The following is a 71,676-nucleotide window of genomic DNA, read 5'->3' as shown; positions in this document are numbered from 1 at the left end:
GGGAGACTTCTTCTCCCGTTTGGAAGCTTCGGCTTCCAAATCCCCGGGCGCAGTCCTTTTTCTCCTCCGGTCGTCTTCCTTCATGGAGACGCTCGCTCCCTCGGTTAGAATGGGCAGCGGTGGGGGCCCGCGTCCGCTCGTATTATCCTCCCCAGTATCTTCCTTCAAGGGCTCCGGGCAAGGTGCGACCTGGAGCATCTTTTCCAATACCGGATTGTCCAAACCCTCAGGAAGGGGGGCCGAACACCGAATCAACTTCGCCTTTGTTAGCCAGTCCTGGTCAAAAAGCAAACTCTCAGAAATAACTTCGTAACAAATGAGAGATAGTATGTTCGGCCGGAAGATTCCTTACCTGTTCGGCGGCGCGGTTACTGCTCAGGCCCACGTCCTCGGTGATTTTCGGACACTCTACCTGAGGTCCGAAGAATGACTTGTACATCTCCTCATGCGTCAGGCCGAGGAAATTTTGAATGACATGCGGTCCCTCGGGATTGAACTCCCACAAGCGAATGGGCCGGTGTTTGCAAGGCTGGACTTGACGAACCAACATAACTTGTATTACCGCAACCAAACTAAAATCTCCATTGAAGAGATCTCGAATGCGGCTTTGCACTATAGGCACGTCGTTGGCTGGACCCCAGCTCAGACCTATGCTGATCCATGACATCAGCTGTGGTGGAGGGCCCGAGCGGAAAACAGGGGCGGCCGCCCACTTGGCACTTCTAGGAGCCGTGATGTAGAACCACTCCTGTTGCCACAATTCAGACACCTCTGGAATGGAACCTTTGGGCCATGGAGCTCCCGTCATCTTGCGTATTGAGGCACCTCCACACGCTGCATGTTGCCCCTCGATCATCTTCGGCTTTACTTCAACGGTCTTGAGCCACAAGCCAAAGTGAGGGGTAACCCGGAGGAAGGCCTCACACACGACAATAAATGTCGTGATATGAAGAAAGGAGTCCGGAGCTAGATCATGGAAGTCTAGCCCGTAATAAAACATCAAACCCCTGAAGAAAGGATCCAGAGCAAGGCCTAGACCTCGGTGGAAGTGGGAAACGAACACGACGCTCTCGTTGGGTTTGGGGGAGGGGACGGCCTGCCCTCGGGCAGGCAGCCGATGCACAACCTCGGCGGTCAGATATCTGGCCTCCCTCAACTTTTTGATGTCTTCTTCCGTGACGGAGGAAGGCACCCATCGGCCTTGAAGGCTAGATCCGGACATGATTGAAGATTGGGAGCACCTGACCTGAACTTTGGGTGTTTGAGCTTGAGGTGTGGGAAGGATTCGATTGAGCACGGGAGGGAAAGAATAAAAGCCTTGTCCCTTTATAAAGAGGGTGAATATCAAGCGTCCTCTCCGTGACCGTTTGGACTTGCCTATAGTCTAGGAGTCCTAGAAGCGGTTGGGTTACCCACGCCCGTATTGATGAGAATCCCGGAATAAGGGGACACGATCTCTGCTTTAACAAGACGTGCCAAGGAAACTGCCTCGCATGACGCGCTGAGGTGGGATGATAAAACGAATAAAGGCTTGGCCGTGGTGCGTCACACTACGGAATACGTCAGCAGATTAGATTTGTGTAAATATTATTCTCTCTATGGCAATATGTGGAAACTTATTTTGCAGAGCCGGACACTATCTTTGTGTTCAAAATCTTCTATGAAGTACTTGGAGGAGGAACCTTCCTGGCAATGCCGAAGATAATCTGCATGCCGGACTCGTCGTCATTGAAGCCTGGTTCAGGGGCTACTGAGGGAGTCCTGGATTAGGGGGTGTCCGGATGGCCGGACTATACCTTCAGCCGGACTCCTGGACTATGAAGATACAAGATTGAAGACTTCGTCCCGTGTCCGGAAGGGACTTTCCTTGGCGTGGAAGGCAAGCTTGGCGATACGGATATATAGATCTCCTACCATTGTAACCGACTTTGTGTAACCCTAACCCTCTCCGGTGTCTATATAAACCGGAGGGTTTTAGTCCGTAGGACAACATACAGAACAACAATCATACCATAGGCTAGCTTCTAGGGTTTAGCCTCTCCGATCTCGTGGTAGATCTACTCTTGTACTACCCATATCATCAATATTAATCAAGCAGGACGTAGGGTTTTACCTCCATCAAGAGGGCCCGAACCTGGGTAAAACTTCGTGTCCCTTGCCTCCTGTTACCATCCGGCCTAGGCGCACAGTTCGGGACCCCCTACCCGAGATCAGCCGGTTTTGACACCGACAATTGGCTAAGGACGAGGTGACGATGCGCGTGGGAAATGGTTCCAAAGTCGATGTGATCGCGGTCGGCACGCTACCTCTACATCTACCTTCGGGATTAGTATTAGACCTAAATAATTGTTATTTGGTGCCAGCGTTGAGCATGAACATTATATCTGGATCTTGTTTGATGCGAGACGGTTATTCATTTAAATCAGAGAATAATGGTTGTTCTATTTATATGAGTAATATCTTTTATGGTCATGCACCCTTGAAGAGTGGTCTATTTTTGATGAATCTCGATAGTAGTGATACACATATTCATAATGTTGAAATCAAAAGATGTAGAGTTGATAATGATAGTGAAACTTATTTGTGGCACTGCCGTTTAGGTCATATCGGTGTAAAGCGCATGAAGAAACTCCATACTGATGGACTTTTGAAACTACTTGATTATGAATCACTTGGTACTTGCGAACCGTGCCTCATGGGTAAGATGACTAAAACGCCGTTCTCCGGTACTATGGAGAGAGCAACAGATTTGTTGGAAATCATACATACAGATGTATGTGGTCCAATGAATGTTGAGGCTCGTGGCGGATATCGTTATTTTCTCACCTTCACAGATGATTTAAGCAGATATGGGTATATCTACTTAATGAAACATAAGTCTGAAACATTTAAAAAGTTCAAAGAATTTCAGAGTGAAGTTGAAAATCATCGTAACAAGAAAATAAAGTTTCTACGATCTGATCGTGGAGGAGAATATTTGAGTTACGAGTTTGGTCTACATTTGAAACAATGCGGAATAGTTTCGCAACTCACGCCACCAGGTACACCACAGCGTGATGGTGTGTCCGAACATCGTAATCGTACTTTATTAGATATGGTGCGATCTATGATGTCTCTTACTGATTTACCGTTATCGTTTTGGGGTTATGCTTTAGAGACGGCTGCATTCACATTAAATAGGACACCATCGAAATCCGTTGAGACGACGCCTTATGAACTGTGGTTTGGTAAGAAACCAAAGTTGTCGTTTCTGAAAGTTTGGGGTTGCGATGCTTATGTGAAAAATCTTCAACCTGATAAGCTCGAACCCAAATCGGAGAAATGTGTCTTCATAGGATACCCAAAGGAGACTGTTGGATACACCTTCTATCACAGATCCGAAGGCAAAACTTTTGTTTCTAAATTCGGAGTTTTTCTAGAGAAGGAGTTTTTCTCGAAAGAAGTGAGTGGGAGAAAAGTAGAACTTGATGAGGTAACTGTATCTGCTCCCTTATTGGAAAGTAGTACATCACAGAAACCGGTTTCCGTGACACCTACAACAATTAGGATGAAGCTAATGATAATGATCATGAAACTTCAGATCAAGTTACTACCGAACCTCGTAGATCAACCAGAGTAAGATCCGCACCAGAGTGGTACGGTAATCCTGTTCTAGAAGTCATGCTACTAGATCATGATGAACCTACGAACTATGAAGAAGCGATGGTGAGCCCAGATTCCGCAAAATGGCTAGAAGCCATGAAATCTGAGATGGGATCCATGTATGAGAACAAAGTGTGGACTTTGGTTGACTTGCCCGTTGATCGGCAAGCAATTGAGAATAAATGGATCTTCAAGAAGAAGACTGACGCTGACGGTAATGTTACTGCCTACAAAGCTCGACTTGTTGCAAAAGGTTTTCAACAAGTTCAAGGGATTGACTACAATGAGACCTTCTCACTCGTAGCGATGCTTAAGTCTGTCCGAATCATGTTAGCAATTGCTGCATTTTATGATTATGAAATTTGGCAAATGGATGTCAAAACTGCATTCCTGAATGGATTTCTGGAAGAAGAGTTGTATATGATGCAACCAGAAGGTTTTGTCGATCCAAAGGGAGCTAACAAAGTGTGCAAGCTCCGGCGATCCATTTATGGACTGGTGCAAGCCTCTCGGAGTTGGAATAAACGCTTTGATAGTGTGATCAAACCACTTGGTTTTGTACAGACTTTTGGAGAAGCCTGTATTTACAAGAAAGTGAGTGGGAGATCTGTAGCATTTCTGATATTATATGTGGATGACATATTATTGATTGGAAATGATATAGAATTTCTGGATAGCATAAAGGGATACTTGAATAAGAGTTTTCAATGAAAGACCTCGGTGAAGCTGCTTACATATTGGGCATTAAGATCTATAGAGATAGATCAAGACGCTTAATTGGACTTTCACAAAGCACATACCTTGACAAGGTTTTGAAGAAGTTCAAAATGGATCAAGCAAAGAATGAGTTCTTGCCTGTGTTACAAGGTGTGAAGTTGAGTAAGACTCAATGTCCGACCACCGCAGAAGATAGAGAGAAAATGAAAGATGTTCCCTATGCTTCAGCCATAGGCTCTATCATGTATGCAATGCTGTGTACCAGACCTGATGTGTGCCTTGCTATAAGTCTAGCAGGGAGGTACCAAAGTAATCCAGGAGTGGATCACTGGACAGCGGTCAAGAACATCCTGAAATACCTGAAAAGGACAAAGGATATGTTTCTCGTATATGGAGGTGACAAAGAGCTCATCATAAATGGTTACGTTGATGCAAGCTTTGACACTGATCCGGACGATTCTAAATCGCAAACCGGATACATGTTTTTACTGAACGGTGGAGCTATCAGTTGGTGCAGTTCTAAACAAAGCGTCGTGGCGGGATCTACATGTGAAGCGGAGTACATAGCTGCTTCGGAAGCAGCAAATGAAGGAGTCTGGATGAAGGAGTTCATATCCGATCTAGGTGTCATACCTAGTGCATCGGGTCCAATGAAAATCTTTTGTGACAATACTGGTGCAATTGCCTTGGCGAAGGAATCCAGATTTCACAAGAGAACCAAACACATCAAGAGATGCTTCAATTCCATTCGGGATTTAGTCCAAGTGGGAGACATAGAAATTTGCAAGATACATACGGATCTGAATGTTGCAGACCCTCTGACTAAGCCTCATCCACGAGCAAAACATGATCAGCACCAAGGCTCCATGGGTGTTAGAATCATTACTATGTAATCTAGATTATTGACTCTAGTGCAAGTGGGAGACTGAAGGAAATATGCCCTAGAGGCAATAATAAAGTTATTATTTATTTCCTTATCATGATAAATGTTTATTATTCATGCTAGAATTGTATTAACCGAAAACATAATACATGTGTGAATACATAGACAAAAATAGAGAGTCACTAGTATGCCTCTACTTGACTAGCTCGTTAATCAAAGATGGTTATGTTTCCTAACCATAGACATGAGTTGTCATTTGATTAACGGGATCACATCATTAGGAGAATGATGTGATTGACATGACCCATTCCGTTAGCTTAGCACTTGATCGTTTAGTTTGTTGCCATTGCTTTCTTCATAACTTATACATGTTCCTATGACTATGAGATTATGCAACTCCCGTTTACCGGAGGAACACTTTGTGTGCTACCAAACGTCACAACGTAACTGGGTGATTATAAAGGTGCTCTACAGGTGTCTCCGAAGGTACTTGTTGGGTTGGCGTATTTCGAGATTAGGATTTGTCACTTCGATTGTCGGAGAGGTATCTCTGGGCCCTCTCGGTAATGCACATCACTCAAGCCTTGCAAGCATTGCAACTAATAAGTTAGTTGCAGGATGATGTATTACGGAACGAGTAAAGAGACTTGCCGGTAACGAGATTGAACTAGGTATTGAGATACCGACGATCGAATCTCGGGAAGTAACATACCGATGACAAAGGGAACAACGTATGTTGTTATGCGGTCTGGACGATAAAGATCTTCGTAGAATATGTAGGAGCCAATATGAGCATCCAGGTTCCGCTATTGGTTATTGAGCGGAGACGTGTCTCGGTCATGTCTACATAGTTCTCGAACCCGTAGGGTCCGCACGCTTAAAGTTCGGTGACGATCGTAATTAGGGTTTTTGTGTTTTGATGTACCGAAGGTTGTTCGGAGTCCCGGATGTGATCACGGACATGACGAGGAGTCTCGAAATGGTCGAGACATAAAGATTGATATATTGGAAGCCTATATTTGGATATCGGAAACGTTCCGGGTGAAATCGGGATTTTACCGGAGTACCAGGGGTTACCGGAACCCCCCCGGGGGTTATTGGGCCTACATGGGCCATAAGGGAGAAGAGGAGGGCCGGCCAGGGCAGGCCGCGCGCCCCCTCCCCCCTAGTCCGAATAGGACAAGGAAGGGGGGCGGCGCCCCCCTTTCCTCTTTCTCCCTTCCTCCTTCCTTTTCCAACAAGGCAAGAGGGGGGAGTCCTACTCCCGGTTGGAGTAGGACTCCTCCAGGCGCACCCATAGGGCCATCCGCACCTCCCCCTCTCCCTCCTTTATATACCGAGGCAAGGGGGTACCCCATGACACACAAGTTGATCCTCGTGATCGTTCCTTAGCCGTGTGCGGTGCCCCCTTCCACCATATTCCACCTCGGTCATATCATAGCGGTGCTTAGGCGAAGCCCTGCGTCGGTAGAACATCATCACCGTCATCACGCCGTCGTGCTGACGAAACTCTCCCTCAACGTTTTGCTAGATCGGTACTCGAGGGACGTCACCGAGTTGAACGTGTGCAGAACTCGGAGGTGCCGTACGTTCGGTACTTGGATCGGTCGGATCGGGAAGACGTACGACTACTTCCTCTATGTTGTGTCAACACTTCCGTTGCCGGTATACGAGGGTACGTAGACAACACTCTCCCCTCTCGTTGCTATGCATCACCATGATCTTGCGTGTGCGTAGGAAAATTTTGAAATTACTACGTTCCCCAACAATTATATTATCAACTTTGGATGTTTATGGGCTTTATTATACACTTTTATATCATTTTTGGGACTAACCTATTAACCCAGAGCCCAGTGCCAGTTTCTGTTTTTACCTTGTTTTAGGGTTTCAAAGAAAAGGAAAATCAAACGGAGTCCAATTGACCTGAAACTTCACGGAACTCATTTTTGGAAGGAAAGAAGCCCAGAAGACTTGAAGTGCACGTAAGGGAAGCTTCGAGGAGGCCACAAGGTAGGGGGCGCGCCCACCCCCCTAGGGCGCGCCCTCCACCCTCGCGGGCCCCTCGTGGCCCCCCTGACGTACTTCTTCCGCCTATATATCTCCATATACCCTAAAAACATCGAGGAGGACAATAGATCGGGAGTTCCGCCGCCAGAAGCCTCCGTAGGCACCGAAAGCCAATCTAGACCCATTCCGGCACCCTGCCGGAGGGGGAATCCCTCTCCGGTGGCCATCTTCATCATCCCGGTGCTCTGCATGACGAGGAGGGAGTAGTTATCCCTCGGGGCTGAGGGTATGTACCAGTAGCTATGTGTTTGATCTCTCTCTCTCTCTCTCTCGTGTTCTTGAGGTGATACGATCTTGATGTATCGTGAGCTTTGCTATTATATTTGGATCCTATGATGTTTTATCCCCCCTCTACTCTCTTGTAATGGATTGAGTTTTCCCTTTGAAGTTATCTTATCGGATTGAGTCTTTATAGATTTGAGAACACTTGATGTATGTCTTGCCATGCGTATCTGTGGTGACAATGGGATACCACGTGATTCACTTGATGTATGTTTTGGTGATCAACTTGTGGGTTCCGCCCATGAACCTATACATAGGGGTTGGCACACGTTTTCGTCGTGATTCTCCGGTAGAAACGTTGGGGCACTCTTTGAGGTCCTTTGTGTTGGTTGAATAGATGAATCTGAGATTGTGTGATGCATATCGTATAACCATACCCACGGATACTTGAGGTGACAATGGAGTATCTAGGTGACATTAGGGTTTTGGTTGATTTGTGTCTTAAGGTGTTATTCTAGTACGAACTGTAGGGCTGGTTGTGACACTTATAGGAATAGCCCAACGGATTGATTGGAAAGAATAACTTTGAGGTGGTTTCGTACCCTACCATAATCTCTTCGTTCGTTCTCCGCTATTGGTGACTTTGGAGTGACTCTTTGTTGCATTTTGAGGGATATTTATGTGATCCAATTATGTTATTATTGTTGAGGGAACTTGCACTAGCGAAAGTATGAACCCTAGGCCTTGTTTCAACACATTGCAATATCGTTTACGCTCACTTTTACCATTAGTTACCTTGCTGTTTTTATATTCTCAGATTACCAAAACTATTATCTACTATCCATATACCACTTGTATCACCATCTCTTCGCCGAACTAGTGCACCTATACAATTTACCATTGTATTGGGTGTGTTGGGGACACAAGAGACTCTTTGTTATTTGGTTGCAGGGTTGCTTGAGAGAGACCATATTCATCCTACGCCTCCTACGGATTGATAAACCTTAGGTCATCCACTTGAGGGAAATTTGTTGCTGTCCTACAAACCTTTGCACTTGGAGGCCCAACAACGTCTACAAGAAGAAGGTTGTGTAGTAGACATCACCCCTGCAAAATCTGCATCTGAATACCCTTTTATCTCTAGGGAATCACTTCTCCTATATATTAGCATGTAGGCCTTCGTGCCTTGCGCATAATGCAATGCTTTCTTTACCATCTTGCAGTGCTCCATGCCTGGATTCTCTTGATATCTACCGAGTACCCCGGTGATAAAAGCTAAGTCAGGGCGAGTGCACACTTGTGCATACTGTAAGCTGCCAACTGCCAAAGCATATGGTACTGCTTTCATTTGATCGATCTCGTAGTGGTTCTTGGGACATTGAAATTTCCCAAAACTATTGCCCTTGACTATAGGAGTAGGTGTGGCTTTACTCGCACGCATATTATACTTTTTAAGAACCTTTTCTAAATATGCTTTTTGCGATAGTCCTAAGACTCCATTGTTCCTATCTCGGTGAATTTCTATGCCCAAAACATATGATGCTTCACCAAGATCTGTTATGTCAAAATTTGAGGATAAGTATTTCTTTGTGTCTTGTAGTAGACTAACGTCACCGCTAGCAAGTAGGATATCATCCACATACAAGATTAGGAAAATGTATTTCCCATTTTTAAACTTTACATAAATGCAATTATCCTCAATGTTTTCTTTAAATCCAAAACTTTTAATCGTTTGATTAAACTTTAGATACCACTGCCGAGAGGCTTGTCTTAATCCATAATTGGATTTCTTCAGGCGGCATCCCATATTTTCCTTGCCTTCCATGATAAAACCCTTGGGTTGTTTCATGTAGACCTTTTCTTTTAAATCACCATTCAGAAATGTCGTCTTAACATCCATTTGATGTAACTCTAAATCAAAATGAGCAACTAATGCCATTATGATTCTGAAGGAATCCTTACATGAGACTGGAGAAAATGTCTCATTGTAATCTATCCCTTCTCTTTGTGTAAATCCTTTTGCCACAAGACGTGCTTTATACTTTTCTATATTCCCTTTGGAGTCATACTTAATTTTGTAGACCCATTTAGAACTTACTGTTTTGGCTCCTTTAGGAATTTCCTCTAAGTCCCAAACATCTTTGGAACTCATCGATTTCATCTCGTCTTCCATTGCCTTCATCCACTGCGATGAATGAGAGCTTCTCGTGGCTTCTTCATATGAGGTGGGATCTTTTTCCATATGAACCATTTCTGTGTTATAAACTTTAAAGTCAGTAGAAATAGCTGACTTTCTTGGTCTTGTAGACCTTCTAAGGGCCTCAGTTTCTGGCACATTCTGTGCCTCAACTTCTGGCACTTCTTCTAAAATTTGTTGTTGCACCTCCCTTTCATGCTCAACAACGGGTTCAGTCGACTCCTGGCGGACAGGCTCCGGGTCTACCCCCATAGCTGTCATGGGTGGAGTTGCAACTGGTAGTGAGAAAAATGGCTCCTGAATCATCGGATTAGGTGCATGCACCCTCTTCTCCTCAAGGTCAATTTTCCGAGCTACCAAGCTCCCTCTCATCATTTCGTCCTCAAAGAAGACTGCATGTCTCGTTTCTACAAACTTTGTATATCTGTCTGGGCAGTAGAAACGAAAACCTTTTGATCTGTCTGGATAACCAATGAAGTGGCAACTTACTGTTTTGGGATCTAACTTTGCAATGTTTGGATTAAACATTTTGGCCTCAGCAAGGCACCCCTACACCCTGAAGTGATGTAGGGAGGGCACCCTTCTTGTCCATAGCTCGTACGGTGTTTTGGGCACCGACTTGCTTGGTACTCTATTGAGAATGTGAATGACGGTTTCAAGCGCCTCCATCCATAATCCCAATGGCAAGTTGGAATAACTGATCATACTGCGCATCATATCCATAAGTGTACGGTTGCGCCTTTCAGCTACTCCATTCTTTTCTCCCAGAGTGGGATACATTAAAAGCACATGAGTTATCATATCTTTTTCTTGCCAGAATTTCTCCCGTCATACGGGATTTTTGACATATTATGTCAGCTTTACCCCGTTATGCAGGTATTTTTCCAGACCTTTCCCGCCATGTTGGTTTTATCATAATCATCTTTTCCGCCATGCGGGTAATTCCCTGTAAGGTAACATAAATGCCAGAATTGGCTCTTTTGACTGCATATTCAATCATCAAATTTAGGAATAAATCCGAATGCTCTTTGACACACATGCTTGATCCGACGTTTGTCAAATTAAACACGCATGTTGCTTGTTTCATCTCAAATCATGTTGACTGAAAAATCTTCTTCATAGAGAGTACATGAAAGACATTCATCAACCAAGACTCTCAATGATCTATTTCTTTTCTTTTGATGCCATTCTTTAGAGAGAACATACTCCCTCATATTATGACCTTTCTTGATCATCTTTCGGGTCACAAGTACCCAACCATTCGCTTTTACGAATGAAAGCATGGAAAACTTTTAGTTTGACAAAACTTAGACAATAATCAACAATAATGGGTATAAAAATAACCCTACGTTGGTCTGGTTAAAAAAATGCACATTAAACTTTTGAAACTTTCTTCTATATTCTAAATTACCGTTGTGGCAGAATTAGAATAAACATCATCCTTCTACATTAATTCCATATCGCCGTTGGGCGGAAATGGAAAGAATGCATATAACTCATAAACAATGTGATGATAGTATTTGTATTAAACAACTTTGCTAAGAATCAACTTTATTGCAGCCGGAACAAGAAATATACATTTCTCTAGTTCAAGACCATTTCTTGATCTTTATCCGTTCTCTAAAAATTGATCACTTTGATACAAAATTTATCAAAGATTTAAACTTTGAACTTTGAACATAAGACTAATTTAATTATAGCACTGTTATCATCAACGTTGGTCAGAAAATAACAATACCATGTTTTAACTTTAAAACAAATATCTTTCTTTTATCATAGCGGAAACTATCTGCATCTTATTTCACCCACAGGGGAAAATACTTGCTAAGAGCATTTCTTCCAATTAAATTTTCCCGTTGGTTCCAATTTAATTGGAGGATAAAACTGTTACTTTGCAGCGAAAACTTTACAATATTCTATTCAAAAACAATTTTATACTCTTTTACTCTCTAAGCAATTTTAACCGGTTGGTTCAAAAAAGCATTAAAGAAGCAACAATTTAATCTTTTACTTTAGTTCTTTTCACTTTTAAAAGAGCACTTTTATTTTCAATAATAAAACACGATCATGTTATTAACAACGTTGGTCATAAAAATAACATAATCATATTCATTTTAATAATCACTTTAACATGCTCTTAAAAAACTTAATTCTATGTAAACTTTTATTTTCTTTATAAAAGAGCACTATGAATTATTTACGCAGCGGAAAAACATGAATAAAAATTCATGAACTTTCAATTCTTTACAGAAACTTTTCTTTGACAAAATAAAAAATCCATGAACTTTATTATTTTCTTTATAAAATTCATGAACATTTCCTTTTCTGAAAATTTTCATTCTCAGAAATTTTTTCTGTTTACTTTGCTATTTACTAAACAAAAATTTTCGTTGGAAAATGAATAAAAGGAACGCTGACGGGCCTCTTTGCTAGCACAACCCGTCCCACGGCCTGCAACGCACGCGCCGCTCGCAGCCAACAGCGCGGCCCACGGCCTGCTGGGCGAGCACCGCTCGGCCGCCCGAGCGCCTCGGTATAGGACGCGGCTCAGCCGCACAATCGGCCTCGGTCCGGCGCGGCCCGACCGCCCAGGCCTCCATTTTCGGCCCAGAAGGCCCGGGGCGGGGTTAGGTTTTCAATCAGGGCCGTTCAGTTCGATCGGACGACACAGCGTCCTTCTCGCTCGAACAAAACCGACCAACCGCAGCGATCGGAACGAAACCCAGTCCGTTCACCCCCCCCCTTTCTCCTCGCGCGCCGCTCAGCCACTCTCGACCCGTCGCTGTCCCGGTCGCCGGGCGACCTCGCCGCGCCGGTCCGGTCGAGCCGCCGGCGATGGCGTCCACCACCGCGCGAGCCTGGCCGCATTTCTTCCCCCCGGCCTCTTCTTTGACAGAGGGAGTGAGGGACGCTCGCGGCCACCTCTGCTCCCCTTCTCTCGCTCCCGATTGCGCCGTTGCGTTTGGCGCCGGCAGCCGGAGACGGGGTTGAGCTCCACCGTTCCCTGGTGAGCTCTTCTCCCTCCCCTTTCCTCCCTTCTACTCCCCCAGAGAGAGAGAGATGTTGCGGGTTTCGATGCAGCGTCGTGGCCATCCCCTTCGCCGTATGCGCGTCCGCCTTGCGGTGAGCGCGCCGCCGTCGAGTGTTTGGCTGCGGTGCCTACTTTGAGCTTTTCCTTTGCCCCGTGAGGGGTGGTACCTTTGTTTGACGCCTCGGCTTGCCGATGCGCGTCGAGATCGACATGGTCAGCGCGGCCTTACGGCGACACTCTTTGCCGGCGAGGTCTGAGGCCCCCTTCGGTGGTCTTTGCCATGTTCTAGGGTTCTTTTGGGAAAGGATTTACTTTTGCCGTGATTTCTTTCTACCGAAAAGACTAAACCCAATCTGGCTCTGATGCCATTGATAGACCTCGTGGATCGGGTAGGTCAGATCGATCCGGTAGTCCTACCTTTACCTGGTGTAGAAGAGCTCGTTCCAGCGCCGGCCATGGTGAAGTAGGGGCCATAGATGGCGGCGGTGGTGTGCTTCCTGTGAGCACCGCGCTAACTCTAGATCGGTAGGATTGTAGGTGAGGATTGTGGCAGCGATTAATCTCGTGGGTCATGCCCCGGCCCCACCTCTGTTTATATAGCGCGGGTCATAGAGGCCCACCAACCATGATTTGGTTGGGCGCCCTCGATCAGAGCGCGAGTCAAGAGCCCATTCGAACCGTTGGGTTCGAACGGGGTAGAGATCAACCTAACAGGGCGCACTGGTGCTCGATGACTTTGTGGCACGCAGCGCCGTTGGTCCAAATGTGAAATGTGTAGTGGGATGCAGATGCTGTGCTAGTCGGCTAGTGCTCCGTGGTTAGGCAATTAAGTAAGTTCCAAGTTCCAACCAGATTGATTTCTAATTCTACTAGAAGGTTAGGTGGCATGTGCACCGGTACAGTTCCTTTCTAGAAGGCTTGTCGGTTGGTTGGCAGGTCGATGGCGCGATCGAGTCGCGAGAGATGACCCGATACAGCGCCAAGTGAAGTGAAGTGCGCTCCACTACTCGCGTCTCCAAGTTCAAAAACAAGTACACTTTTGGTGGCCACCTAACTGACGTGCGCCGACGCGGTTGGCGCCGGAACACCCGGCGATCGATCTGCGCGTCCAAAGTCTGCATAGAGCCCGGCCAAGCTGGATGCGCAAGCTGCTCTTCTTTTACATTTAACGAAAATTCAAGTTTTTTTTTGGTAAAAAAGGAGTAATTATGATGATTGTTTAATAATCATAACACTTTTTTAAAGGCACGATAATGTTATTTTATATCACACAAAATAAACATTAAAGCACACGATGCACATTTAGAAAAAAACTTTTGTAAAATATAAGAATATCCTTCTAAATGCTGTCAATGTATTACAGAACATTTAGAACAGATTGATGGAAAAGGGAAGAGAAAAAACAACAAAAATAAGTGCGTAATGTAGATGCTTACCGCGGCGACAATATCTCGCACAGTGCGAGTGCTCCTTCCGTCTCGCTGATGGATTCCCTCCCACCCGTAGCTACTGGGTTGGCCCATATTCACTATTTATTTCCGTTCGTTAGATTTCAGTTTGTTGGATTCATTCGCTGCGTTGGTTTCCCCAGCTTTTTTTTCCTTTTGTTTTTCATTACGGTTTCCATCTATTTCCTGTTTTCTCTTGTTGTTTCATCGTTTTCTTGATTTTTCATGGTTCTTACCGGTTTTCTTTGTAACACCACTGTTCTTCTTCGGTTTTTTGTGTTTTCCTTGTCATTTGTCCTTTGTCTTTTCTCAAGTTTCACTAGGTTTTTTCTTTTCTTTTTCATTACGGTCTCCATTTATTTCCTGTATTCTCTTGTTGTTTCATCATGTTCTTGATTTTTCATGGTTCTTACCGGTTTTATTTGTAACACCACTGTTCTTCTTCGGTTTTTTGTGTTTTCCTTGTCGTTTTGTCTTTTTCTTTGTCTTTTCTCAAGTTTCACTAGGTTTTTTCTTTTCTTTTTCATTACGGTTTTCATCTATTTCCTGTATTCTCTTGTTGTTTCATCATTTTCTTTATTTTTCATGGTTCTTATCGGTTTTCTTTGTAACACCACTGTTCTTCTTCGGTCTTTTGTGTTTTCCTTGTCGTTTTGTCCTTTTCTTTGTCTTTTCTCAGTTTCACTAGATTTTTTTTCTTTTCTTTTTCATTACGGTTTCCATTTCCTGTTTTCTCTTGTTGTTTCATCGTTTTCTTGATTTTTCATGGTTCTCACCGGTTTTCTTTGTAACACCACTGTTCTTCTTCGGGTTTTTGTGTTTTCCTTGTCATTTTGTCTTTTCTCAAGTTTCACTACGTTTTTTCTTTTCTTTCTTCTTTTTTCATTTTTTGTCTCTCTCTTAGTTTTCTTCACTTTTGCTGGTATCTTTGTTTCCTTTTCTTCTTGGGGGGTTTTCTTGGTTTTCTGCACACATTCAACCCTTTTCATATACATCAAAAACATTTTTATATACACGCTTAGCATTTTGAAATAGATGATGAACATTTTTTGAATCTTTTATGTCTACTTTTTTTTTCCATACACATTTTATATTTTTTATATATATCAAACATCTTGTTTAATACACATTTAACATTTTTCAAATAGAAGATTAATATTTTTTAATACATGGTCAATATTTTTTCTATACACATTAACATTTTCAATGCTTGATTAACATTTTTCGAATACAAGATCAAATGTTTTTAATACGTGGTCAACATTTTTCTATGCACATTTACCATTTTTCAAATACAATATTCTTTTTTATACATGGTCAATATATTTTCAATGCACATTCACATTTTTTAAATGCCTGAGTTACATTTTCCAGATACTTGTTCAACATTTCTTCAGATGCTTGATTGCATTTTCTAAATACAAGATCAGAAAATTTCAGACACGTTTGTATTTTTTATATACATGAGAAATATTTTATTTATAAACATTTAATAAATTTCAAATACTTGATTAACATTTTTTTCTTATTTAGTATATTTGGAAGTATATATTTTTTAAAATAAAGGGAAAACAGAAAAATAAACATGCAAAAAACATTAATAGAAACAAGAGATTGTGGCCATCCGTGCGCCTTGGCGGCCATCTCGCGTCTCCCTTCAGGCGACGACTCCCTCTGTCTTGCGTGAAGCGGGACATAGAGGCGCCCCATGCTTACCTACGTAGACATATCAATGTGTGGCAGATGCAGGTACCCCTTCTCGTGTTGGGCCTGAGATATTTACAGGGAATGCCTCTGGCGATGACAACTTTGGTATCGCAGTAAGCGAGACCTAGACGCACTCCTCAGCCTAGCTCATGAAGGGTATGGAAAGAGCATCAACTAAACGGAAATGTTAACGCCCACATGTATGGGCATTGACCATCTCGACCACACGCATTCATCACCGTTCAGTACTATATACATGAATCTTTACACAATCTGACTGATTTTTCTGTGCCACGTAGGACAAGGCGTGTGTGTGGTGTGTGACATAGTTCGCCCACACATCCGTTTTACCACACGGAGGGGCCGGTGTGTGGGCGTTTAGCAGTTCACCCACACACCAGTTTTCAGTCACGCACAAGGGCTGGTGTGTGGGCATTTGCCATCTCGCCCACACGCCCGTCTCCTCTCCCACACGTAAGCTGCTAGTTGCCATATGTTTTTGCAGCGCACATGGCAACTGCCTCTAGTGTGCTTTGTAAGCAGGTGGCAACTCTCTTTTTTTACCCGAGTTGGCATGTGTTTTTGCAGGGTACACGACAACTGCCTAGTGTGCACGTAAGCAGATGGCAACTGTCTTTTACCGAGTTGCCATGTGTTTTTGCATGGTACATGGCAACTGCCCAACGTGAACGTACATGGCAACTGCCCTAACGTGCACGTAAGCAGATGGCAACTCTTCCTTATTACATGGCAACTGCCCTAGCATGCTTGTGAGCACATGGCAACTCTCTCAACTGCCTAGTGTTAGGGCCAGTTCTTTTGGGCGATTCTACCAGAATTGCTCCCCTCCCCAGCTTCTCCCAGAATCGCCACTCCATATGTTTTTTACAATCCTAGCTAATTAGACCTTAACTAGATAGGATTGTTCAAAAAATATGAAGTGGCGATTCTGGGAGAAGCTGTGGAGGAGGGCGATTCTGGGAGAATCGCCGAAAAGAATTGGCCCTTAGTATGTGGCAACTCCTAAAGTTATGAAATCATGACAACTACATTAGATTAGACCATATATGGCAACTGCAGTTGAGCAACCATGACAACTGCAGTTGTCCGACATGGCAACCGTAGTTCAGCGACATGGCAACTGCAGATAAACGAACATGGACGAGGGTCTAGACCATGGCAACTGTGGGCGCGCGGTGGGCGTCACACATCGCGTGCGGGACCAGAAGGGTACGAGGCCTAACATACGGGCGTGTGGGCGTTATCAACATCGCCCACACGCACGCATGTGAGAGGGTTCAGGAGGGAAAAAAGATGTGTGTAGGCATTAGTTGTTTTGCCCACACGTAGATGTGTGTGCTGGTTGCTATCCATGCCACACGAGGCGTGTGGCACAACTACCCGATACACCACACGTGTGGCAGTTATCGGGACCCCAACTAAATTGGCCAATCTTCTGCTGGCACATTGGTATACACACTTTATTTCCTTTTTATTCATTTATTGGTTATTTATTATTTAAAAAATAGTTTGGGTAATCATGTAAAACAAAATAGGTAATCCACACTAACATACTTCTTTCAACATGCAACCATGCATGAAAATGGGGTTTTCATTATGTTATGCTACCTGTATTTAATAAATATTCTGGTCTTTTCAGTGATGTTCGTTCAGTAGAAGGAGACATTTCGATCGACTACGGAGGCGCCGGTGGTGACTTCATGAATCTTAATGATGTGTCAGCTCAGTCTTTTGAAGGAGCTCATAAGGATAGGGTGTGCATGTATACGTTCATAGGAGCAAGTGTATGTGTGTATGTATCAGCGTCAATGTTTGTATTGTGTTAAAAAAACTATACAATAAAGTATATTTTTAGTTTAAGTTCTCATATGAATATTCTAAAGGTTCATGTTCTAGACACCCAAATCTGGTTGAATTGAATTACGATGCGATCAATTCTTGAATAAACACGTGAGAAATCATACGATTACTTTAATAAATGACATAGTATAAAAGAACCCTTATGTATTAAGAAAAATGGGATATGCTCATAAATACTAAATTGAAAGTTCAAGCTACCATAAAAAATGTTTTGCGGAATAATAAACAAATAATGTATTTTTTAGATACACATACAATTATTTTTATTTGAATTTGCAAATGTTCATGACTACAAAAAAATTCACGCATCTCAGAAAATTATTTGAATATTATAGAATAAAAATGGTCACTTCTAAGGAAAAAAAGCTCATGGCTTCAGCATGCTCACATAATAAAAACAATGTTCAAGTATTTATTGGAAAATAATAATAATTATTATAAACTAAGTTAAAAATAAAGCAATTATATAAAATGAAAGATATAACTGACATAAGGAAAATAAAACATAGAAAAATATGTGAATATATAAAAAGAAAACAAAATAATACATGAAAAGAAAAAATGAATGAAAAACAAAAAAATACAAAATGAAAGAATGGAAAGGAAAAAGGAAAAGGCCTACACAACTGCCTAGGGCCTCCGGGTGACGTTTTTCTCCCCAATTTTAGATTGGACTAGATAATTGCCCGTTCATTGCAACGAGATATAAATATTTTAGTACATTATCTCATGATTTACCTGCTCATATTATTGTGATTGTGTAAAGAAATGTTTTTTGAATCCTGCCCGTGATATACCTACCTACATATATTTTGTAATTTTTTGTTTAGCGCTTATGGGATTAGCAAATAATTTATCTAGTAAGTCAATAAAAGATGGGACAATTAAGCGTTTTTCAAGATATGATGCTCAGAAAAAGCACGGAAAGTTGACGAAGCACTCCACTTGGGAGCAAAAGGAAGGCTATTATTTTTTTAAGTAGTAGAGATAAACTCAAGTTCTAGGACCAATGGCGAACCAACCTATGGTTGGATGGTTAGAGGGACTGTGGTATCCCCAGCCTATCAGGGTTCAAGTCCTGGCGCTCGCATTTATTCCTGGATTTATTTCAGAATTTCCGGCGATGCGCATTCAGTAGGAGGAGACGTTCCCGTCGACGACGAGGTGCCTACGGCACTACTAGGAAAAGGGCTACTAATGGCGCACCAGTTTTGCCTACTAATGGCGCATCACTGGTGCGCCATTAGTATCACGCCACTAGTATTTTTTACTAATGGCGCACCACTGGTGCGCCATTAGTATAGGTCACGGTGCGCCATTAGTATTTTTGAATTTTGAAGGTGGGAAAATAGTAGTGGCGCACCGTCTAACCCCCACCGTGCGCCATTGATATTTTTGAATTCTGAATTTGGATCTGGATCGTGATTTTTTTCCCCATTTTTTGCTTGTTTTTTTGCTCGTTTTTTGGCACGGTATTATTTCAAATTTTGTTCCTGTTTTTGGATCTTGTACGTTCTTTTGCCGTGTTCTTTTGCCGAAGAGTTCACCGGAGAGGAGGAGGAGGAGGTCACCGGAGAGGCGCTCGCCTACATCGCCGGAGAGGAGGAGGAGATCGCCGGAGAGGAGTTCACCGAAGCATCGGAGAGGAGGAAGGAGAAACCATGAGGGAATGAGAGGAGAGGAGGGAGGAGGAGCTCACCGGAGAGGAGGGAGGAGAAACCGTGAGGGGAGGAGAGGAGAGGAGAGGAGGGAGGAGGAGGTCCCCGGAGAGGAGGAGGTCGCCGGAGAGGAGGAGGGTAGTATGGTGGAGGAGAGAAGGAAAGATGAAGTGGAGGAGAGGAGGAGATGGAGTGGAGGAGAGGAGGAGATGGAGTGGAGGAGGTGCGCCCAGCCATATATACGACATAGTAATGGCGCACCGTGGGCAGGTGCGTCATTACTAACTTTTTTTTTATTTTTTTGATTTATTTTGAATTTTAAAGGCAGGAAGATATTAATGGCGCATCATGGGCAGGTACGCCATGAGTAACTTTTTATTTTTATTTTTTTGACTTATTTTGAATTTTGAAGGCGGGAAGATACTAATGGCGCACCATGGGCAGGTGCGCCATTAGTAAGTTTGAATTTTTTTTGCCTCTCCAGATCTTAAAAGCCCCGTATCTTTTTTCTGTTAGGTTTTTAAGGATTTTGAAAATGTTTAACAGGGTTTCCCATGTTAAATTTGGATGTAACTTTTCGAGTAGATGATTTTTCATATAAAAAACTTTTTCATCCGAGTTCGTAAGCAAAAGTTATGCCCATTTTTACAAATTCTCGAGAGATTTTGCAAAAAAGTCGAAAATTCATGTTTGTAAATTTTGCTAACAACTAGACCACATATCACATGAGAATCTTATTTTTTTTGATATTTCTATCATTTTCTTTTATTTTTTAAAAACTGAAAAGGCGATCAGGGGGGGTGCATTCGGATGAATGTTTGGGCCAAGTTACTAATGGCGCACCGTGGATGTGGTGCGCCATTACTAGTTCTAGTAATGGCGCACCACTCCCACGGTGCGCCATTAGTAGTTTTGAAAAAATTAATTTTTTTTTACTAATGGCGCATGCACCGTGGACGTGGTGCGCCATTAGTATATAGTAATGACGCACCACATGTCTGATGCGCCATTAGTGTCAATTCCATTTATAGCCCTTTTCCTAGTAGTGCGGTGACTTCATAAATTTCAAGATGATATGTCGGCTCAGTCTTTCGGAGGTGCACATAAGGGTAAGATGTGTGTGTGTGCATTCATGAGTGTATACACGTGTATATGAGCGCTTGCGTCTGTACTGTGTTGAAAAAAAAGTTCTGGGACCGATGCTCGTATGATAAGTTGGGTGAGAGAAAGAGAGGCCAACCTTACCGCAACTCAGTTCTAGCACAACCGCAACAATGTGCCTAGGTAGACTTTCGAAGTATTTTTCTAGGAGCTTCATCAGTAGTTATTGCCTGTCTTCGTGATAGGCAAGTTTTGAAGCCAAGGCATATGGTGAGGCTATTTCTGGTGGTGATAAAATAGTGGATACAAGATGTGCTCACATCAGATGTTTACCGGGGATGGAGAGCATTAATGTGGCTAGTACTCGTATAGTGCCATTGTTCATGAGATGAAGGGATAATGATGTCTCGCTAGCATTATCGTCAACTATGAATAGATACGGGTTAGATTTTGAAGCTCGTTAGTTTTTTAGACTTCTTGCCAATATGCTTTGTTGCTCCCGAACCTTGTATTTAATTATCATTCTAATAGTGGAATCTGGTAGGAAGGTCATTTGGGACAAAAATGTTTTGTATCCCCCCCCCCCCCCCCCCCCCCCCCCGCCGAGATAGATTGTAACATGGAGACCATTCTCGAGCTTCTATCTACTGAGGGGCTCGATGAGAATGTTGAGAAGCTCATCATAGCAGTATTGGTGCACATTGTCCTGCCCATCTAGTTGATCCAAGCGCTTCAAATCCAAAATGATGCCAAATGCAAAATATGAAGTTTGCAACATAGGCAGACAAAAGGGAGTAATTGCCATTGACTAAAGTTGCATATTTAACCAGTCAGTAAACCATCACATAGATCCTTTTTTCGCCGTGACACATAGATATTTATGTTTCCTTAAAACAACTGAGCTCAGAACCAAACCAAAACTGGTGGAAGAACTCTAAATGGGGTCATTAAGCTAAGTTAAAAATTGTAGACAACTGACCACTAGGAAAGCAAATAGATAAGAAACATGAATCGAGATGGACCTAGAGGGGGGAGGGGTTGAATAGGGACAATCAAACTTTTTAATTGATTATTAGTTTGTTTAGGAAAGTGGGAAAATATAAATGTGAGCCTAAAAATTGCTAGGTGAGATAACAAGTGTAGTGAGGGGATCACAGTGATGTGATGTTTAAGCAACACAATATGATATATCAAGTGCACCGTCAGGTGACCAAAGTAAACAATGAGTAGGAAGCTAGAGGGATAACCGGAAACACGAAGACGAGGATGTATCTTGATGTTCACTTCTTTGAAGGGAAGCAAATCACCATTGGCGGGAGGGGTGTTCGATGAAGGCACATCAACACCCCAAAGGCTCACCCTAATCTCCTTAAGATATAAAAACAGATGTGATTATCAACCACTAGTAGTAGACCTTGAACGGCCTCCAAACCTTCACAAACTTTCCGGGGTAAATCATTAGTCGATTTCTCACCGGAGCACTTCTACCGACTAGGAGTCTCCAACCTTCAAGAGTAACAAGATTAAAGGTGAACAAATCAAGACTTGCCCGAATCACAAATTGGTTTTATCAAAAGATAGAGGACGAGTGGATCTACCAATGGGTAAAAATTCTCTCAAGAATTCTCACAAATCTCCATAGGATTCACGATTTGGTGGAGAAAGGAGAGTGAGCCTTTTGAAATGTCCAGGGTCCTAATATTGTGTTGGTCAACCCCTCCCCGAAGTGGTAGAGGGGTATATATAGCCCTCCAAAGAACTAGCCGTTTGGGACAGTTTTTGCACAGGCTGGACAATCCGGCTAGGAACCCAAACAGTCCAACCACTGAGACAAGGCAAAAATAAAACAAATAAACAAAGAAAATAGTGCACGTGACGGACAATCCGACACTTAGCCCGAACAATCTGGCAGTATGCTGGTAGTCTGGGTAGCAACCCGAATAGTCCAAGAACTGCTCGATAAAACAACTCCCTGATAATTCGTCCGTCCCACTATCCATCTTGGCAATTTTACTTACAGATGTTCTGGGACCACAAGCCAAATAGTCTGGATAGTAGCCCGGTTACTTTGGCCATTCACCGGACAATCCAACCAATAGCCCGGTTGAGCAAGCTCTCTGATGAACTGTTCATCTTAATGTGAAACTGGGTGTTTTTTGCTACTGATATTTTGGGTTATGTAGTGGGACAGTACGACAAGCGACCCAGACAGTCCGGACATCAATGGGACAATCTGGCATGTGTGCCGGATACTCCAGCCATTCAGTGAACTTAGGATTTGAGCCAATCCAAAGGTGTGACTAGGTAGCCTATATGGCTTTGGACTTTGTGTGTATGAAATAGTGTTTAGGAGATATTGACTTGAGCAAATATATCATGAGCCCCTTTGACCCCCTCTTAATAGTGTGCTACTCCTATAACTCAAGATATAAATGGAAAATCTTCACTTCTTGTCGTCATCGCATCATCCTTGGCCATATCACTAGATTGGGCTGGACTTGTCCAAACGTTCAAAATCCCACAGAATGACACAACGACCCTAAATCAAGAGCCGTGGGAGAATCCAGACGCCTATATGGCGCACCTCAGTCCCACCCTAAGAGTCACATCCTCCTTGCTCTCTCTCTCTCTCCTCTGCAAGGTGCATGCTCCCTTTCATACTCCTAGTTGTCGGTGCGTTGAAAGTGGAAAATCTAGCGGTGTTGGTAGCTACTGGCAACCCGCTAGCCAATCCGCTCATGCCACATCAAACCGTATGTTGCACCCCATGTTGTATAGAAATGTTTTTTTCTAGTTTATTGAATACTGGTATTTCACCTAGCTAACCCACCACTGTCCTTTGCTTCTAGTTGCAGGCATGTGACAAGCCCATTCCCTCTTCTCTCACACAAGAACTCCAACATTTTATTTCAACTTTGCTAATTTAAACCATCAATATCTTCTAAACCATAATTTCAAAAATTTCTATATATTTGAACTCCTCGCGCACAAACCTTTATAACAAGACTAATCTTGGATACTTTTCAAGCACGTTTATATATCAACATTTCAGTCAACTTATTTCACTTCAAGAAATTGATTTCAATTATTAAAAAAGTCATTTCATATGTTTAAATAATCTGATTTCAGTTTGTAAAAAAATGATCTGAATTATTTTGAACACTCATTTCAATTCTCTCAAAGAGAAGATAGAATTATTTCAAACACTCATTTAAAAAAGAACAAATTTCTTTTTTCCAGAAAAACCAGCTCCAATTGTAATTTCAAAATACCGATATCAAATTATTTCAAAAGACCGGTTTGAATTATATAAAAACATCCATTTCAGTTATTTCAAAAAGAGTGACTTCATTTTTTTAATTATTGAGTCCATCCATTTCAATGATTTTCTGAAATGATTGATATTTTTTTAAAATAATTTCACTTCATTTCAAAGAAGTGATCTCACTTATTTTTTTAAAACAAATGCACTCATTCAAAAAATTTCATTTCAGTCAATTCAGAAAACTTAAAGAAAATCCACTCCTCGAAACAAACTAATTTCACTAAAAAACTTCACTCCTCTTAAAAACATGTCACACTCAGTTAAAAAAATCACTAAAAATTTAAAGAAATTTTAATCATCAAGCAGTTCCCCACACTGAAACAAACTGAGTAATAACTGAATTGAAATGTTGAAATTTAAATATGTTCGAAATGTATCAAAAATTGATCTTGTTCTAACGGACCTGGTGCTAGGACTTCGAATATATAAAAAGTTTCAAAAATAAAATTATGAGTTAATATATGTGAATGGTTTAAATTAGCAAAGATGAAATAAAAGAGTATATTTATGGGAAACTCTAGATTTATTGTGTAAGATAAAGAGAGTGAACCTGATAACATTTTCCTGTCACACATGCATGTGGGTCCAGTTGGCGTCTATAGTCTCTCGTAAGCACAGATATGAGCACGGGAAGGGAGCAGGCAAGCCGGATCCTTGGTATATAGCCGGAACCGAGAAATAATGGATGGGCCCGCACACGAATCAAACGGTGTACTACGCTTAACTGGCCCGGGACTCGGCCGGTCGACCGGCGCCTAGTTAATGGATGAATCCCCGCACGAATCACGACGCACACGTCGACGGTGGATTTCTTGCCGTGCCGGTTCCGTTGAAATGTCTCTCCGGCGGCCCGCCCTGCTGCCAATCGGCTCCGCTCCGCCTTCCTTGTCGATGCAGCTTACGGGAACCAGCGGCCCCGCTCCGCCATGTCCTCCCTTCCTTTCGTCGCCGGCCACCTCAACGCGGACGGCGAGCACTCCACCACGCGCGGCCCGAGCTCACTCTCCGCAGAGGCCACGGACGCAAGCACCTAAGCCCACGCACATGGACGGCTGTGTGCGTGCAAGTGCAGGATCCCGGAGCTTTCCTGGCCGCGGTGTACGCGTGCGGAACTCGTCCAGCTGTGTGCTGTGCGCGTGGTGTCTATGGACACGGACAGCTGCGTCAGGCGTGTGTGTGAGTGATTGACCACGTGCATGGTGCTCCCGAGCGGCGCTGAGCCAGCATCGCCTCGGGCAACGGCTGCGTGCGTGTCAGTCTGGTGCACACAAGTTTGGTGAAATGCTTGAACCATTGGGTTGGACAAATAGGGAAGTTTTTAGGTACAATGTTGGATGGTCTTCGTCCTGATCGGCAGGACGTGACTGTTAAACTTCAAGCAGTAGCCAACGCAATGAAAAATTTAAATTGCATGGTTACTCCTGTTGTTGCACGTAGACCACACACGATAAAAAATGGCAGTGCATAATTACTCATGTTGCTCCATCTCTTTGACTTTTGAAATAGAATCGAATTTTTTAATTTCTTCTGCGTCTATCACTTCCAATTCAAGCATTTTATTTTCAAGAAAATCTGATTTCTTGCATATAATAGTGTTGAACCAGTGAAAATTTAACTCTCAAGACTACCAGTGTGATTGAATATCTCAACTATGAATCACTTCTTCCCATTTCTAGACCAATATTTTTACTATGTGTCTCATCTGCGGCTAACTCTCTATGTGCTTCCATGCTATATTTTTTTTGTGATCATTGATCTTCTCTATAATGTCCTACTACTGCCATTATATGTATGTGCATGGTTCGGTCCAAGATGAGGAGGCTTGCAAAGCTGCGTCTGTTACCACACCTGTGGACACAGTTCAGTACTTCTAGAGATATATACCCAACACTGAATCATCGCAGCATCTTACAACTATTTTCTTCTTGTATATTGTACAAAAAAAGCATGATTTCCCGGTGTTTATTCTTCAGACGTTTACAAACCTGGAGCATCTTAGCGTCCATGCAAGTGTTGTGAATGGCCGCGCGACCAATAGCTCTCGATGTATCAAACATTGCATCCTACTGCTTCAGCCACTGACTGATTCCAGGTAGAACAACACAAGCCTATGTAGAACAAGCTTATTTTGGAAGACCTTTTTGAATTTGCGTGGCGGCATAAAGTGTGGCGGATGATTCCTCTTATTTTACTCCTAGGTACATGTCCACCTTACATTCAGTATGTCCCTAGACCATGAGGCAGCCATTATCAGTTTTTGTTATACAATCTGTGAATCATGTATGGCATCAGCACTCAATGTACTATGTGTGTTCTTCAGAGCGATTTTAAGATTTGTGATGTCAACTGGTTGAGCACAACTAAGAGTATTGTGTGCAGTTATTTGCATATTGAATAACATGCTCTATGTTGTTTTCTCACATGCACTTTGGTCTATGATGGAAGATATTGTACATGAACAAAAGAAACAAAGGTCAGACTCTATTTATCACTTTGCAAAATCACAGTATATTTACATGCACACGCACACACATTTCACTGCTGAGTGTTTGAATTGTTGGACTGTGGGGGTGGTCTGCTTGGGGCATCTCCATGGCGGACTCGCAAACCGCCATCATCCGTTCGGACCGCACTGTCCAGACTGCGGAAGCCATTTAATTTGGGTCTGTATCGGTCTGCGGTGTGATCTGAACGCGATTTCTCCTGCAAAGCGGAGACAAAAGTGGAGGAGGTTTGCAGGAGTCCGGACCGATCCCCAACCTACTTCTGACCGCCCTAGCCCACCAAAAATCCCTCCCCCTTCTCCCACTCGCATCCCGCCCGGCGTCAGCTGCTCGCATTCATGCCGTTATAGAGCGCGCCGCTCTGCATTGAAGGCGACTCAGGGCGTAAGCGACCTCTCACTGCCTCCGCCATCGAAGCAGCTCACCGGCCGAGGACGCTGCATGCCCAGCTGAACACGCCTCCTCACCGCATTCATACGCCTCCATTAAACCAGCGTGGAAGTCGAGAAACCTACTCCAGTCACACGTCCGCTCATGAGGGGGCTGGCATTAAACGCAACGCCGGCCAAGCTCCTCCCGTCCACCCTCTATTTAAACAAGGCCGAATGCTAGGCAAAAATCACACCCCTCCGCCGCTCCCCCATCTCTTCCTTCATCATTTTCTCCACTCTTTCAATGGCTTTCAAAGGGCAGTTCTCCGGCATACAAGCTGGTTGGGTGGCCCGCCGAGCCCGCCGGATACGAGCGAGGCAGCTCGCTGCTCCGGCTCCCGCGCTTGACCCGACGGAGCAAGTTGCTGCCCCAGTTCAACAACTCGCCGCTCCAGGCCAACTTGATGAGGAGTGGTGAGTTGCTCCATACCGGCACGGTGGGGAGTACGACGGCACGGGCATCACCGCATCTAGTGCCTGCGACCGCGCCATCCGTCGTTGACGCGTACCGCGCCATGCACGCAGAGAAAGAACCAGGCTGTGCGGATGTGGACGAGGTGGCGGCCAGCACATCCGCGCCCCACTGCCATCATCGAGAAGTAGAACATGGGAGGCCCCCGCCGCTTGGGTCCCAGGAAGGGCACCGCCGGTTACCCAGCCGGTTCTCCTTTATCTCAGACCATCCTGGGCACCTGCCTGAGCTCCACGGAAGCACCCTTTCCCTCCGGCTGAAGCACCCTTTTTGTCGCTCCGATGAGCGGTCCAGCCAGACATAGGGAAGATACGAGGGAAGAACATGCCTCCGGGGCTCCCGCCAACCCGATTTTTTCGGGTTGCCGAACATGGGGAAGACAAGCCGTGGCCGCCCATAGACTAGTGTAATGTATTCGTGTCGTGGGAGTGGAGCTCCACGCGAACGTACGTGCACATAATTTTAGCTTTTTAGTTGAAAATATGTTCAAACTGTAACCGTTCTCGTCCGGTTTGTATGAAATCCGTCATGTTTGTACGAAATCCGGTCATGTTTACATGAATTTCATCCGATTTGTTGAAAAAGAGTTTGAAATGTATGCGGCTAGTGTTAGACGTCGACCTTCCGTATCTGTGTCCGCAGATTGGTCCCCCTGTCTACGGACAGATGCAGGATGATTTTTACAGGTTACCGTTGGAGATGCCTTTATTGCCATGTTTGGGGACCGGTGTGTTATTGGTTGGGCTATTCAAACACTGTTTTTGGTGCGCCGGGGCGGTGGTGGCATGCCTATTTCCAAAAGGCATCATTATAACTTGTCCTCTTGTATGATTGCAGTTGTTGCACATGTCTATTTTCGGTGGTTTCGTAGGACAATTGTTACTCCCACCGTCCAGGTGCATAGGGCACCTAAGAAATGGCACCGTGAACTAGGCATATGTTGATTGGACGCTCATCACGTTTTTTCTCTCCCTCTAGTTAATCCCGCATTAAGTGTAATGATGGTAGGACTAACCATGCATAGGCTAACTGATTGTTTCACACAATTCTTTAGGTCCAGCTTGCATGCATGCAAAGAAAAAGTAAATGATAGAGGCGGCTAATTAGTTTGCATATGGAAGGAAGATAAATGTGAAGCTGAAAATACTAAGGCTGATTGTAATGGGGAGTATCATATATTAGTATCATGCATATGATACTAGTGCATGATACTACCTCCCTAATGTATAGTATCATATATTAGTATCACGTACTACTCTATTTATTGTCATGCGTGACACAAAGTAGCATAGCATTTATTATGATACGGTATCATGATATGATACTTCACCTTTTTTTTCATTTAATTCTATGACACCTCATCAAAATTGCCTAGTTGACATGCATGATACTAGCTATGATACTACCATTACAACCAGCCTAAGGCTAGCCATAGTGGGGGTAACTTAGGCAGTAACTTAACACACCCCAAGACAATTTTACTTATGTGGCGAGTATTTAATAAGGAGAGAGGTGTTTGGAGTAACATAATATGTTACTGTAACATAGCGCTTTCCGAGGTAAAATGAGTCTATAAGACAATAAATGAAACAATCTATGACACTATTACTAAGATACTTTGCACTATGGAGATAGTAACTTAGACTAGTGTCATATACATGACACTAGTATAAGTTACTCCCCACTATGACCAGTCTAAATGCATTGGGGTAGGCATACGAGTCATTAGTGCTAACTAATGAAGGGCGACTAATATATTTGAAAATCCTAAATGCACTGGGGTAGGCATACGAGCCTTATGCACCTGGACAGAGGGAGTACCTACTTCACCTAACTGTGTCCATCGGATTAATGGCAATGCAGTCCAGCCACAGAGCAGTTCCCTACAATCATGGCCGTAAACTGCTCCCTCCACAATAACACTAGTACACCGCGAGTCTTTATATGTTCACACCTTGACAGCAAGTGACACTGAGTACACCGAGAATCTTACTGTAACTTGATGCGAGCTATCTGGCCCCAGCTCTGAACCTGACTTAATGATACCCACGTTGCCTGTCTACGATCGTCCTCGTGCGAAGTGAGAAGGACAGCAGCAGATGAGTAGTATTTATATATGCGGGTAATAAGCCAACTGGCCGCTCTTCCTGCTCTTGTAACCCAACTGGTTGCTCGTCCTGCTCTTGTAACACCATCAATCTAGCGCACAAACACAAACACAAACACGAGCGTTGCGTCCAGAGGCAAGGAGTAGTAGAGGGAGAGATGGATGCGGTGAGCGCTTCGGAGGGCGCATTGGGCCCTCTGTTGGGGAAGCTCACCGATCTGCTCGCCAACGAGTTTAAGCGCCTGAAAGGGGTGCGGAGTGAGATCCACTCTCTCAAAGCGGAGCTCACCAGCATGCATGGTGCGCTCAAGAAGTACACGACGATAGAAGATCCGGATGAACGACATGGATATCGCTCTTAAGGGAGCTGGCATACGATACTGAAGACTGCTTCGACAAGTTCATTCACCAGCTTGGCAGTGGCGGCAGCAACCACCGTGGCGGCTTCAAGGAGTTCTTCCGCAAGATTGTTAGCTGCCTTAGGACACTTGGGCATCGGCATGGATTTGCAAACCAAATCGATGACCTCAAGGCTCGTATCAAGCAAGTGAAAGATCTCAAGACTAGTTACAAGCTTGATGATATTGCTTGTAGCAACGCCAACTCCAGTCATGGTGCTGGAGGTCTTCGACTTGATGCTCGTTTCAGTGAAAACCTTATTGGCATCGACGGTCCAACAAGTGATCTTGCCAAGTGGATGATGGAAGAAGAAAATAGCTCAACCAAACATCGTCGCAAGGTGTTGTCGATTGTTGGGTTTGGTGGACTGGGAAAGACAACATTAGCGAATGAGGTATATGGCAAAATTGAACGGCAGTTTGATTGCAAGGCTTTTGTATCCATCTCACAAAAGCCAGATATAAAGAAAATAGTCAAGGGTCTGATCCATAAAGTGCCTTATCCGAAGGATTATACAAAAGACATCGAAAACTGGGATGAAATGACATCTATTGAAAAGCTGAGGAACCTACTGGAAGATAAGAGGTAACTTCAGATTTATTTCTACTTTTCTGCAAAACATTTACAAGCGTACCTTTTCGTTTTTCCTGATTTTAGTTACTGACTGTAGTACTCCCTCCGATCCATATTACTTGTCGCCAATCTAGTACAACTTTGTACTAAAGTTGTACTGATCAGAGGGAGTATTATCTTTTCATATATTGAACAATACTGCATAAAAGTTAATATTATAAAGTACTGAAACCACTCAAAATATCGGGAGTTGTTGCTGATGTGCTCTGCAAAGCAATTCTGGGAAAGGTGAGGGCCTACCATAATCACGAACAACATGTCGTAACATCAGTTTTGTAAGCATGGAGTACTATAGATAGAGAGAATTAGCAGTGATAGAAAATAGTTGGAGACTTCCGATAGGTTTTCATATTAATTGCAAAATGCAACAAAAATGTGCTTCATACCAAGTTACTGTAAGATTCATATGGAAGCATAAGTGGTAAGCATGATTTAAGTATTTGAGCACCTGAATCAAGAGTTGCACAATTTTGGAGTTTCATTGTTGTTTACCTTTTCTAATCAAATTCCTTCTCCATTCTATCTATTAGGTATCTCATCATCGTTGATGATGTATGGTCTGTATCAGCATGGAATGATATCAAGGGTGCTTTTCCAGAGAATAACCGCTCTAGCCGGATTATAGCTACTACACGCATTTTTGATATAGCAAGGTCATGTTCCCTGAGTACTGATGACCGCATCTATGAAATGAAGCCCTTAAATGGTTCTCATTCTAAAAGATTGTTTCTCAAAACAATATTTGGCTCTGAGGATTGTTGCCCTGATATGCTGAGAGATATCTCGTATGAGATCTTGAAAAAATGTGGAGGCCTACCATTGGCAATTAACAGTATATCTCATTTATTGGCAAGAGGACCAATTAACAAACAAGAGTGGGAGAAGGTGAAAAGGTCAATTGGTTCTGACCTGAGCAAAAGCCAGAGTCTAGAGGGAATGAAAAATATATTATCCTTGAGCTACAATGTTCTTCCTGGTCACCTCAAGACTTGTTTGTTGTATTTAAGTATTTTTCCTGAGGATTATGTCATTGACAAAGAGAGGTTAGTCAGGCGATGGATAGCAGAAGGCTTCATCTCTGAAGAGCGTGGACAGAGCAAACAGGATGTTGCTGAGAAGTACTTCTACGAGCTTATCAATAAAAACATGGTCCAACCAGTGGACATTGGCCATGATGGTAAGGCTCGTGCCTGTAGAGTGCACGACATGATGCTTGAACTTCTTATTTCCAAATCAGCCGAAGAGAACTTCATCACTGTGGTAGACAGCGGGCAAACAGTTCTGGCAAATCGACAAGGTTTTATTCGACGACTATCAATCCAGGGCATTGACCAGGAGGTTGCATCTTTATTGGAAAATGAAGATCTGAGCCATGTTCGATCTCTGACAGTGACAAGATCAGGTTGCATCAAACACTTGCCCAGTCTCGGTAAATTTGACGCTTTACGTGTATTAGATTTTGAAGATTGTGAGGATGTAAAGGAGTATGACATGAGCCCTATGGACAAGCTATTCCAGCTAAAGTTTGTCAGCTTTAAGAACACATACATATCAGAGCTACCATCAAGAATTGTGACGCTACATGGTCTCGAGACGCTAGACCTTAGGAATACATGCATTGATGAATTGCCTGCTGGAATTGATCAGCTCATCAAGCTACAACATCTGCTCACTGAAAGTGGCCCATATAGATACAGATACAGATCTGGGAGAACCAAGGTACCAAACGGGATTGGGAATATGAGGAGCCTACAAGTGGTCTCAGGCTTTAATATTTCCCTCAGTTCAGTTGGAGCAGTGGAGGAGCTCGGGAATCTGGATACTTTGAATGAACTCCATGTGCATTTGGGTGATGCAAACAATAGGCGTGCAGATATGTTGCTCTCCTCTGTATGTAGGCTTGGAAGACACAAACTCCAATGTTTCTGGATATCCACTGATTTTTCAACTCCCCTCGAGTTCTTAGATTCTTGGTCTCCTGTGCCATCTAAACTCCTAATATTTGGGATGACCACAAACTACTATTTTCCAAAAATTCCAAAGTGGATCACACCAGAACTCACCAGTCTTACATACCTACTACTTATTGTCAGTGACGTAACACAGGAGGAACTTCACATGCTTGGCGAGCTTCCTTGTTTACTTTATCTGGAACTTTGGTTGGAGCGAGGGCAAAGGAGAACGCTTGCTGTGCAAGGCAGAGGGTTCCAATGTTTGAAGGAGCTGCACTTTCGTCTTTCGTATAGCACTGCTGGTACTGTCAACTTTGTATTTACGGAAGGGGCATTGCCAAATCTTGAGAAGCTCGATGTCCCGGTTTCAGTGGCAACAGAGGATGCGTATTATTTCGGTATCGTGCACCTCGCAAGTCTGAAAGATGCAAAATTCCGTCTTGACAAGTGGGGAGCCACATATTCTGAGTTAAAGGCTGCATCAGCTGCCATAAGGAATGAAACAAATGCCCATCGCAACCGCCTCACAGTAACTATCGTGGGAGCAGACGACAGCAGCGATGAAGAGCATGACGATGAATAAACTTGAAAGTGGTCCTCTCTTAATGACATTTCATCAACAACGCGGGAGGTATGGTCCACTATTACCACTTTTTAGCTGTTCTGTTCATGCTTTCAGTTTTAGTAATCACGCTGCTGATTTCAGTATGAAATACGTACGTATTTATTTGGTCTCCATGCCAGCAGCAGCAAGTTTGCTCGCTCACGGTCGTGTTCTATATCTGTTTTTGTATAGGGGACGCTTTCTTTTAGAAGTACGTACAAGTCGGAATGTTGTGTTGGAGACGGAAGATATGTACTCCGTAGTAAAGTACTGGTGATCTTCTCGAAAAAGAAAAAGGACTGCTGGTTCTTAGTAGTGGCGCGGTGCTATTTGCTGCTCCCTGAGGTTGATCCGAATGTTGTGATGGAGACGGATTATTACCTTTACCTTTGATCCTAAAATAAGTGTTGCTGTTTTGCGGAGGGAGTACATGGTATTCGCATCCTTGTGAACTTTGTGTTAAATTAGTGTAATCCGTTATTCGGCTTGGCTAAGTATTATTAAGCTCGCCTCAGGGTGGAGTTTTGTTCTTGTGTAATTCAGGTTTCAGCACGCTCAACTTAAATAAATTACATATATATCATAATACCGTTCTGAAAAATATTACGGAGGGAGTAATATTATTGGTTAGGCAAACGATTCACAACGGCCTACCGGCCCAATCTTATCTTACACCGGTCGCGCATGACACGTCGCTCCCCCACCTTATCCCTTCCCTCCCGACCACTTTGTCTTTCTTACATCCCCTTGGCACAATCCACCTCCATTCTCGCATCCTCGACCAACACCACTGCGTGCTGCCGCCACCTCCTTTTTAGCTCCTGTTTTTAGGAAGCACAACAACAGCCGCGACGATGCTGCAATCCATGGCTGTCGTGTGCTGAAACCAGCGCAAACTAGGGTCCCAACGGCTGACTGGAAAAGCTTTAACCCTAGATTATAAAGCTTCAACCGTTGATGAAAAAAGCTACAGTCGGCCAATGCGCAACAAAAAAAGTTGCAACCATTAACAAAATAGTTTTAACCCTAGATGAAAAAAGATTTAATCGGCGATAGAGAAAGCTTCCACCGGTCACCGCCCAAACGGAAAAAGTTGTAACCATTGAAAGCAAACGCTTCAACCATATCTGGGAAAGCTTCAACTGTGCAACGACGGTAGGGAGCGTTGCGGTGAGCCGACGAAGCTCAGGCGACAGGGGAGAGGGGTGCTGCAGTGGTTTGCAACCACCCACTGGCAGAAGCTATTGTTCCAGCGTCCATGGCATGTTTTTCTGTTGCGATGGTTTGTTGCATATGGGCAGAACTTGAATCACTTGCGTGCGGCAGACCCCTGCAAGCGACCCACCGCAGTTCCCGAGCGACCCCGATCTAGGGTTCCTCCCATGCTCCCCCCCGCCGCCGCCGGCCTCCCTCGCCTCCTCCCGCCAGCATCGGCCGCCGGGTCGCGCGCCTCCCGGCCTTCCTCCCTCTCCTCCCTCCCCTTCCCCTCCCCCGACGCTCCTGTCGCTCCCCGAGGCGGCGGAACGCCCCCTGCCCGCCTCCCCGTCCCGACCCCCTCCTCCTCCATCTCCCTTCGCCGCCACCGACAGCGGCCGGCCTCCGGCGTGCCCGGGTGCCGCCGGCGGCGGCGGACGTCCCTTTCCCGCGCGCCTGGTGGAGGAGTCAGGGCTCCCCTGCCCGACGAATGGTGCTGTTCGACTGGTGGCGGTGTTCTGCGGGCCTCGGGTGCTCTCGATGCGGCGACGTGGCCGTTGGCTGCGAGGCGATGCGATGGGCGGCTGGCCGGCGGCGCCCGCTCGGCCCAGATCTGGGCCCTTTTGGGCCCCATCTGGTCTGGGTCGGGCCTGCGGTCCGGGGCGTGACGGCGTAGCTTCCTGGTGGTGAGGCGAGGCAACCGTGGTTGCGGTGGTGATGACTTCGGCGGCCGATGTGCTGCAGCGTGGTTGCAGGGACTGTCGTTGGGGTCCGGTTGGGCCAGTGGTGGCCTGGCAAGTCCCTGTCGCTATGTCCGGTCGGATGTACGCGGCGGTGGAGGTTGTTCCCTCCTGTCGGCTGCGTTGCGGTTGCCGCCGAGCCCGGTGTCCTCTCGTCCTACCTCCAGGTCTCGTGTTGGTGGCCTCGGTGAGACGGTGAAGATGGTGCGGTATCCGTGGTGGCACAGGCTGGTGGGTGGCATGTTGGGCGGTGCGCTTCCGTTTGTCTAGGGTGGCGGTGGTGGTTCCGGGGCGGGAGAATTCTCTGGCGGCTCGTTTGCCACCGGCGCGGCTACGCCCGTGGGCGTTGCCAGACCCTCCTGAGGGCCGTCGGTGATACCCCTTCCCCACTGCCACCCGCGTACCGGGGGAAACCCTAGAACTTGTCCGGATAGCAGCGTCGTCGTCGTCGCATTTCTTCATGAAGATGTTGCTTGGTACGCGAGGCTTCGAAGTGCTTGGCGGGCGGTGGTACTTCTCCGGAGGATGCAGCGGGTGTCGGCCATCTTTGCTTAGTTGAGCTGTCGGTGTCGGCATTTTTTTTTCTTTCTTTCCTTTTTCTTTTGGGCTTGTTTGTGTTGCGGTCCCAGCAAGCTGGTTGTATCGGTTGGATGTTGCTTTATAATCTAAGGGGGGGGGGGGGGGGGGGGGGAGGAGGAGCGGCGACACGCGAACCGGCGACGGGCGAGCTGCTGGCATGGGGTGGTGTGCATTTGGCGCGCAGCTACGACCTCCCGCATGCCCGTTTGACTTTTTAGCGGATCAAAAGACGGGGATGGGGTGGAAGACGAGCGAGCTCGTGGATCTGACGGCCGGGGTCTACCAAATCAAACGGTGTACTACGCTTAACTGGCCCGGGACTCGGCCGATCGACCGGCGCCTAGTTAATGGATGAATCCCCGCACGAATCACGACGCACACGTCGACGGTGGATTTCTTGCCGTGCCGGTTCCGTTGAAATGTCTCTCCGGCGGCCCGCCCTGCTGCCAATCGGCTCCGCTCCGCCTTCCTTGTCGATGCAGCTTACGGGAACCAGCGGCCCCGCTCCGCCATGTCCTCCCTTCCCTTCGTCGCCGGCCACCTCAACGCGGACGGCGAGCACTCCACCACGCGCGGCCCGAGCTCACTCTCCGCAGAGGCCACGGACGCAAGCATCTAAGCCCACGCACGAGGATCCCGCAGCTCTCCTGGCCGCGGCGTACGCGTCCGGAACTCGTCCAGCTGTGTGCTGTGTGCGCGGTTTCTGCGGAGATCAACGGCTGCGTGAGGCGTGTGTGTGAGTGCTTGACCGCGTGCCTGCTGCTCCCGGGCGGCGCTGAGCCGTCATCGCCTGGGGCCAATGTCAGCGTGCGTGCCGGTCTGGCGCACACAACCTGTTTGGTGAAATGCTTGAACCATTGGGCCGAACAAATAGGGAATTTTTGAGGTATGAACGTCACGGATCGCCGCGCCGCAAGGTGATTTTCAACAGCCGAGGCAGCCAAAAGTTGAGGTTGACGGTGGCGCTCCGACCGGGAGGCGGTGCAGCACGAGCACACATGGCACACGGCGGCGGCGATGAGGATGGAATGCTGATGGATACTACAGCAATGTTCGTGCATGGGGAAGAAGGCGAAAGGGCAGCGGCAGCAGAGCAAGGAGACCCGGTGTCGAATGACGGCGGCTACTACGCATCAAGTTGGTGGCGACAGATTGTTATAAAGGTACGAGCGTAATTAGGGGAACAATTAGGGAAGATGATTAGGGGGGAATAGCTGGCATAATCTGTAAGTTGGAGAAGCCAATAAAGTAGTCTGTAAGTTGGAGGGGCCAATTAAGTCTTTTAGACAGGTGCTTGTAGCCAATCCACTAGGAGGCATGTTCTTGCTATCGTGTCATGTATGACTTGGCTTATGGACATGGTAGGTTGAGCTCAAGTTGGCGATAAATAACTAAAATGTTACACATCAAAGAAGAAACTAGGCAACTAAATGAGGAACATCGGAAGTTTCCTCCATTTTTCTACTCACTAGCCTTGCATGTAGTACCCGTAGTTTGTCCTAGTTCTTCATCCTTTGTCTGGGTCAAATACTTCAATGCACATGCTCTTCAACCTTATCATCTGATTTCTTGGTGCAATTGCGATGTAGCACCCCCAACCACTAAATTAAGGGCTAAAAAAACTATGCAAACCCTGTCATTTTCCTAATGCAATTGGCAGAGCCCGTTGACCACATCTATTCTTCTCGCATTTTTGTTTTGCTCCGATTTTTCTCCAAGGTGTGCGTATGCATGATTGATTACTTGCTGGATGAGCCGAGAGGAACAGTTCATGTCCTTGACCATTTCACCATGAATAGACAATTGGTGTCACCTTCATATAGCAACTGGCCTATTCTGACCTTCAAACAGATGATCAACTAAAATCATTTCAGGGACACCTCGAGAAACTGCCCAAGCATGGAGCTCTCTCCATGGCTCGTCTTGTTTGGCGCTCTTGTGCAGGCTTCTGTCATCCTGGCTGACACAAATGCGCAAGACAGTATGTATTTCTTGCTTCTTCTTTTAGTTTGGTCACTGCGGTGTTAATTTGCTCACCGTGTTCTTCCTGTCTATCTATGTTTGCAGCTGCTGGCCTCACCGGGATCGCAGCTTCCTGGGACACCAAACCATCAAACTGGGATGGCAATGATCCATGCGGCGACAAGTGGATCGGGATAATGTGCATCCAGGACCGGGTCACATCCATGTTAGTATCCTAAGCACCATAGATTTATACAAGGCTCTGTGTTTATTTTTAATTATCCATTTCCTTGATGAACAATGATCACTCATCGTCGTGTTGTGTCCTTCTCCTTTGTTGGATGTTCTGCAGAAGACTGTCAAGTCAATCACTGTCCGGAACTCTTTCGGGGGACATTCAATCTCTGTCGGAACTACAATACTTGTATGTAATTTCTTCTCTCCTCTGCTCTAGTTTAAACACTTCCGATTGATTTTACTTCAATCCGATTTCAGTGAGGACCGTCAGAATCAGGCCTATAAAATGGACAAGTTTGATTTCTCGTAGTAAGCAAACTTATTAGGTATTTGCCTCTTTTTTGCTGCAGGGACTTATCCTATAACAGGGACTTGGGTGGCTCTCTTCCTTCATCCATTGGAAGCTTGAGCAACCTCCAAAATTTGTGAGTAGTTTTTAACTGTGTCCATAATTTGGAGGAGCGCAACAGGTTCACTGTGTCCAAAAAGTCAAGTGCATGGATGCTTCTTTGACTTATTTTGCTCTATCCTCCCTCTACAGAATACTTGTTGGCTGCAGCTTTGCTGGTGAAATACCTAAAGAGATTGGCCAGCTCTCAAAGCTGATATTTCTGTAAGTAGCTTAATATGTGTATTAGTGCATATAACGTTCCTGGCCATTTCTTGTAAATTTGACTTGTTCAGAGGATATAAACTCTATGGTTGACCTCTCTTCAACCATGAGACCTTCCAACTGTTATGGTTGGCAGTCTTTCTGAAAATGCCTCAGAAAATCGCAATCATATATGTGCTACTTTTGGACCTAGCAGGCTGCAACTTTTTATCAGTTTTTTTGTTTATGTACCAGGATTTCACCTAATCAATTTTTTCTAAACGAATCTCTGCACTTGGTTTCAGTAAAATAAGGTTGATTATTACCACTCTGCCTGCAGATCTCTAAACTCCAACAGGTTCACTGGTCGCATACCACCATCACTCGGTGGCCTCTCGAAGCTATACTGGTTTGATCTGGCTGACAATAAGCTCACTGGAGGACTTCCGGTATTCGACGGTACAAATCCCGGTTTGGATAATCTGACAAATACAAAGCACTTGTGAGTACATTCTCCGAAATGGCCAATCTTGATAACTGAAGTTTTTCTTTTCTTGATATCTGAAGATTTTACATCGCCTTGTGTACTCACCGTGTTTTGGCAGCCACTTTGGCGGTAATCAGCTCTCTGGCACCATACCGAGCCAGATTTTCAACTCACACATGAAGCTGATACATTTGTAAGGCCATAAAAAAAATCCCGTAACCCATATCTTCCACAGTTGTGTGGTGAGGCTAATTAAGTGATTTGTTCCATGTTTTCAAGTCTTGTCGACAACAACAACTTCTCTGGCAGCATCCCCCCTACTCTAGGCCTTCTTAACGTGCTGGAAGTTCTGTAAGTAAATGCATCCACATACTATGATACTTACTAGCATGCATATGTGATTCCAATCATGAAGTTGAATGAACGCAGACGTTTTGATAACAACAAACAGTTGTCTGGGCCAGTTCCAACCAACATCAACAACCTCACCAAGCTTGCTGAACTGTGAGTGTCCTGTGTGTTTAATTCTTCTTTGTGTCAGTATCAAATATATATACGAGGAAGCTTACAATCTTTTCGTTTGGCTCTAGCCATCTAGAAAACAATCGGCTCACTGGCCCACTGCCAGACCTGACAGGAATGACTGCGCTCAGCTTTGTGTAAGCGATGAATTCACCTTTCCTTTCTGAAAAACAAGACTAGAGTTGTGATTAAAGCATGAGCAACCTTGTCACAGGGACATGAGTAACAACACCTTCAATGCATCCGATGCTCCAGCTTGGTTCACCACTTTGCCGTCTTTGACTTCATTGTAAGTTTCTAGCTCTTATCTTTTCTGCTCTCGTCTAGTATTTTATCAGGCAAGGCAAATTTATCTGACATTTTTCATTGACTCCAGATACCTAGAGAATCTGCAAATCGGCGGGCAGCTTCCGCAAGAACTTTTCGCCCTTTCTGCAATTCAGACACTGTGAGGGGTTGCTGCTAGCTGATAAATGTACAAGTAGATATGATCATACAGTTATTCATATTCAAATGAACTGTTACTGGCTGACAATTTCAGGAAGCTTCGGGGCAACCACTTCAATGGCACCCTAAATATTGGGTCGGACTTTGGTAGCCAGCTCCAAACAATTGATTTGCAGGACAATCAAATCGATCAGCTCACTGTTGGGGGAACCCAATACAACAAGAAACTCATGTAAGGAGACACTCTGCATTGTGTCTGTCACAACTTAAAAATTCCCTGACGGATTCAGCTTTTTCACATATATTTTCGTCACAGACTTTTAGGAAACCCAATATGCAACCAAGGGAACAACGAGCAATACTGCAAAACCGCGACACAATCCAACCCGGCGGCGCCACCATATTCTACTTCTAAGAACTGTTCTGGGCTGCCATCGACATGCCTCCCAAGCCAGCTTCTGAGCCCAAGCTGCACATGTGCTGTGCCGTACAAAGGCACACTGTTCTTCAGGGCACCATCATTTTCTGACCTCGGCAATGAGTCGTACTATCTTCTACTGGAGAAGGACATGAAGACCAAGTTCCTGTCATACAAGGCCCCGATCGACTCGATCGCTCTTCATAACCCATTCTTTGATGCGAACAACAACTTGGAGATTAGCTTGGAGGTGTTCCCTGGTGGCAAGGTTCAGTTTGGAGAGCAGGACATTTCTGACATTGGGTTCATTTTGAGCAATCAAACGTATAAGCCGCCCCCTGCTTTCGGTCCATACTATTTCATCGCTCAAAGCTATCGTATTGCAACAGAGGTGCCAGCATCTAAAAAATCAAAGGCGAACAAGTTGCCACTTATCGTCGGAGTTGCTGCCGGTGGTGCAGTTGTTATTGCAGTGCTGCTTGTTGTTATTTTTTTCATCACGAGACGGAAGAGAGAACCAAAGAAGACTGAAGAGAGAAGCCAGTCTTTCGGTAGGCGATCTCATCTTTGATCAACCAAGTGACCAATGTTGCTTATTTGCATGCTGACTACTGACTACCATCTCCATGCAGCTTCTTTGGACATGAAGAGCACCAGCACCAGTGTGCCACAGCTGCGCGGTGCGCGCACGTTCACGTTCGCTGAACTGAAGAAGATAACCAATAACTTCTCGGAGGCGAACGACATAGGAAATGGCGGCTTCGGGAAGGTGAAGCAGACAGACAAGTTGATCCTGCATTGCATGCATTTATGATTTATCTATATAACTTAACTGATGTTGTTGTTCCATATAAACTGCAGGTTTACAGGGGGACACTTCCGACTGGGCAACTGGTTGCTGTCAAGAGATCCCAGGAGGGATCCCTGCAGGGGAGTCTGGAATTCAGAACCGAGATCGAGCTCCTGTCCAGGGTTCACCACAAGAACGTGGTGAGCCTTATGGGTTTCTGCCTTGACCAGGGCGAGCAGATGCTGGTCTACGAGTACATCCCCAATGGCACACTCAAAGAGAGCCTCACAGGTGAAATTTCCCGCGTACATATCAGATCAATGCAGCATCATTCATTTGTCATTCTTGCTCATGCGTGCTGTGCTGCCTGGAAATTTCTCTCTTCAGGTAAGTCCGGCGTGCGGCTGGACTGGAAACGGAGGCTCCGTGTCATCCTCGGCACGGCCAAGGGCATCGCCTACCTCCACGAGCTTGCAGACCCTCCCATCGTCCACCGGGACATCAAGTCAAGCAACGTCCTCCTCGACGAGCGGCTCAACGCCAAGGTCTCAGACTTTGGCCTCTCCAAGCTTCTAGGCGAGGACGGCAGGGGGCAGGTCACCACACAAGTCAAGGGCACAATGGTTCGCTCTCCAACCAACCTTACAAGCTTGATGATGATTATAAGTTGGACAGTCCTAATCTGTTTGTACTTTGTACACGTCCATGTGGGTGTGGCAGGGTTACTTGGACCCTGAGTACTACATGACGCAGCAGCTGACGGAGAAGAGCGACGTGTACAGCTTCGGCGTGCTGCTGCTGGAGATGATCACGGCCAAGAAGCCGCTGGAGCGCGGCCGGTACATCGTCCGGGAGGTGCTCGCCGCGCTGGACCGGAGCAAGGACCTGTACGGCCTGCACGACCTGCTGGACCCGGTGCTGGGCGCGTCGCCCACGTCGCTGGGCGGCTTGGAGCAGTATGTGGACCTGGCCCTGCGGTGCGTGGAGGAGGCCGGCGCCGACCGCCCGTCCATGGGCGAGGCGGTGAGCGAGATCGAGCGGATCACCAGGATGGCCGGCGGCGCCCCCGAGTCGGCGTCGGAGTCCATGAGCTACGCCAGCAGGACGCCGCGCCACCCGTATGGAGGTGACAGCCCGTCCGAGTACAGCGGCGGCGGGCTGCCGTCGTCGAGGGTGGAGCCCAAGTGAAGCTAGCTAGCTGCCATGATCATGTACCGTACCATATCAAGTGTGAGTGTGATGCGTGAGCTGAAATTTGTTTACTAGTATGTTTTGTACAGTTTACTTGCCTTATGTGTAAATTTTGGTTGATGCTAATTAGTGTGTCTGGACTAAGCATTAGGTAATGTATAAAAACAGCAGCTCTCTGAGTTAGTTTCTCTTTCACTTTGAGAGTTCGAACTGCTGGCGCGAACAATGTTAGCTTCCTTTTACCAGAAAGTTCTGTTTGTTGTTAAATGAGAAATGCTTGTCAATAAGTGCAATAAATAATCTTTCTAACACAAAGAAATACGATCCCCGGAGTAGTGTATGTCTCCTGCCAGGCCCAAGTGTTCTGATGTCATCCTGTAAGGAGTGTTGCTTTGTGCTCTTGCTCTGTAAATTTTCTACCAGTACAATTTCTCTGACAAATGGTGGATTTTATTTGCTAAAAAATAAACATCAAGAAGATACATAACACAATAAGCGCACATTCCCGGCCTATGCATAGCTAGAGTGCACACAGCTAACAACTCACATGCACGCGAAAACACGCCAACAACTGGCAAAGTCATATAAGACCAAAGCCACGCGTAGTGCAAATCCTATACTAGTCTCCCATGCACTTAGTTGCGATCAATGAGATCAATCTTTTTGAAAATACAAAACATGGTCAAAAATTCAAAAAAAATAAAATCAAAGACACATATCCATGTTTGTTGTACATTCTTAAAAGTTTTAGCTCCTAATTCAAACTACACTTAGGCAAACAAAAAAGACAAAATCGGATGTGAATAATGTCAAACACTATTCACCCAAAGCTGACACTATTCACAGTTGAATTTGTCATTTTTGTATCTCCAATTGTAGATCGAGTTTTGAGCTGATTTTTTTTTGGAGTTGTAGATATACATAATAGGTATGTCATCAAATAATTTCAGAATTTTTAGATTATCTAAATATGAATTTTTTAGGTCAATCCCATGATCTCACCTAAATGGCAGATTTTATTCTAGTATCTTCCTTTATAAAAAAATATAAGACTTTTTATTCTCCCTTTATCAAAAAAACGCCTTATATTTTATTAGTTAAATAGGAGACATGTTTTGCACGTGCACATTTACTACTCTCTTCGTTCTAAAACGTTTTTTAACACTAGTGTGATGTTAAAAAATGTCTTAATGTCTTACATTATGGAACGGAGGAAGTAGTATGTGGTACAAATTTCAGACATCATAAATCTTTTACAGTATATTTTTTTTTTGAATTGGAGGGTACAATTTAGTTCTCCGTATCGGTATACAGTATATGATAGAGGAACTGAAGAAAGATGAGCAAGAATTTATCTATAGTGATGGTACCTAGGACTAGGAGGAGGGGGAGGCTAGGTGAGCGTGATGAAGTTCTTGAGGGAGGCGACGAGGCTGGGCGGCCAGTGCTTGGTGTCCCTAACGTAGGCGAGGTCGGAGTAGTGCGGGTCCAGCAGCGTGGCGATGTTGAACTGGAACTCGGCCAGCAGCGGCGCGTGCTTGTCGGCGTAGAGCGCCGCCGCCAGCGCGGCGTGGATCTCCGGGTACCCCTTGAGCGCCACCGACACGTCCTCCATCTCCGTGATGGACTCGTCGCGGTCGCCGATCTCGTACAGCACCAGCGCCCGCCCCACCCGCGCGTACTCCGACAGCGCCAGCTCCTTGTACCCGCTCACCACCGCCGTGAAGGACGCCAGCGCCCCCGCGAACTCGCCGCGCGCCTGCAGCTCCCGCCCGGCCTCCAGCAGCCGGACCGCCTCCCCGACGCGCTGCGAAACGGTGGCGCTCGCCGCGCGCTCCGCCTCCGTCACCGGGTCGTAGCCGAGGTCCACCGCGGCCGCCGCCGCGCCCCTGCTGGCAGCGTTGTTGTTGCCCGCGGCGGCCACGAGGAGCAGACCACCCGCGGACACCAGCAGCCGCCTCCTCGCTGTCGTTGCGGCGGATGGCGGCGAGGAGATGGCGACGGGTGGCCGTTGAAGCGGTGTCTCTCCGGTGGAGACGGAGCCCGCCGGCGTCACGGGCGCCTGCATTGGGATTTGGGACGGGAGGCGTTCGCGGCTCACATGCTGACTACGTACCGCTTGTGGGGAGCCAGGAGAGCGATAAGGTTTGAGAGGCCGGACTAAATGTGTGGCATATAGTACAGACATGAGGAACTAGACACCTGACCGGAGATAATTCCATGTTTTTGTTTCGAAATGTTTCTGGTGCCACTGAAATTTGACCAGCAGTTTCTTTCTACTCCCTCCATTCCAAATTACTTGTCGTGGAATTTTGAACTAAAACCACGATAAGTAGTTTGGAACAGAGGGACTACATCGGTGGTGACGTTAGTAAAGGAGGAGATCCCTAGACACCCGAGGCAGCGGCTGCAGACTCCAACACACGATGAAAGACGTCGCCGTGCCAAAAAAAGCTGTCTCTTCGGCATTTTGGGACGAAAAATGCCTCGCCACTCGGATCCACCGCCCCCTTCCTCCTTCCATTCGCCGCCAGAACGGCCACCCCTAAACCCCATTTGGTCGCCATCACCACTGATTATGCTAAAAAAATTAAGGCGCATGTTCATGTGTTGTCCTCTTGTCTGCTCAATCCCAGCTCCCAAAAGTCAAATACAAGCACATGGATGTTTCGTTATTTATTGGAGGCAACAAAGGGATCAGAGTCAGAACCTGTCTACTAGGCGTCGACCAAGTTGCTTCTCATCTCGACGCCCAAACTGGATCTTCCCCATTCTCATCAGTCAGCATCCTCTCTCGAGATCGATTAATCCACCTTCCTGCATCTGGGTGCCAAGAATCGTCTTTGAGTTGGCACAAGCACCACGGGCCCAGGTTAGTGTCAGCATGTTCTTCCGCGGCATTGCTTCCCTAACTTTCGGGTGTACTGCTGCAAGATCTAGCCCTTCGCTTTTAAGACTATTTATACGATTTCACAATCAGGTGTACATAAAGATCTCCTTTTCTGCAGATTATAGTGGGAACTGAGTTTGAAACAGAGCAAACACAAGGTGCTCCTGGAAATGGCCAACTCAAATGATCTATGGGAGAAGAAGCTGCAGGATCCAAGTGCAACACCAGTGCCTCTGCCATTTGAATTTCTGAGAGCCATCACATGTGATTTTTCCAGCGAGCAGGAACTCGGCAGAGGTGAGCATGGAGTGGTTTACAAGGTATATACGGCCAATTCCTTCCACTCTACTTGTCAAATCTTAACAATCAATAGCCGTTAACTGTTTAGGAAGCGAAGAGAGGTTTAACTTTATTGCATCACAGGGAGTTCTTCCGAGTGGAAAATTTATTGCCGTGAAGAAGCTTTTTCAAACACATCTGATGGATGATAAGAAATTCCAGAATGAGCTCAGTTCTCTTATGGGGATCAAGCACCAAAATGTAGTGCAGCTTATTGGTTACTGTGCTGAAACAAGCTTTGAAATGGTGAACCTCCAAGGTAGTGGGAAACATATTATGGATGAAATACCAAAGAGATTGCTTTGCTTTGAATATGTAGGCAACAAAAGCCTTCATTACTACATCTCAGGTAAAATCACAGAAACTCTAGAGTAGCTTATTTCTTATTTACATTACTCCTTTCGTTTGTGAAGTTTTGCTTTTAGCAAACTTTTAAATAGCCTGCTATAGCTTTTGGAGAGCTCTTCCGTTAAAGCAATGCACTTTTAGTGTTAAATTGAAAATGATGCTAATAACCTGGTATTTTCCGCAATAGCGCTAAATTTGGAGTCATCTAGGCCGCTAAGCCACTATACAAAACCATCATTCTACCTTATTCTTTCTTCTTGTTTCTGTAAATACAATGCACTGATGCAAAGCTTGGTTATTAAATTAGCACACCTGATTAGTGCTCGGGTTTTGATGTCCAAACATGTGTATAAGTTAAGTATATGTGATATATCATATATGATGCCTGATTGTATACTTATTTTTATTTTATTTTTTCATGATTAAGAAAAACGCTAAATGGGGCTTAGCTTCGCTATAGCTCCGCTTAGCATTTCATAGCTTATAGCTAAGCCGCCAGTAAACGCTAGGGACCACCGCAAACCGCATCTAACCAGCCGCTGAGTCCCTCCGCCAACCGCTGGGACCACGCGTCCCAGCGCGCTCCGACACGCCGCCCATCTCCATGCCCACCAGATCCGGGTTGCCGCCACGAGAGAAAACCCTGTCGCCATCGGCGGCTGCACGAGCTTTGCTCGGCGACGTCCCCCAACGGCGGCGCGGCAAGAGGGGAGGGATGTAGAGTGGCGGCGCTAGGGTTCTTGGAGCACGCCCCACGCGGGGTCGAGCGCTTCAGATATTTTGCCCACAACCTCTGCATCATAGATGCACACCCTTGCATGAGGTGGTGATGTGTTGCCATCGTAACATAATTTTCATCATTGATTGAGTTCATATTTCCTTTTTTTTTCATCAATTTAACAGATGGTACTTTTGACCTTGAGTGGAATATGAGATATGAAATAATAAGGGGTATTTGCGATGGTTTGCATTACCTTCATGAGAAATGCCATACTGTTCATCTTGACCTGAAACCTGGAAACATATTGATGGATGCTACTATGGTTCCAAATATAGCGGATTTTGGTTTATCAAGGATCTTTGGTGACAAGCAATCCCGAATCATCACTGAAAATCGTCCAGGAACACTGTAAGTTTTGTCTCCCTGTTATAGCATGTCCTTTTCTTTCTTGCAATGCCTTAAGCTTCCATATTGTGCTGCAGCGGATATATGGCCCCAGAATACTCCTTTCAAGGCGTAGTCTCCATGAAGGCAGATATATTCAGTTTGGGTATTATAATGATTGAGATAGTCACAGGTCGTAGAGACTATCCCCTGACTGCTATTCCATATATGGAGCACTTCAATCAAGACGGCAGTTTCCAGAGTAGTGACACGTCCTTCGAACACTACTACAAAGAGAAAATAAGATTAAGTACTCAGGCTCTTGCAAATGTTAGTGAAATATTTACCATTTATTTTCAAATGTTTTGCTAAAAGGCGTGAAATACAAATTAAATGGTGTTATATAACTGGCTCAAAACTACATTTTCTTTTAGTTCTTTTGATCTTCCAGTTGATATTCCTAAGCTTTACCGTAATGTATGGGGCTTGCGTATACATTTACACATTTACATTACATATTGTCGTCCGCTTTTGTAACTCAAATTCATAATTGCAAATTTGTAGATATATCATGCTTGGAGGAATAGGCTGGAGAAGTCACAGGGAGTCACAGAAAAATTGGAACAAATTCGTGCGTGCGTTGAATTAGGACAAGAATGCACTGAAATCAGCCCATATAAGAGACCAGCTACACAGCATATAATCGATAGGCTTGAAAAAGTCAATATTACAGACGAATATTGTAAAGCCGGTGAGAGCAATCCGCCAGTAGCACAGGTATGTAAACTCATGTCGAAAAACATGGTCCCGCTGCTGGTGACCTAAGCTTTGTGAATTTGTGTATCTCTATTTTTCACTTTTGTTGCTATGAATTGGTGGTTTTGCTTCTGGTGAAGTGTGGTTGATTGTTCAATAGGCAGGAGAATCTTCCAGTTTCAATGCTCTTCATCGAGGAGATACTGGTACCATTGCTGAGATTGAGAAGGCGTCAATACTACCGGCAAAGGTTAAGGAGTTTGTGCAGGTTCAAGTATCTGCGGTCAGCATTCCAGCAAGTGAAGATGACATTCCCATCACAAAGAAAGATAAATCGTCAGCTCCTGTTGTACCGGATGCTTTTCGTTGCGCAAGATCACTTGGTTTAATGCAAGACCCGGTTATGGTGGCCACTGGGCAGGTCTCTACTTGCTTAGCTTACTCTATATATGTTTCTTATCATTCCACGGAGCTTTATGATTTCACAATAACTATTTCTTGAAAATGCATGTGCAGACTTACGATCGAGGCAGCATAGTGAGATGGTTGGACGCCGGGCACGACACTTGTCCGAGAACGCAGCAGAAGCTTGTTAACAAATCTCTAACTCCAAATTATGCTCTTTACGGCCTGATTGTCCAATGGTGTCGAGCAAACGGTTTGGAGCAGCCGAAACGCTCGGCTCAAGTTAGCAGTGATGACAGTGATGCAATGCCGGCATCACTTGCCTATTCTGAGCAAGATGTAGTTGCCAGCCTTGTTCGGAGACTATCAGATTCCCAAAATGTTGTAGGCCAGCGTGAAGCTGCCGGTACGCTTTGTCTTCTTGCCAAGGGCAATTCTAAATATCAAGCGTGTATAGGAGATTCTTGCGGCATTCCTATCCTGGTGAGCCTGTTGTGGATAGATGATATCAGCACCCAGGAACATGTTGTTACTGCTCTCCTGGATTTATCTGTTTCTAATTACGAGAACAAGGAAAAATTGGTCTTGGCCGGGGCTATTCCTGGAGTTGCGTACGTGCTAGAGACGGGCAGCATGGTTGCCCGGGAGAATGCTGCCGCAATGTTGTCCAGCCTATCCACTGGGAAAGAAAGCGAGCTGATCATTGGGGCTGCCGGATCAATTCCGCCTCTCATTCTGCTGTTGACTAGTGGGAGTCAACAGGGTAAAAGGAATGCTTCGCGAACACTAATGGGTCTGTTCGTCGAGCCAGACAACAAGAGTATAGCTATTAGAGCTGGGTTCGTCCATGTACTGCTAGAGCTTCTAACAGGAACTGATGATGGAATCGGTTCCATCTTTATGTTGGAAATTCTTTCCAAGCATCCTGAGGGAAAGGCGGCTATTACTGCTGCTGCTACTGCTGCCATACCAATGCTGGTTGGAGTTATCAGAAATGGATCCCCAGGCGAAAGCGAAACGGAATGGGCAGTTACTATTCTGGTGGGCATCTGTAGTGGGGAAGGCAAACAGGAGAAACAGTGTCTTGCTGAAGCACGGGAGAATGGCCTCGCGTCCTTGCTAGAGGAGCTAGCAGAAAGTCGTTTAAGCTCAAGCAGAGGCAGATTGGAAGCCAAAGATATGCTAAGACTACTTAGAAGCGATTGCTGAAGAAGGTGCACACACGCAAGAGGCTCAAAGCTCGTGCATACAACTCACCAAACAAAATCTCACGGTCAGCAGCGACTACCGTGACCGTGAGGGGTTGTCTCCCTACTCTACCGCGCCTCCAGCCTTCTCGTGTGCTGGCGTCGCCTCCCACGGGCCACGATCCCCACCATTCGCTTCGGCAATTACCCCCTCCATTTTTATATACTACGCCACTTCATTTTTCCTGTCAAGCTTTGACTTGTAATTTTGGTCAAAAAATATGGATTGTATGTATAAAAAATATATTATCAAAAAGTTCTTTTAAATGTGCACCCAATTGTATACTTTTTATGGCATTTGACTCATATTTTATTGGTAAAATTAATGATCAGAGTTAGACATAAAAAACAGTGGGCTTGTATTAGTAGATCGAGGGAGTATTTATTTTGTGATCGCCAGCTTCATCATTCATCATGAGGCCCTTACCAGACAATTTTGTACTCCCACCATAGATCTCAACTTTGTAGAAAAAAAATATCAACATCTACAATACTAAAGTTATACGGTATCAAAATTAATTTCATGATCTATCTAACTATATTGATTTCATATTATGAATCTTGATATTCTTTTCTATAAACTTAGTCAAAGTTAACAAAGTTTAACTTTGATCAAATCTTATATGCAGACTAAAAAGAAACGGAGGAAGTATGTACTAGCAGGCAGAAGGCACGGCGGCATGCGGCACCCGACGGGAAGCATGGGCGACCCCGTTGTTGGCTAAATTGCACTTATTTTGCTCGTGCTCGTGTTTACCTTTTGCTGTTCACTGTGTTTTGCTAAGTAGCGTGAGAAGATTATAGATTGTCAAAAAAGTATAAATTATTGGGTAGATTACAGAATCTGGTGGCATACATAGAAAGATGAATAGAGAAGTACAATGAAGCAAATATTGGACTAAAAGGTTATACTTCATATGTAGATGGTTTACAGTTCTGAAACATTTGGTGCAATAGACTGTTGCTTTAACATTTTGTGCTGGAATTTTGTTTATTTTGGGCCTAGCCCAATAGCAGTTTCAGAAATTCTTAATAAATCCTAAAGGCTCACGCAGCCTATTCGTGCAAGGCAAGAGGTGGAACTAAAGTTTAGTCCCACATTGCTAGTTTAGAGAGAGTTGGACCTCTTTATAAGGGAGGCTCTTTTTCCACATGTATGAGGATGAGAACAAGAGGGACATCCACGCGCGCAAAGAATATCAAGATTCATAATATGAAATCAATATAGTCAGGAGTTTTACGTCCCGGATCTCATTGGCACTCTTGATGTGAAAGAAAAGGCGAGAGCAAAGGACACACGTGCTAGAGGTATTGAGGGAGGATCTAGTGCCAATCTGGTACAGAAGAAGAACTTTAATCCCCACAAGTTCAAGAACAATGGCAAGTTTGATGGTAAAGCAAAGTTTGATGGGAAGAACAAGGCTGTGCAACACATGAATTTCAAGAAGAAGAATGACAAGAAGAAAGATGTTTGTCATGTGTGTGGGGATCCTGATCATTGGGCTCCTAGTTGCCCAAATCGCTATGACAAGTGTCATCCTGGGAAAGGCAGCAAGACCGCTAATGTTGTCATTGGAGACACTGACATGAAGGATGTTGGGTATGGTATATTTTCCACTATTCTTTCAGTATGTCATTCTCCTGATTGGTTGATTGACACGGGTGCTAATGTGCATGTATGCAGTGATGTTTCCATGTTTTCGTCTTATCAGACCGCAGTGACTTCAACCATACTGATGGGCAACGGTTCAAGTGCTTCTGTTCGTGGTGTTGGCACGGTCAATCTGAAGTTTACTCCGGGGAAGATCGTGTGGCTGAAGAACGTACATTATGTCCCCTCCGTCAATAAAAATCTTGTTAGCGGATCTCTTCTGTGTAGAGATGGCTATAAGCTTGTCTTTGAGTCGAATAAATTTGTAATATCCAATTATGGAACCTTTGTTGGTAAAGGCTATGAGTCAGGAGGCCTGTTTCGTTTATCCTTGTCAGACATTTGCAATAAAGTTGTTAATCATGTTTGCGACAATAGTGAATCAAATGTGTGGCATTCACGTCTTTGTCATGTTAACTTCGGTTGCATGTCGCGACTAGCGGAGTTGAACTTAATCCCTAGTTTCACCACTGTCAAGTGATCTAAGTGTCAAGTTTGTGTGCAAGCTAAGCAACCTCGTAAGCCTCACTTGACCACGAAAATGAGAAATCTTGCACCACTAGAGCTCATACATTCAGATCTATGTGAAAACTGGTGTTTTGACAAATGGTGGAAAGAAATATTTCATGATGTTAATTGACAACTCCACTAGATACTGCCGTGTGTATCTTCTGAAATCTAAGGATGAGGCTTTGAACTTTTTCAAGATCTATAAAGCTGAAGTGGAAAACCAACTTGATCGGAAAATCAAGAGGCTTAGGTCCGACCGTGGTGGAGAGTATTTTTCCAATGAATTTGATGACTTTTGTGCGGAACATGGTATAATCCATGAGGGAGCGCCTCCCTATTCACCTCAGTCATATGGGGTAGCCGGAAGAAAGAACCGTACCCTAACTGATTTGGTTAACGCCATGTTAGACACATCGGGTCTCTCCAAGGCATGGTGGGGGGAGGCTTGATACGTCTCCAACGTATCTACTTTTCCAAACACTTTTGCCCTTGTTTTGGACTCTAACTTGCATGATTTGAATGGAACTTGTTGGGGAACGTAGCAGAAATTCAAAATTTTCCTACGTGTCACCAAGATCTATCTATGCTGAAACCAGCAACGAGGGGAGGGAGAGTGCATCTACATACCCTTGTAGATCGCTAAGCGGAAGCGTTTAAGAGAACGGGGTTGATGGAGTCGTACTCGTCGTGATCCAAATCACCGATGATCCTAGTGCCGAACGGGCGGCACCTCCGCGTTCAACACACGTACAGCCCGACGATGTCTCCCACGCCTTGATCCAGCAAGGAGAGAGGGAGAGGTTGAGGAAGACTCCATCCAGCAGCAGCACAACGGCATGGTGGTGGTGGAGGAGTGTGGCAATCCTGCAGGGCTTCGCCAAGCACCACGGGATATGAGGAGAAAGAGAGGGAGGGCTGCACCAACAGGCAGAGATCAGATCGCGTGTATTGGGCAGCCCCTAGGCCTCATATATATAGGGGAAGGGGAGGAGGGTGCGCCCCCTCTAGGGTTCCCACCCCTAGAGGGGCGGCAGCCCCAAACCCATCTATGGGTGGCGGCCACAAGGGGGGAGGAGAGGGAGGCGCAGGGAGTATGGGCCTTAGGGCCCATCTGCCCTTAGGGTTTGCCCCCTCTCCCCTTCTAGGCGCATGGGCCTTAGTGGGAGGCGCCCCAGCCCACCTAGGGGCTGGTGCCCTCTCACACTTGGCCCATGTATGCCTCTGGGGCCCATGCCCCCCCCGGTGGACCCCCGGACCCCTCCGGTGGTCCCAGTACATTACCGATAAACCCCGAAACCTTTTCGGTGACCAAAACAGGACTTCCCATATATAAATCTTTACCTCCGGACCATTCCGGAACTCCTCGTGACATCCGGGATCTCATCCGGGACTCCGAACAACATTCGGTAACCACATACAAACTTCCTTTATAACCCTAACGTCATCGAACCTTAAGTGTGTAGACCCTACGGGTTCGGGAGACATGCAGACATGACCGAGACGTTCTCCAGTCAATAACCAACAGCGGGATCTGGATACCCATGTTGGCTCCCACATGTTCCACGATGATCTCATCGGATGAACCACGATGTCAAGGACTTAATCAATCCCGTATACAATTCCCTTTGTCTATCGGTACGATACTTGCCCGCGATTCGATCGTCGGTATCCCGATACCTTGTTCAATCTCGTTACCGGCAAGTCTCTGTACTCGTTCCGTAACACATCATCCCGTGATCAACTCCTTGATCACATTGTGCACATTATGATGATGTCCTACCGAGTGGGCCCAGAGATACCTCTCCGTCACACGGAGTGACAAATCCCAGTCTCGATTCGTGCCAACCCAACAGACACTTTCGGAGATACCCGTAGTGTACCTTTATAGCCACCCAGTTACGTTGTGACGTTTGGCACACCCAAAGCACTCCTACGGTATCCGGGAGTTGCACAATCTCATGGTCTAAGGAAATGATACTTGACATTAGAAAAGCTTTAGCATACGAACTACACGATCTAGTGCTATGCTTAGGATTGGGTCTTGTCCATCACATCATTCTCCTAATGATGTGATCCCGTTATCAACGACATCCAATGTCCATGGTTAGGAAACCGTAACCATCTGTTGATCAACGAGCTAGTCAACTAGAGGCTTACTAGGGACATGGTGTTGTCTATGTATCCACACATGTATCTGAGTTTCCTATCAATACAATTCTAGCATGGATAATAAACGATTATCATGAACAAGGAAATATAATAATAACTAATTTATTATTGCCTCTAGGGCATATTTCCAACAGTCTCCCACTTGCACTAGAGTCAATAATCTAGTTCACATCGCCATCTGATTAACACTCACAGGTCACATCGCCATGTGACCAACATCCAAAGAGTTTACTAGAGTCAATAATCTAGTTCACATCACTATGTGATTAACACTCAAAGAGTTCTGGGTTTGATCATGTTGCTTGTGAGAGAGGTTTTAGTCAACGGGTCTGCTACATTCAGATCCGTATGTACTTTGCAAATCTCTATGGCATCTCCTAGATGCAGCTACCACGTTCTATTTGGAGCTATTCCAAATAACTGTTCTACTATACGAATCCAGTTTACTACTCAGAATAATCTGGATTAGTGTCAAAGTTTGCATCGGCGTAACCCTTTACGACGAACTCTTTTACCACCTCCATAATCGAGAAAATTCCTTAGTCCACTAGTTACTAAGGATAACTTTGACCGCTGTCCTGTGATCCATTCGTAGATCACTCTTGTACCCCTTGACTGACTCATGGCAAGGCACATTTCAGGTGCGGTACGCAGCATAGCATACTGTAGAGCCTATGTCTTATGCATAGGGGACGACCTTCGTCCTTTCTCTCTATTCTGCCATGGTCGAGCTTTAAGTCTTAACTTCATACCTTACAACTCAGGCAAGAACTCCTTCTTTGACTGGTCCATCTTGAACACCTTCAAGATCATGTCAAGGTATGTGCTCATTTGAAAGTACCATTAAGCGTTTTGATCTATCCTTATAGATCTTGATGCTCAACGTTCAAGTAGCTTAATCCAGGCTTTCCATTGAAAAACACTTTCCAAATAACCCTATATGCTTTCCAGAAATTCTACGTCATTTCTGATCAACAATATGTCAACAACATATACTCATCAGAAATTCTATAGTGCTCCCACTCACTTCTTTCGAAATACAAGTTTCTCATAAACTTTGTATACACCCAAAATCTTTGATCATCTCATCAAAGCATACATTCCAACTCCGAGTTGCTTACTCTAGTCCTTAGAAGGATTGCTGGAGCTTTGCATACTTATTAGCATCTTTCAGGATTGACAAAACCTTCCGGTTGTATCACATACAACCTTTCCTCAAGAAAATCGTCGAGGAAACAATGTTTTGACATCATATCTGCAAGATTTCATAAATAATGCAGTAATCGCTAATATAATTCCAACAGACTCTTAGCATCGCTACGAGTGAGAAAGTCTCATCGCAGTCTACTCCTTGAACTTGTCGGAAAACATCTTAACGACAAGTCGAGCTTTCTTAATGGTGATACCTACCATCATTGTCCGTTTTCCTTTTAAAATCCATATGTACCTAACAGCCTTACGACCATCAAGTAGTTCTTCCAAAGTCTACACTTTGTTTTCATACATGGATCCTATCTCGGATTTTATGGCCTCGAGCCATTTATCAGAATCCGGGCCCACCATCGCTTCTCCATAGCTCATAGGTTCATTGTTGTCTAGCAACATGACTTCCAAGACAGGATTACGTACCACTCTGAAGTAGTACGCATCCTTGTCATCCCACGAGGTTTGGGAGTGACTTGATCCGAAGTCTCATGATCAATATCATAAGCTTCCACTTCAATTGGTGTAGGTGCCACAGGAACAACTCTTTGTGCCCTGCTATACACTAGTTGAAGTGATGGTTCAATAACCTCATCAAGTCTCCACCATCCTCCCACTCAGTTCTTTCGAGAGAAACTTTTCCTTCAGAAAGGACCTGATTCTAGAAACAATCCCTCATTGCTTTCGAATCTGAGACGGGAGGTATACCCAACTGTTTTGGGTGTCCTATGAAGATGTATTTATCCGCTTTGGGTTCGAGCTTATCGGCCTGAAACTTTTTCACATAAGCGTCGCAGCCCCAAACTTTTAAGAAATGACAACTTAGGTTTCTCTAAACCATAGTTCATACGGTGTCATCTCATCGGAATTACGTGGTGCCCTATTTAAAGTGAATGTGGTTGTCTCTAATGCCTAACCCATAAACTATCATGGTAATTCGATAAGAGACATCATGGTATGCATCATATCCAATAGGGTGCAGTTATGATGTTCGGACACACCATCACACTATGGTGTTCCAGGCTATATCAGTTGTGAAACAATTTCCACAATGTCTTAATTCTGTGCCAAACTCGTAATTCAGATATTCATCTCTATGATCATATCATAGATACTTCATCCTCTTGTCACGACGATCTTTCAACTTCACCCTGAAATTACTTGAACCTTTCAATAATTCAGACTCGTGATTCATCAAGTAAATATACTCAACATCTACTCAAATCATCTGTGAAGTAAGAACATAACGATATCCACTACACGCCTCAGCACTCATTGGACTGCACACATCAAAATGTATTTCTTCCAACAAGTTGCTTTCTAGTTCCATTCTACTGAAACCGAGGATTTCAGTCATCTTGCCCATGTGGTATGATTTGCATGTCTCAAGTGATTCAAGATCAAGTGAGTTCAAACGGTCCATTTGCATGGAGTTTCTTCATGCATATACACCAATAGACATGGTTCGCATGTCTCAAACTTTTCAAAAACGAGTGAGCCCAAAGATCCATCAACATGGAGCTTCTTCATGCGTTTTATACCGATATGACTTACGTGGCAGTGCCATAAGTAGGTGGTACTATCATTACTATCTTATATCTTTTGGCATGAACATGTGTATCACTACGATCGAGATTCAATAAACCATTCATTTTAGGCGTAAGACCATTGAAGGTATTATTCAAATAAACAGAGTAACGATTATTCTCCTTAAATGAATAACCTATTGCGATAGGCATAATCCAATCATGTCTATGCTCAACGCAAACACCAATCTCGATGGTAGAGGGAGCGTACGATATTTGATCAACCTTGGAAATACTTCCAACACATATCGTCATCTCACCTTTAGCTAGTCTCCATTTATACCGTAGCTTTTATTTCGAGTTACTAACACTTAGCAACCGAACCGGTATCTAATGCCCTGGTGCTACTAGGAGTACTAGTAAAGTACACATCAACACAATGTATATCCAATATACTTCTATTGACCTTGCCAGCCTTCTAATCTACCAAGTATCTAGGGTAATTCTGCTCCAGTGGCTGTTCCCCTTATTACAGAAGCACTCAGTCTCGGGTTTGGGATCAACCTTGGGTTTCTTCACTAGAGCAGCAGCTGAATTGCCGTTTCATGAAGTGTCCCTTTGTTCCCTTGCCCTTCTTGAAACTAGTGGTTTCACCAACCATCAACAATTGATGCTCCTTATTGATTTCTACTTTCGCGGTGTCAAACATCGCGAATATCTCAAGGATCATCATATATGTCCCTGATATATTATAGTTCATCACGAAGCTCAAGCAGCTTGGTGGTAATGACTTCGGAGAACCATCACTATTTCATCTGGAAGATCAACTCCCACTCGATTCAAGCGATTGTTGTACTCAGAAAATCTGAGCACAAGCTCAATAATTGAGCTTTTCTCCCTTAGTTTGCAGGCTAAGAAAATCGTCGGAGGTCTTATACCTCTTGACGTGGGCACGAGCCTGAAATCCCAATTTCAGCCCTCGAAACATCTCATATGTTTCGCGACGTTTCAAAGCATCTTCGGTGCCTCAACTCTATACCGTTTAACTGAACTATCACGTAGTTATCAAAATGTGTATGTCAGATGTTCGCAACATCCACAGACGACGTTCGAGGTTCAGCACACTGAGCGGTGCATTAAGGACATAAGCCTTCTATGAAGCAATGAGGACAATCCTCAGTTTACGGACCTAGTCCGCATAATTACTACTATCAACTTTCAACTAAATTTTCTCTAGGAACATATCTAAACAGTAGAACAGAAGCGCGAGCTACGACATAATTTGCGAAGACCTTTTGACTATGTTCAGGATAATTAAGTTCATCTTATGAACTCCCACTCAGATAGACATCCCTCTAGTCATCTAAGTGATTACATGATCCGAGTCAACTAGGCCGTGTCCGATCATCACGTGAGACGGACTAGTCAACATCGGTGAACATCTTCATGTTGATCGTATCTACCATACGACTCATGCTCGACCTTTCGGTCTTCTGTGTTCCGAGGCCATGTCTGTACACATGCTAGGCTCGTCAAGTCAACCTAAGTGTTTCGCGTGTGTAAATCTGTCTTACACCCGTTGTATGTGAACGTAAGAATCTAACACCCGATCATCACGTGGTGCTTCGAAACACGAACTGTCGCAACGGTGCACAGTTAGGGGGAACACTTTCTTGAAATTTTAACGAGGGATCATCTTATTTACTACCGTCGTTCTAAGCAAATAAGATGTATAAACATGATAAACATCACATGCAATCAAATAGTGACATGATATGGCCAATATCATATTGCTCCTTTTGATCTCCATCTTCGGGGCTCCATGATCATCATCGTCACCAGCATGACACCATGATCTCCATCATCATGATCTCCATCATTGTGTCTCCATGAAGTCGTCTCGCCAACTATTACTTCTACTACTACAGCTAACGGTTAGCAATAAAGTAAAGTAATTACATGACGTTTATGTTGACACGCAGGTCATAAATAAATTAAGACAACTCCTATGGCTCCTGCCGGTTGTCATACTCATCGACATGCAAGTCGTGATTCCTATTACAAGAACATGATCAATCTCATACATCACATATATCATTCATCACATCCTTTGGCCATATCACATCACATAGCATACCCTGCAAAAACAAGTTAGACGTCCTCTAATTATTGTTTGCATGTTTTACGTGGCTGCTATGGGTTTCTAGCAAGAACGTTTCTTACCTACGCAAAACCACAACGTGATATGCCAATTGCTATTTACCCTTCATAAGGACCCTTTTCATCGAATCCGATCCGAGTAAAGTGGGAGAGACAGACACCCGCCAGCCACCTTATGCAACTAGTGCATGTTTGTCGGTGGAACCAGTCTCACGTAAGAGTACGTGTAAGGTCGGTCTGGGCCGCTTCATCCCACGATGCCACCGAATCAAGATAAGACTAGTAACGGCAAGATAATTGACAATATCGACACCCACAACTACTTTGTGTTCTACTCGTGCATAGTAACTACGCATAGACCTAGCTCTGATACCACTGTTGGGGAATGTAGCAGAAATTCAAAATTTTCCTATGTGTCACCAAGATCTATCTATGCTGAAACCAGCAACGAGGGAAGGGAGAGTGCATCTACATACCCTTGTAGATCGCTAAGCGGAAGCGTTTAAGAGAACGGGATTGATGGAGTCGTACTCATCGTGATCCAAATCACCGATGATCCTAGTGCCGAACGGACGGCACCTCCGCGTTCAACACACGTACAGCCCGACGATGTCTCCCATGCCTTGATCCAGCAAGGAGAGAGGGAGAGGTTGAGGAAGACTCCATCTAGCAGCAGCACAACGGCGTGGTGGTGGTGGAGGAGTGTGGCAATCCTGCAGGGCTTCGCCAAGCACCACGGGATATGAGGAGAAAGAGAGGGGGGCTGCACCAACAGGCAGAGATCAGATCGCGTGTATTGGGCAGCCCCTAGGCCTCATATATATAGGGGAAGGGGAGGAGGGTGCGCCCCCTCTAGGGTTCCCACCCCTAGAGGGGCGGCAGCCCCAAACCCATCTATGGGTGGCGGCCACAAGGGGGGAGGAGAGGGAGGCGCAGGGAGTATGGGCCTTAGGGCCCATCTGCCCTTAGGGTTTGCCCCCTCTCCCCTTCTAGGCGCATGGGCCTTAGTGGGAGGCGCCCCAGCCCACCTAGGGGCTGGTGCCCTCTCACACTTGGCCCATGTATGCCTCTGGGGCCCATGGCCCCCCCGGTGGACCCCCGGACCCCTCCGGTGGTCCCGGTACATTACCGATAAACCCCGAAACCTTTCCGGTGACCAAAACAGGACTTCCCATATATAATTCTTTACCTCCGGACCATTACATAACTCCTCGTGACGTCCGGGATCTCATCCGGGACTCCGAACAACATTCGGTAACCACATACAAACTTCCTTTATAACCCTAGCGTCATCGAACCTTAAGTGTGTAGACCCTACGGGTTCGGGAGACATGCAGACATGACCGAGACGTTCTCCGGTCAATAACCAACAGCAGGATCTGGATACCCATGTTGGCTCCCACATGTTCCACGATGATCTCATCGGATGAACCACGATGTCAAGGACTTAATCAATCCCATATACAATTCCCTTTGTCTATCGGTACGATACTGGCCCGAGATTCGATCGTCGGTATCCCGATACCTTGTTCAATCTCGTTACCGGCAAGTCTCTTTACTCGTTCCGTAACACATCATCCCGTGATCAACTCCTTGATCACATTGTGCACATTATGATGATGTCCTACCGAGTGGGCCCAGAGATACCTCTCCGTCACACGGAGTGACAAATCCCAGTCTCGATTCGTGCCAACCCAACAGACACTTCCGGAGATACCCGTAGTGTACCTTTATAGCCACCCAGTTACGTTGTGACGTTTGGCACACCCAAAGCACTCCTACGGTATCCGGGAGTTGCACAATCTCATGGTCTAAGGAAATGATACTTGACATTAGAAAAGCTTTAGCATACGAACTACACGATCTAGTGCTATGCTTAGGATTGGGTCTTGTCCATCACATCATTCTCCTAATGATGTGATCCCGTTATCAACGACATCCAATGTCCATGGTTAGGAAACCGTAACCATCTGTTGATCAACGAGCTAGTCAACTAGAGGCTTACTAGGGACATGGTGTTGTCTATGTATCCACACATGTATCTGAGTTTCCTATCAATACAATTCTAGCATGGATAATAAACGATTATCATGAACAAGGAAATATAATAATAACTAATTTATTATTGCCTCTAGGGCATATTTCCAACAGAACTAACCTGGACTGACGTTGTTTTCAGCAGAACTACCATGGTGTTATTTATGTGCATGATCAAACGTTCTCGGAATGACCTGAAACTTCACGAAGACACTTCTCAGAAAATAAGAAAAATACCTGCCAAAGATGAAGGCCAGGGGCCCATCGTCTTGCCACGAGGGTGGGGGGCGCGCCCCCTACCTCGTGGGCCCCCTGTTGCGTCTCCGACTCCAACTCCACCTCCATATATTGAGTTTCGATGAGAAAAAATCAGAGAGAAGAAATCATCGCGTTTTATGATACGGAGCCGCCGCCAAGCCCTAAAACCTCTCGGGAGGGCTGATCTAGAGTCCGTTCGGGGCTCCGGAGAGGGGAATCCATCGCCATCGTCATCATCAACCATCCTCCATCACCAATTTCATGATGCTCACCGCCGTGCGTGAGTAATTCCATCTTAGGCTTCCTGGACGGTGATGGGTTGGATGGGATCTATCATGTAATAGAGTTAGTTTTGTTAGGGTTTGATCCCTAGTGTCCACTATGTTCTGAGATTGATGTTGCCATGACTTTGCTATGCTTAATGCTTGTCACTAGGGCCCGAGTGCCATGATTTCAGATCTGAACCTATTATGTTTTCATCAATATATGAGTGTTCTTGATCCTATCTGGCAAGTCTATAGTCACCTATTATGTGTTATGATCCGTTAACCCCGAAGTGACAATAATCGGGATACTTACCGGTGATGACCGTAGTTTGAGGAGTTCATGTATTCACTATGTGTTAATGCTTCGTTCCGGTTCTCTGTTAAAAGGAGGCCTTAATATCCCTTAGTTTCCGTAAGGACCCCACTACCACGGGAGGGTAGGACAAAAGATGTCATGCAAGTTCTTTTCCATAAGCACATGTGACTATATTCAGAATACATGCCTACATTATATCAATGAACTGGAGCTAGTTCTGTGTCATCCTAGGTTATGACTGTTACATGATGAACTGCATCCGGCATAATTCTCCATCACTAATCCATTGCCTACGAGCTTTCCATATATTGTGCTTTGCTTATTTACTTTTCCGTTTCTATTGCTATCATCACTACAAAATACCAAAAATATTACTTTTACTACTGTTACCTTTTGCTACCGTTATCACCACTATCATATTACTTTGCTACTAAACACTTTGTTGCAGATATTAAGTTTCCAGGTGTGGTTGAATTGACAACTCAGCTGCTGATACTTGAGAATATTCTTTGGTTCCCCTTGTGTTGAATCAATAAATTTGGGTTGAATACTCTACCCTCGAAAACTGTTGCGATCCCCTATACTTGTGGGTTATCAAGACTATTTTCTGGCGCCGTTGCCGGGGAGCATAGCTCTATTCTTTGAGTCACTTGGGATATATATATCTGCTTATCATTATGAAGAACTTGAGAGATCCAAAAACCAAGATCTATCCCTCAACTACGAGGGGAGGTAAGGAACTGCCATCTAGCTCTGCACTTGATTCACCTTCTGTTTTGAGTAAGCTTGCGACACCTACACCTGCTTCTGCTATTCGTTCTGATATGTCGCATGTTATTGATGATGCCACTTCTGCTATGCATGATACTAATGATGAAACTACCTCTATGCCTGATACTACTATGTCACTTAGTGCTTTTCTTGATGAACAACTTGCTAGGGCTAGAGAAATTGAAAATATTGAATCTGATGATACTGATGAAAGTGATGATGAAGAAACATTTGCCATTCCTAAGGGTTATGTTTTTGATCAAGATGCTTCTTTAGCTATTTTAGCTTGCAGAAATAGAACTGAACTTAAAAAATTATTATCTAAATGGAGTAAGCAATCTCTAAATGATAGAGTGAAGCCTGACCCTGCTTTGGCTACTTCACCTATCTTTGTTACTGATAAGGATTATGAATTCTCTGTTGATCCTGATATAATTACTTTGGTTGAGTCTGATCCTTTTCATGGTTATGAATCTGAAACTGTTGTGGCACATCTTACTAAATTGAATGATATAGCTACCCTGTTCACTAAAGATGAGAGAACTCATTACTTTTATATCCTTAAAATATTTCCGTTCTCATTAAAGGGTGATGCTAAGATATGGTTTAACTCTCTTGATCCTGGTTGTGTGTGTAGTCCCTAGGATATGATTTATTACTTCTCTGCTAAATATTTCCCTGCTCATAAGAAACAAGCTGCTTTAAGGGATATATATAATTTTGTGCAAATTGAAGAAGAGAGTCTCCCACAAGCTTGGGGGAGGCTTCTCCAATTACTTAATGCTTTCCCTGATCATCCTCTTAAGAAAAATGAAATAGTTGATATCTTTTATAATGGACTAACCGATGCCTCCAGAGATTACCTGGATAGTTGTGTTGGTTCTGTTTTCAGGGAAAGAGCACCGAATGAAGCTGAAATTATATTGAATAATATGTTGACAAATGAAAATAATTGGACACCTCCGGAGCCAATTCCTGAGCCTATTCCTAAACCAACTCCGAAGAAGAGGGGTATTCTATTTCTCAGTCCTGAAGATATGCAAGAGGCAAAGAAATTTATGAAAGAAAAGGGTATTAAAGCTGAAGATGTTAAGAATTTACCTCCTATTGAAGAAATACATGGTCTTAATTTACCGCCTATTGAAGAAACATATAATCCTAATCCTTTACCTATCAAAGAAACTCATGGTCTTGATAACCCGACACAGATAGTAAAGGTAAATTCTCTCTATAGATATGATAAAGCTATAATCCCATTTACTAAAATTGCTAGCCCATACTTAGATGAGTTTGATAAATTTATGGCTAAGAAAGAAGATTTTAATGCTTATTTTGGTAGAGAATTAAAATACAATTCAAATATGCTTGGACACTTGGGTGATTATATGGCTAATGTCAAAGGTGAACTTAAACTTATTAGTAAACATGCTTCGATGGTTACCACTCAAGTAGAACATGTACTTAAAGCTCAAAATGATTTGCTTAATGAATTGAATAGTAAAGATAATGATTATGCTGTTAGAGTGGCTACTAGAACTGGTAGAATGACTCAGGAACCTTTGTATCCTGAAGGCCACCCTAAGAGAATTGAGCAAGATTCTCAGAGAAATAATATAGATGCACCTAGTCCTTCTAAAAGGAAGAAAAAGAAAAAATGATAGGACTTTGCATGCTTCTAGTGATCCTATTGTTGAAACACCTGAGAATCCAAATGATATTTCTATTTCTGATGCTGAAACACAATCTGGTAATGAACCTGAAACTAGTGATAATGTTAATAATAATGTTCATGATGATGCTCAACCTAGTAATGATAATGATATAGAAATTGAACATGCTGTTGATCTTGATAACCCACAATCAAAGGATCAACGTTATGATAAGAAAGACTTTGTTGCTAGGAAACATGGTAAAGAAAGAGAGCCCTGGGTTCAGAAAACCCATGCCTTTTCCTCCCAAACCATCCAAGAAAAAGGATGATGAGGATTTTGAGCGCTTTGCTGAAATGATTAGACCTATCTTTTTGCGTATGCGATTAACTGATATCCTCAAAACCAATCCTTATGCTAAGTACATGAAAGATATTATTACAAATAAAAGAAAGATACCGGAAGCTGAAATTTCCACCATGCTTGCTAATTATACTTTTAAGGGTGGAATACCAAAGAAACTTGGAGATCTAGGAGTACCCACTATACCATGCTCCATTAAAAGAAATTATGTTCAAATTGCTTTATGTGATCTCGGAGCTGGTGTTAGTGTTATGCCTCTCACTCTATATCGTAGACTTTATTTGAATAAGTTGACACCCACTGAAATATCTTTGCAAATGGCTGATAAATCAACTGCTATACCTGTCGGTATTTGTGAGGATGTGCCTGTTGTAGTTGCAAACGTTACTATTTTAACGGACTTTGTTATTCTTGATATTCCCGAGGACGATAGTATGTCTATTATTCTTGGAAGACCTTTTTTGAATACTGCAGAGGCTGTCATTGATTGCACTAAAGGCAATGTCACTTTTCATGTTAATGGTAATGAGTATATGGTACACTTTCCGAGGAAACAACCTCAAGTTCATAGTATCAACTCTATTGGAAAAATTCCATCGATTATATTTGGAGGTTTTGAATTTCCTCTTCCTACTGTCAAGAAGAAATATGATATTCTTATTATTGGGGATGTGCATATCCCCGTTGAGGTAACATAGTGTTATTCGAAATTTCTCCGGTTCCATGTTATTTGGAATGAGTTCGTTAACAAGACTTGATCAACCTTGTTAGTGGATTTCTTTTGATGATCATGAGATGGATGAAACTAGAAGGCACAACTTTCTGTATCCCACTTTTACTTTCTGTTATTTATATTAAATAAAATAAAAATAAAAATTTGTCTGTCTGTTATCTGATTATCCGTGCAATATAAAAATACCTCGAAAATAGAAGTTTTCCAAATGCCCTGAAAATTAAATATGATTTTTTCTAGAATATTTGAGGATTTATGGAACAAAGAACACACCAAGGGGGCCAACCACCTTGCCATGAGGGTGGAGGGCGCGCCCACCCTCCTAGGGCGCGCCCCCTGCCTCATGGGCCAACGGTGGCCCTCCTCCACTTATTCTTGCACCCACACACTTCATCTTCCTCCCCCAAACACGAATAACCAGCTCAAACCCGAGTCCAAGCTCGTTTTGCTGCCATTTTCGATTTCCTTGCTCAAAGCACCTCTCACAAAACTGCTTGGGGAGATTGTTCCTTGGTATGTGACTCCTCCATTGGTCCAATTAGTTTTTGTTCTAGTGATTTATTCATTGCAAATTTTTGCTCCTTAGGTGACCCTGTTCTTGAGCTTGCATGTCAAATTTATATGGTCAAAAGTAGTTTTGATGCATGATATAGGCCCTAGGCACTTGTAGGAGTAGTTGCTATCAATATTATTGAGTTTGGTTTACTTTTATTTTGAAGTTACTAAAATTTTCAGAATTTTTCAGAGGAAGAATAATGCTTAGGAAAATGTTCCAAGGTGGTTCTTCAAAGAAGTAAGGACCCAGGCTTGCAATGCGTGATGCTGACGAAGAGCTACCGAGAGACGCTCCAGTGCGTCCTTGTGAGTGGCCTTCTAAAAATTTTATGGATCAAGCGGGAATAAAAGAAGAATTCAACGCATATTTGCGTAACGCTGATCTCGTGAGCTTCGAGGAAGAGAAGTGCAGTCAGTATCATGAGCTCACTAGCTCCTTTGTGAGGAGGTTTGAATTTTCCACTTCACGTAATTCTCCAACTATCCTGTTTGATCTTTATGATAAATCTTATACCAAGGACTTAGAGGATTTTACCACTGCATGCAAACTTCCACAATGGGGTAGTATAAGGGATCCTCGCAAATCTGAATTTAGAGATTTCCTTGCTGATATAACCATGGGAGAATCTAGAGATATTACACAAGCTACCATAGGGAGCATTCACTTTCCTGCCATACATTATTTTGCTCTCTTCATAGGCAGATGCATAAATGGTAAAGATAAAGCATGTCACGTGTGTGTCCCTGACCTCAGTATTCTTAGGAGTGCTGTGTTAGGAGACAAATCATATAATTTGGGAGCCATTGTTGCACGTAGGTTGCATCTTAATGGACGTAATGGAGATTTCTTTGGGGGAATTTATGCAACCCACGTAGCTAATTTTCTTGGTATAGATGTGCGCGAAGATGATATTGAATTACCTCCTGCCTATCTAGATTTTAATGCTATGGTTCACCACCAGTTTGTCGAGAGGAACGAATCACCTCTCTAGTATCGACTAATCTTTGACAGACGTCGTGCTGTCCGTATTACTCTCCCTGCTCCTGCTTTCTTTGATTATCAGGCAAGAGGAGGATATACTATTACCAGAGAGGAGGCAGATGGGTACGAGAGGAGAGAGGAGGCTGCTCATCGCCACGCTGCAGCTCAGCAGGCGATAGCTGCTGCATCACAGTACGATCCCAACAACTATTATTATGGATATCCACCAGGCTAGTCGTGGCCATAGACCAACTTAGGCCAAAAGCCTAAGCTTGGGGGAGTACGTATTTCCCACTGACATGACATTTATGTTCACACACTCATTACTAGATGTCGGTGCTCATACTTTTTCATTGTATCATCCATGCTAGTTTATTTTCCTTTTTATGCTTTCTTCTTGTGTATTTAATAAACCTTAAGAAAAACCAAAAAAAATAGTTGTAGCTTCTAGCTAGTTTTAATTTCCATGCTTGTAATAGTAATTAAAAAAAGAAAACCCAAAAATATTTCTTGTTCTTCTTTTGCTTTGGGGAGCTTTTCCGTGTAAATAGTTTTATTTCTTTTCTTTTATTTGGGGGTCGATAGGAGAAGACCATGATTAAATTGTTGAAGTGGCTCTTATATGCATAAATGTTGATCTGACAAAAGAGCCCATATTGCCTTGTCTTCTCTTGTTTATTGAATGCTTGCAGATTCCAGCTTAGTCCAATGCACGTGCACTATTACTATTATTCACACTATTTGGCCGTGCAAGTAAAAGGCAATTATGATGATATATGATGGACTGGCTGAGATGAGAAAAGCTGGTATGAACTCGACCTCTTTTGTTTTTGTAAATATGATTAGTTCATCGTTCCTGATTCAACCTATTATGAATAAAAATGTTTGCAATGACAACTAGAGATCATAGTTTCTTGTGCCATGCTTGATTAGCTATGAGTTATAATGGTTTACCTTGCGTGCCAACATGCTATTAAAATGGTTATGATGTGGTATGATAGGGTGGTATCCTCCTCTGAATGATTTAAGTGACTTGACTTGGCACATGTTCACGCATGTAGTTGAAACAAAATCAACATAGCCTTCACGATATTTATGTTCATGGTGGATTATATCCTACTCATGCTTGCATTCGGTGTTGATTAATTTTAATGCATGTTCATGACTGTTGTCGCTCTCCAGCTGGTCGCTTCCCAGTCTTTTGCTAGCCTTCACCTGTACTAAGCGAGAATACTGCTTGTGCATCCAAACTCCTTAAACCCCAAAGTTATTCCACATGAGTCCACTATACCTACCTATATACGGTATCTACCTGCCGTTCCAAGTAAATTTATATGTGCCAAACTCTAAACCTTCAAATAAATATCCTGTTTTGTATGCTCGAATAGCTCATGTATCAACTAGGTTGTCTGTATCTTCCATGTTAGGCGGGTTATTCTCAAGAGGAGTGGACTCCGCTCCTCACTCACGAGATAAATGGCTGGTCACCAGGATGCCCAGTCCCATGCTTTATGCAAACTAAATCAAAATAATTGCAAACAAAACTCTCCCTGGGACTCTTGTTAGTTGGAGGCACTCATTGTTTCGAGCAAGCCATGGATTGATGCTTGTGGTGGAAGGGGGAGCATAAACTTTACCATTCTGTTTGGAAACCGCCTATAATGTGTGTAGCATGGAAGATATCGCTATCTCTTGTTTGTTATGTTGACAATGAAAGTATACCGCTCAAAATATTATTCACCTCTATTTCAAAACCGAGCTCTGGCACCTCTACAAATCCCTGCTTCCCTCTGCGAAGGGCCTATCTACTTACTTTTATGCTGAGTCATCATCCTCTTATCAAAAAGCACCAGTTGGAGAACACCGTTGTCATTTGCATTCATTATTGTTAGTTTACATTGAGTATGACTTGACTGGATCTCTTTTACCATGAATTACAATGTCTAGTCAGTCCTTGGTCTTAAAAGGTGCTCTGCATTTATGTTTTGCGGTCTCAGAAAGGGCTAGCAAGATACCACCTTGTTATATCATATTATGATTGTTTTGAGAAAGTGTTGTCATCCGAGTTTTATTATTATGGCTCGCTAGTTGATTATGCTATTGACATGAGTAAACTTGAGACCTATGCGTTATTGCAAATGTGGTTAGTTATAATCTTTGCTGAAAACTTGAATGCTGGCTTTACATATTTACAACAACAAGAGCAAACAGAGTTTGTAAAAGTTTTTCTTTATCACTTTCAGTTTGTGAACTGAATTGCTTGAGGACAAGCAAAGGTTTAAGCTTGGGGGAGTTGATACGTATCCAACGTATCTACTTTTTCCAAACACTTTTGCCCTTGTTTTGGACTCTAACTTGCATGATTTGAATGGAACTAACTCGGACTGACGCTGTTTTTAGCAGAACTACCATGGTGTTATTTATGTGCAGGATCAAACGTTCTCGAAATGACCTGAAACTTCATGGAGACACTTTTCAGAAAATAAGAAACATACCTGCCAAAGATGAAGGCTAGGGGGGCCATCGTCTTGCCACGAGGGTGGGGGCGCGCCCCCTACCTCGTGGGCCCCCTGTTGCGTCTCCGACTCCAACTCCACCTCCATATATTGAGTTTCAATGAGAAAAAAATCAGAGAGAAGAAGTCATCGCGTTTTACGGTACGAAGCCGCCGCCAAGCCCTAAAACCTCTCGGGAGGGATGATCTGGAGTTCGTTTGGGGCTCCGGAGAGGGGAATCCATCGCCATCGTCATCATCAACCATCCTCCATCAGCAATTTCATGATGCTCATCGCCGTGTGTGCGTAATTCCATCATAGGCTTCCTGGACGGTGATGGGTTGGATGGGATCTATCATGTAATCGAGTTAGTTTTGTTAGGGTTTGATCCCTAGTGTCCACTATGTTCTGAGATTGATGTTGCCATGACTTTGCTATGCTTAATGCTTGTCACTAGGGCCCAAGTGCCATGATTTCAGATCTAAACCTATTATGTTTTCATCAATATATGAGTGTTCTTGATCCTATCTTGCAAGTCTATAGTCACATATTATGTGTTATGATCCGTTAACCCCGAAGTGACAATAATCGGGATACTTACCGGTCATGACCGTAGTTTGAGGAGTTCATGTATTCACTATGTGTTAATGCTATGTTCCGGTTCTCTATTAAAAGGAGGCCTTACTATCCCTTAGTTTCCGTAAGGACCCCGCTGCCACGGGAAGGTAGGACAAAAGATGTCATGCAAGTTCTTTTCCATAAGCACGTGTGACTATATTCGGAATACATGCCTACATTATATCAATGAACTGGAGCTAGTTCTGTGTCACCCTAGGTTATGACTGTTACATGATGAACCGCATCCGGCATAATTCTCCATCACTGATCCATTGCCTATGAGCTTTCCATATATTGTGCTTCGCTTATTTACTTTTCCGTTGCTATTGCTATCATCACTACAAAATACCAAAAATATTACTTTTACTACTATTACCTTTTGCTACCGTTATCACCACTATCATATTACTTTGTTACTAAAAACTTTGCTGCAGATATTAAGTTTCCAGGTGTGGTTGAATTGACAACTCAGCTACTAATACTTGAGAATATTCTTTGGCTCCCCTTGTGTCGAATCAATAAATTTGGGTTGAATACTCTACCCTCGAAAACTGTTGCGATCCCCTATACTTGTGGGTTATCAAGGCTATATTGACTGCATGTCATGTCCTAAACCGAGTTCCCACAAAGAATAAAGAGATAACTCCATTCGAGGAATGGGAGAAGAAAGTATTAAAGCTCTCTTATCTACGAACATGGGGTTGTTTGGCGAAAGTCAATGTGCCAATTCCAAATAAGCGCAAGATTGGACCAATGACCGTGGATTGTGTTTTCCTGGGATATGCTTGTTGGAAATATGCCCTAGAGGCAATAATAAATTGATTATTATTATATTTCCTTGTTCATGATAATCGTTTATTATCCATCCTAGAATTGTATTGATAGGAAACTCAGATATATGTGTGGATACATAGACAACACCATGTCCCTAGTAAGCCTCTAGTTGACTAGCTCGTTGATCAATAGATGGTCACGGTTTCCTGACCATGGACATTGGATGTTGTTGATAACGGGATCACATCATTAGGAGAATGATGTGATGGACAAGACCCAATCCTAAGCCTAGCACAAGATCATGTAGTTCGTATGCTAAAGCTTTTCTAATGTCAAGTATCATTTCCTTAGACCATGAGATTGTGCAACTCCCGGATACCGTAGGAGTGCTTTGGGTGTGCCAAACGTCACAACGTAAATAGGTGGCTATAAAGGTACACTACAGGTATCTCCGAAAGTGTCTGTTGGGTTGGCACGAATCGAGACTGGGATTTGTCACTCCGTGTAAACGGAGAGGTATCTCTGGGCCCACTCGGTAGGACATCATCATAATGTGCACAATGTGATCAAGGAGTTGATCACGGGATGATGTGTTACGGAACGAGTAAAGAGACTTGCCGGTAACGAGATTGAACAAGGTATCGGGATACCAACGATCGAATCTCGGGCAAGTATCGTACCGATAGACAAAGGGAATTGCATACGGGATTGATTAAGTCCTTGACATCGTGGTTCATCCGATGATATCATCGTGGAACATGTGGGAGCCAACATGGGTATCCAGATCCCGCTGTTGGTTATTGACTGGATAACGTCTCGGTCATGTCTACATGGTTCCCGAACCCGTAGGGTCTACACACTTAAGGTTCGGTGACGCTAGGGTTGTAGGGATATGTATATGCAGTAACCCGAATGTTGTTCGAAGTCCCGGATGAGATCCTGGACGTCACGAGGAGTTCCGGAATGGTCCGGAGGTAAAGAATTATATATAGGAAGTGCTATTTCGGCCATCAGGACAAGTTTCGGGGTCACCGATATTGTACCGGGACCACCGGAAGGGTCCCGGGGGTCCACCGGCTGGGGCCACCTATCCCGGAGGGCCCCATGGGCTGAAGTGGGAAGGGATCCAGCCCAAAGTGGGCTGGGGCGCCACTTCCCCCTAGGGCCCATGCGCCTAGGGTGGGGGAAACCCTAAAGGAAGAGTCCTAGAAGGGGAAGGCACCTCCTAGGTGCCTTGGGGAGGAGGGATTCCTCCCATGGCCGCCGCCCCCCTAGGAGATTGGATCTCCTAGGGCCGGCGCCCCCCCTAGGCCCCCTATATATAGTGGGGGGAAGGGAGGACCTCTCACCCTTGCCTTTGGTGCCTCCCTCTCCCTCTCCAACACCTCCTCCTCCTCCATAGTGCTTGGC

At 44.4% G+C, this 71,676-nt stretch overlaps 4 protein-coding genes across 5 annotated transcripts; 3 read left to right on the top strand and 1 right to left on the bottom strand.

Moving 5' to 3' along the window:
- The first annotated feature begins 29,359 nt into the window (after positions 1–29,359).
- LOC125547931 (disease resistance protein RGA5-like) lies at positions 29,360–32,998 on the top strand. The gene is made up of 2 exons (XM_087516622.1): positions 29,360–30,377; positions 30,956–32,998. Exons 1-2 carry the CDS (start codon positions 30,091–30,093, stop codon positions 32,958–32,960), a joined length of 2,292 nt encoding a protein of 763 aa, XP_087372748.1. The 5' UTR covers positions 29,360–30,090; the 3' UTR covers positions 32,961–32,998.
- Positions 32,999–37,150: 4,152 nt separating this feature from the next.
- On the top strand, positions 37,151–42,335 carry LOC125542797 (leucine-rich repeat receptor protein kinase HPCA1). Its single transcript, XM_048705971.2, has 18 exons — positions 37,151–37,475; positions 37,562–37,682; positions 37,809–37,880; positions 38,044–38,118; positions 38,235–38,306; positions 38,626–38,787; positions 38,891–38,965; positions 39,052–39,123; positions 39,202–39,276; positions 39,363–39,431; positions 39,509–39,583; positions 39,671–39,742; positions 39,836–39,973; positions 40,058–40,710; positions 40,792–40,928; positions 41,021–41,240; positions 41,337–41,572; positions 41,670–42,335. The coding sequence occupies exons 1-18, from the start codon at positions 37,394–37,396 to the stop codon at positions 42,135–42,137; spliced, it is 2,874 nt and encodes a 957-aa protein (XP_048561928.1). The 5' UTR covers positions 37,151–37,393; the 3' UTR covers positions 42,138–42,335.
- Positions 42,336–43,382: 1,047 nt separating this feature from the next.
- On the bottom strand, positions 43,383–44,302 carry LOC125542798 (uncharacterized). Its single transcript, XM_048705974.2, has one exon. The coding sequence runs from the start codon at positions 44,206–44,208 to the stop codon at positions 43,534–43,536; it is 675 nt and encodes a 224-aa protein (XP_048561931.1). The 5' UTR covers positions 44,209–44,302; the 3' UTR covers positions 43,383–43,533.
- Positions 44,303–44,791: 489 nt separating this feature from the next.
- On the top strand, positions 44,792–49,492 carry LOC125547930 (U-box domain-containing protein 13). 2 transcript variants are annotated; one of them, XM_087546340.1, is made up of 8 exons: positions 44,792–45,012; positions 45,149–45,350; positions 45,454–45,718; positions 46,774–46,846; positions 46,921–47,152; positions 47,387–47,599; positions 47,739–47,999; positions 48,095–49,492. In XM_087546340.1, exons 2-8 carry the CDS (start codon positions 45,201–45,203, stop codon positions 49,190–49,192), a joined length of 2,292 nt encoding a protein of 763 aa, XP_087402466.1. In that variant the 5' UTR covers positions 44,792–45,012; positions 45,149–45,200; the 3' UTR covers positions 49,193–49,492. The 2 variants fall into 2 exon arrangements, with proteins under 2 accessions (XP_087402466.1, XP_048567621.1); XM_048711664.2 differs by having other exon boundaries at positions 46,621–46,846.
- Positions 49,493–71,676: the final 22,184 nt, after the last annotated feature.

This window comes from Triticum urartu, chromosome 3A, assembly GCF_056163025.1.
Source record: "Triticum urartu cultivar PI428250 chromosome 3A, HENAU_Tu73, whole genome shotgun sequence".
NCBI lineage: Eukaryota > Viridiplantae > Streptophyta > Magnoliopsida > Poales > Poaceae > Triticum > Triticum urartu.
The sequence above is the reverse complement of the archived record's forward strand: the minus strand, read 5'-3'. Positions and strand labels throughout refer to the sequence as shown.

Excerpts from the sequence above, each read along its gene's own strand:
- LOC125542797 (XM_048705971.2), top strand. The coding sequence starts at position 37,394 with ATGGAGCTCTCTCCATGGCTCGTCTTGTTTGGCGCTCTTGTGCAGGCT. Across the intron at positions 37,683-37,808 it reads CAGGACCGGGTCACATCCAT|AAGACTGTCAAGTCAATCAC; the intron begins GTTAGTATCCTA and ends GATGTTCTGCAG. Across the intron at positions 39,277-39,362 it reads CTCACCAAGCTTGCTGAACT|CCATCTAGAAAACAATCGGC; the intron begins GTGAGTGTCCTG and ends GTTTGGCTCTAG.
- LOC125542798 (XM_048705974.2), bottom strand. The coding sequence starts at position 44,208 with ATGCAGGCGCCCGTGACGCCGGCGGGCTCCGTCTCCACCGGAGAGACA.
- LOC125547931 (XM_087516622.1), top strand. The coding sequence starts at position 30,091 with ATGATGGAAGAAGAAAATAGCTCAACCAAACATCGTCGCAAGGTGTTG. Across the intron at positions 30,378-30,955 it reads AACCTACTGGAAGATAAGAG|GTATCTCATCATCGTTGATG; the intron begins GTAACTTCAGAT and ends TCTATCTATTAG.
- LOC125547930 (XM_048711664.2), top strand. The coding sequence starts at position 45,201 with ATGGCCAACTCAAATGATCTATGGGAGAAGAAGCTGCAGGATCCAAGT. Across the intron at positions 46,847-46,920 it reads GAAAATCGTCCAGGAACACT|CGGATATATGGCCCCAGAAT; the intron begins GTAAGTTTTGTC and ends ATTGTGCTGCAG. Across the intron at positions 48,000-48,094 it reads TTATGGTGGCCACTGGGCAG|ACTTACGATCGAGGCAGCAT; the intron begins GTCTCTACTTGC and ends ATGCATGTGCAG.